Source organism: Pholcus phalangioides, unplaced genomic scaffold (assembly GCF_987345545.1).
Source record: "Pholcus phalangioides strain wild (caught in Gottingen) unplaced genomic scaffold, Ppha-v1.0 ptg000029l_1, whole genome shotgun sequence".
In the NCBI taxonomy this organism is placed as follows: domain Eukaryota; kingdom Metazoa; phylum Arthropoda; class Arachnida; order Araneae; family Pholcidae; genus Pholcus; species Pholcus phalangioides.
Window position 1 is genome coordinate 1,355,242 of NW_028301619.1, and position 72,089 is coordinate 1,427,330.

The 72,089-nt window shown below is 35.6% G+C and overlaps 1 protein-coding gene and 1 non-coding gene across 2 annotated transcripts; one reads left to right on the top strand and one right to left on the bottom strand.

Moving 5' to 3' along the window:
* The first annotated feature begins 3,981 nt into the window (after positions 1 to 3,981).
* On the top strand, positions 3,982 to 4,054 carry TRNAR-CCG (transfer RNA arginine (anticodon CCG)). Its single transcript has one exon. It is a non-coding gene; the product is annotated as a tRNA-Arg (tRNA).
* A 763-nt stretch (positions 4,055 to 4,817) lies between these two features.
* Positions 4,818 to 48,554, bottom strand: LOC149067561 (uncharacterized). The gene is made up of 11 exons (XM_089252506.1): positions 48,014 to 48,554; positions 34,222 to 34,485; positions 33,793 to 34,074; positions 11,740 to 12,006; positions 8,995 to 9,170; positions 8,645 to 8,787; positions 7,721 to 7,866; positions 7,242 to 7,323; positions 6,836 to 6,989; positions 6,519 to 6,741; positions 4,818 to 6,199 (listed from the first exon to the last, which is right to left on the bottom strand). The coding sequence occupies exons 1-11, from the start codon at positions 48,096 to 48,098 to the stop codon at positions 5,991 to 5,993; spliced, it is 2,031 nt and encodes a 676-aa protein (XP_089108632.1). The 5' UTR covers positions 48,099 to 48,554; the 3' UTR covers positions 4,818 to 5,990.
* Positions 48,555 to 72,089: the final 23,535 nt, after the last annotated feature.

Genomic DNA, 72,089 nt, shown 5'->3' on the forward strand with positions numbered 1-72,089 from the left:
ATAGCTGTTTGTTTGATCAAAAAATGGTATTCTTTAGAATGAATGTTGCAGGGTTTTGTTCTTCCAGAGCTGTTTTTGGGACTTTATTTTTTCATGTTAACATGGGGCAAGCTGGGCGATAGAGTAGCATCTGTCCAGCTTGAAGGCAACTTGAGTTCTTGTATTCTGGTAATTTCGAAGGTGATTGGTCAAAGCGCGTGTAAAAATATGTGAAGGAGAGAAATAAGAGATGTGTGTTTCTCTCGGACGGAAAAATAATTTTCCCACAGGAAAAAAAATGAAAATAATTTCCGGAAACCTGAAAAAGGAGCACGAAAGCATGGGCACATTTATGGTTTTGCCGCCTGTGGGCTACAGAATTTTGCCGCTCTTTTCCCATTCTAGTCTAATTGTCTTGACTACCTCTAATTTTCCATGGCTTCCCTCATCCCCCCCCCCTTCCAGCAAGTACACCTGTGTCTCTAAGTCACTCTTTTGGTCACACCCAATGAAAATGTCTCAGATATTTTCGGGAGACACGCTGGGACATTTCTATAACAGGACAGACAGACGTCCGGCAACATTTTAGACTTCATAGACAACTATTATTCTACAACACTTTCGCCTGGGCCGAATTAATCCATACGAAGGCCCTAAGCCCTCAAATGATTTTGTTGCCCCCATCCCCTCTAACGCATGGCCCTGGGCCTCATAACAATTAGAACTGTTTAAAATTTTCGAGGAGTAATTATCAGTTCGATTATCATTTTTCGTATGTAAAATGATAAGCAGGTATTTTTTAAGGGGGGGGGGGGGTTTCAGAAAAGTCATTTTTTTCCCCGAGGCCTATGATGCTACGGGTCGGTAAGTGCCGTAGAAGCCTTGTGACAACTCGATCTGGTTAAAATTTTGTAGATATAGGAAAAGTATGCAAATTTGTAGGCAGGTAGAGGGTGAGGCCGCAGAACGGGACCTATTGTTTTTTCCGGGACCTATAATGCTGCTGAGACGGGCTTAATTTATGGAAATCAATGAGGAGGTCGTTCTCAAGGGGGGAACCCCCCACACTGCTTCAAACTGCACAAATGTTTCTAATGATGGTAGGCCTAATAGGCAAAAATTTACCATCAGTTCCCCCGACATTTTTGCGATAAACAAGCTTTGGAAGTCAATAAGCAAATATGAGAAAATACAAAATTTACAAAAAAGATATGAAAAGTCGCATGAAAAGCAAAATTTTATATAGATATTAACACAAAATATTGTTTAAAAGTTGAATATATAGAAATAGAAAATAGAAAAAATTGAATATGATGTATCAAAAATTTTTGCCTATTAGGCCTACCATCATTAGAAACATTTGTGCAGTTTAGAGCAATGTGGGGGGTTCCCCCTTGAGAACGACCTCCTCATTGATGCATATTTTTTCAATCTCTTCTCATTTATTTTTATTTTACGTCTCCTCATTTTAGCTCTAATTTTATAATTTCGAGTTATGTGTATAAAGCTGCCTTTTTGGCGCTGTATTCTGACTTTTGAAATTTTTCAAATAAATCTGATTTCTGTCAATTGCTCTTTTATAATTCTTGCTATATATTTGTATATATATATATATATACCATTTTTAGTGTATTTTCAAAAGCCAGGAAGGCAACGGCCCCCCCGACCCCCCAAATGACGGGCCTGCCCTCAATGATGCAACTAGAAAAAGGGGAGGTCTGTATCTATTTTAGCTCCCCTTCCCCGTAATTTTTAACGGAAATAGAGTAAACTCAGCGCCCTTCCGGGTCCAGTGCTCGGAGCACCACACCCCCTACCCTCCCTTGACTTTGAGGCCCTGACCAACCGTTTGATAAAGATTTTCAACTGTACAATCAAGTGCTCTTAAAATTTTGGGTTTTTCGACCGGATGGTTGATGCTTGGGTGGAAAAATGTGCATTTTAAAAAAATATATACACCGATCATTTTTCGTGGTGCCCCTTTTCTCCTGATGCCCTAAGCACGTGCTTAATTTGCTTAATGGTTGATTCGGCCCTGGTTTTCGCATAATGAGACATTTTGGGAATACATTTTTCATTTTTCTCCCATTTTCGAAAATAATATTTTTCCAACATGTGATCGTTGTTGGGAAATAATGGAAGGAAAAAAAAAAACTAACCTGTAATACACTGCTCAAAACAATTAGGGGATACGTATTATTTATTTTATATTTATTAAATTTATTTAAATTTAGTTTGATGATCAACTTTCGTGACAGAACTCTTTGTGAATATCGAACTATGTCGTATATATTTTCCATACGTCATCTTTGTCAATATTTTATCAATTAATTTGAAAATCACAATTAAATAAAACGTACATTTCCTCAAATTGTTTGAATAATTATTATTCATCGCGATGATATGAAATTTATTTAAGGGGGTCGCATACGTTCAACATGCTCAAAAAAGCCTCAAAAATATATGCTTTAGTAGAAATATCATAGAAAATAATATTTAACCTTTTCATTTTTTATTGTATATGCTATGGAATACGATGTTTTACATAACTCCAAATATTTATTTTTTTGCAAATTTTTAAACATTAAGAAAAAAAAAGCATTATAATGCATTTTTAATTAATTAATTAGATTAATTAATCTCTCTTTCGCGCGTGATAAAATGGCATGACATACACAATGTATTTGAATAGAAATTCAAAATGAAAGAAACTTTTCAGTTCATTAAATTAGGCAAAATATTTGAAATCCATTATTAAATATTTGATTTTTAAAAAAATTATCAATTTTTATTTAATTTTTAAATATTTGAACTTCAATTTTAAATAAGACTTGAGTGAATAAAATCTCAATCTTTTACCTCACTATTTTGAAATCAAATGTTATTGAATTAAATTGATTTTTTTCATGCTATTCTATCATGTGCGTAAGGAGTTAATAGTAGATTTTTTTATAATGTTCCTAACATTTGCAATGTAATAATAACTTAAAGTTATTATCGAGTACAGAGCCGTGCTAGAAATTTATTTCGGAGGGGGGAAACGACGACTAGTATTTCCAAGAGGGCGGCCAAAGTGATACAGCAACAATAGATTTAACCATGTTGTTCCACAAAAATCAGTCATTTTCTAACATTTCGTGGTGGGGGGGGGGGGAGACCGCACTCCCTGCCAGGACCGTCTTCAAAGCATCGGGGGCCCCCGGGCCAACTGATTTTTCTGAGGTCCTACCTGGCAAACTCTCGAGAATTTCAACCAGTTATAATTTTTGTGAGGCCCTTCTTCTCTTGAGGGCCCCCGGGTAGGCCCATGCGTTAACGGCATAGCCCCTCGCTACGACCTCGATTAAGTAATATTCGTAGGGGGCAGTGGGTCGTGGGCAGAGATTCGGGGGCATCGAGGGAAATGCCCCCCCCCCACCGTGTCACTTTGTTCGTCCCTCCCCCGAAATAAATTTCTGGCTACGGCTTTGCAATTGATAATAACTTTAATATAAGTTCTTTTATACTTTGAAACTTTTAGAACATTAACAAAAAAAAATGTACATATCATTAACACCTTGCGCGCATGAGATAAAATATGACATGAAATCAATTTAATTGAATAAAATTTCATTTCAAAATAAAGAAAAATGTTCAATTCCAAAAAAAGAGTTAATTTTTATTTCAAATTTTTAAAAAATATTGATTTAAAAAAACTAATTTTTTTTATAAGAATTAAGACAAAAAAATTACATAATTTTTTTCATAAATTGATCTCAAATGTGTTGCCTCATTTCATGAACTGACTGAACAGTTTCTATTGTATTTTGAATTAATTTTTATGTAAATATTTATGTCAAAATATAAAATAAATCAATAAGAAAATAATATTTTCAATGCTATTTCAACGAGAGGATAGTTTTTGGTCATGTTAAAACATGAAACCCCTTAATTTCATAAAAATTTCCCCCAATGTATTTTGATTTCATAGTTTTAAACATTGGTAACGCACGATTTCATAAAGCTCCTGTGGCCTAATGGATAAGGCGTTGGCCTCCGGAGCCAAAGACTGTGGGTTCAAGTCCCACCAGGGGCGAGTTTATGGTTTTTAATTTTTTTTAAATTAAGTGTTTTACTAATTATTAATTGATTTTTATAAGTTATTTTATTGATCAACATTGATGCGCACTCATTCTCTGAGAAAGATTTAATTTTTTTGTCATTATGAATCTCTCAATTTGGTCGTTCATTTTCGATGAAATGTTGTCCCTCCGGGATTTTTTAAAAATGTCCTGTATTCGAAATTTTCAGTGACATTCTTGTCAGTTAATTATCATGAAATAATCGAGGGTAACCGGATTTATTGATAATAAATAATAGTTAAAAAACATCGAATAATTACAGGATAGAGCCTCAGTCAGTAAGAAAAAGAATCAATTTCTGGGTAAATTAATAATATTATTCTCACTAGATGGCAGCACGACGTACTTCAAGATCAAATTTTAAATCCTAACTAACAATAAAAATCGTACTTCACCGATGTGAATTTACGATAAATTGTAACTATTCTATTAAATCTCAATTCAGGATAATTCACAGTATCTTTTACGATAAAAATCGTAAATTTTTGTGTATCTGTGTGTGAGATTTTTAAGTATATTTTTTCAATTAAGTTAAAACTAAGAATTAAAAATGAAAAATAATCACAGAACATGAAATTTGTCACTTTAAGTAGATATTTAAATTTTATTCAAGAAAATATTCAAAAAATAAAAAAAATTATTAAAATTTCATTTCCAAAACAAAAAAAATTCATTCGAGTTTTTTCATGAAATGTGGAAAAACAATGAAATTCGACGCAGTTTTTTAAAATATTTTATTTATAATTATTTCATTTTAGAATATTATCTCAGGTAATTCCAATACAACAGAAACCAGACATTTAAAAATAATAGAAAATTTTGGTTTATGTTCAATTGTTATAAAAAAAAAGTTCAACAGAAGATACGAGACGAATATTACCCGGTACAACACCATTTATCCAAGAAGAACACCTCAACCAAAACAAAAGAACGCACGCGGAAAACAATTAAACTTTGTATAACACTTATTAAAAAATATACATCTTTGACCATTTTATTCCAAAAACAAAAGAAATCTTCCAACACAATAATTTATATTCAATACAGAGATCGCAATAAGTCAAATATAACGGAAAAATTCATTTATAAATTGCGAATAATGAATGAAATAATTATAAAAGTACGTACATTCATTTTTATGAATAAGTACAGTAATTTAGTTCAAAAGTAAAATATTTCAATCGTTCGAGCAGTACTTGGACCACATGATTTGTTTTCAAAAATCACATCGAAAAAGTATTGTTTAAATTTTCATGATGTGGATTCCCGCCATCTAATATTTATTTTCAGTTGAATTTCGACAAGGAATAGCGTGGTATATTACTAATGCTGTTATTTATCAATTCGTTTTGAAAGACATCAAAGAAAATACACAACTTTCTCCACATTATGCAAATTGGTCCTAATGTGGATTTTTACAAGGACATACTTAATACAGTCAATAGCTGCCGAATATGTATGACAAGACAAATGTTTCAGAAAAGGAACTACAATAGAACTAGTAAGTATGCGCAAAAGAACTAATTAGCGAAGTTTTCGAGAAAATATTGGGAAAAAAAGTACGACCTATCGAATCCATGTCGATGTTATTGCCGTCAGTTTTTGAAAATTTATCACACGCTTATTAGTTCATTTGCAAAATTTACAGAACAAAAATAATGAACAAAAAAAAAAAAACACTCGACGAGTAAAACAAAAAAAGATGAGTTCAATAAATAAGGCAAATGAGTAAATAAATAACACATATTTCACAGGCTGATTAAAAAAAACTCACAAAACATAGAATTGCGCACTGCGTCACTTACTTTGTTCGTCTGGCTCAACCTAAAAAAGTTTGAGCCATTCTTTTACGCTTCTCAATTATATAAGTTATCTTTACCCTTTCGCGTTTCAACGCCTTCGTCCGAATGAATTGCCAAAATATTGAGAGCTAAAAGACGGTCCACTTGTCGTCGAAGAATCGTCCAGTTTGCTCCTTTTTCTCCGCTGCCACATGATTGCCCAAGCGAGGATTAACAGTAGCTGGGCTACTAGGAACAGCGACGCGGCCACTATCAGGCCCACGAGGTTGACGCAACTGCTTTCTCTTTTGAGCTCTTCTGCAAAGAAAATTGCAATTTTTCAGAAATGGACCAAAAGAGCCATTGGATAAAACCACAAGTATAATCTTTTTTTTGCATAAAATTTTATAAAAACCATAATGTGGATGAAACATGCATGAGTTCAAACACGTTCTGTTGGAAAAAGATTATATAATTTTTTTTCAAATAACCCTGACACTATATTCTGAATCTCCTAATAATGTGCATGATAAGAAGTTGTTATCTACTCATGGTGTCTGAGGTAGATGCCTATAATTAATTGCATTGTGGGGATCTATCGAATAACATATTAATATCATGTTCTACTCTTACTCACCGATTTCATCCCCTGCCCTTCCATTCCTTTCTTGTGATAAACTTTCTTCTTTATCGAAGCCGAACTTATCTGTGATTTGGATTGTCTGTACTACGACCATCTCTTCCTTGTCGACAAGACGGTCGGCTCTGGGCATTCTACCATCGTATGACGCTGAACGACGACGACGGCCCATTGACTTAAAGCTCCGTTGCTGACCGTGGCTTTTAGCACTGCATTGAACCTTAAAAAGATGGAAAAATGATTAAAACTTCTTTACGTAAATAAAAAAATCAATGGTTGGAATATTAGGTGAATCGTTTTAGTACAGCACTCACTGGCTCGCAGCTTGGCAGGCAAGGCGTCACTAGTGCTTTAAACTGCACGATATCTGACGTTGGGAACTTGAAAGCGTCGAAGGGAGCTTGTAATGTTTTGTCGAAATCTGCAACTTTACTTAGACCTCCCATAATAGTGATATCCGTAGGGCATCTGCAAAGATTTAATCAAGTCACAGAATTTGAACTAGGTTCATTAGGATTTCAATTTTTCAAGGTTTTAGTAAGTATATATTTCAATTTTTCAAGGTTTTAGTAAGTATATATTTCAATTTTTCAAGGTTTTAGTAAGTATATATTTCAATTTTTCAAGGTTTTAGTAAGTATATATTTCAATTTTTCAAGGTTTTAGTAAGTATATATTTCAATTTTTCAAGGTTTTAGTAAGTATTTGATTTTCACCTACCCCATGCTGTCTATAAGAAGTATTTCACTGTTATCGATGCCATCCATAGCCACTAGCTCTCTAACAAATATTTCGTATGGACCTGAATTTAATAGCAATCAAAATGTTGAATTAGTAATAGCTGAAAATGAATTTATGTATGAAATTTCCGATAAATCTTAAATTATGTTTGAAATAATGAATAATTGTTTAAAAAAAAGAAGAAATGTTGAGAAGTAGTAATGAAATTTTATCGTATAATGCAAAAAGTGATTCTCAACTGGTACTCCGCGGAGCCCTTGGAGCTCCATGTGTACTTCTCAGGGGCTTCGCAGCCGCTCGAGAAAAATGAAATAAATGAGTAAATTTGATTAAAAAACTAAAGGAGGCTATGTGGCTCCGCCATAGAAATTTATATACTAAAAAGTACTCTGCGAGTCAATAAAGATTAAGAACCAACTGGTATATAATGTATAATCGATTAAAAAAATAAACTCAACTGTTTCTGTCGATTATCTCAAATCGTAATGCTAATGGATCGCCAACTTGAGCAGCAGTGATGTCATTTCCATTTCTGTCTGTTATCATCATTGTAACATTTGGCGAACTAACGGTCGCTGACTGAGTACCAGTTGCATCAACGTCCCTAGTAGAAAAAATCACACAAATGATTTCAGTTTTTTGGTCCAACTTGATGCAGCAAGTAAAAACCAAATGTCATCGCCATCTTGCTTTTGGCAACACAAGGAAAATTGAAGAAAAAAAAAAAATTGAAATAAAAGTGGCGTCGCGGTGATCGAGTAGCTTACCGCCCATCATTGGTTCGTGCTCGTGCACGCGTGCGTCCGTAAATTCAGTTGTTGTGCGTTAAAGCATGCAGTGAGTGCGTTGACAGCTTAAATCATTTACGCTTCTAAGAAAGAATTTAAATTGATAATGATGATGATGTGTGACGGTGCCTCGTGGGGCGGATATTTTGGAAGAAGGTGTGCAAAAGCAAAAGAAAAATACGTTGGCAAGTATTCAAAAGCAAAAATGAAATACTCAGAGAAGATCTTCAAAGAAGGAAAAGCGCGTAATTTGCTTCTCACCTATGATTACTTCTCTTTTCCTTTTTCGTGAACTGTATGCCTTCAGAAGACAATGTGTCCGTAAATTGTTCTTTAATTTTGTTTTCATTTCATTCCACTTCTTTTTTTTCACAAGTGTTTCAAATGAATATCGAGAGATAGCCGACTTCACCAATAAAAAAAAGTTCAACGTACTGAATCCATTTTTCACTTCGATGAAATAAGAGTGGAACACCCACAGGAATTGAAATATTAAAAACGTCCGCAGATGTACCTACTCTGGCATTATATACCCGTAACATACAAGTACAACGTGGAATACAATGTTACAGATAGTGGTGATGGATAACTCACCCATTAATTTCTAACTGAACTCCATGACTAACAGTCCTATTTGATAAGTCATATTGACAGTGCACCGAAAGACCAAGATCCTGATTCGTAACAATCATATCATGGTGTTGTATGACTATGTCGTTTGAGAACTCCCCGGAACTCTGGAAAGTTCAAATAAATTAAATATGCAAAACTGAATTATATAAGTATTTGATGCAACACATTTTTATTTTTAAAAAGTTGTTTTTATAAGTACCAATTTCCTTTAAAGAGTCTTTAAAGGCTCGTTTCAATAAATTTAAACAATTCTTTTGCGGTCTCACACTCTCACATAAAGAAAATTCCATAAAATGAATATGGTCTTTTACCTGCTGTTTAACATCGCAGTTAAGATCATGATAAGCCATTTTGATTTCGAAATCGACGCTGTTTGCCACGTCGGCGACGCAAGAGTTTGGTCTGGACTTGGCATAGATTCGGCCATTGAAGACTTTGCTGGTTTTAACTTTAGCAATCATTTCTCTCGCTTTGCATTGAATTGTTACTATAAAGTAACAAAAAAAAGTAAAACATTATAGATTACTTCAGAGCTAGCTCATCGACGTGCATAGTGAATCATATAAGACAACCTATTAGATTTCGTTTAAATTGCATCGATTGACCGATTAAAGCAGAAAATTCGTTCTTAATGCATTAAGAATGTTCTAAGTTGAACCAAGTTTCCCATAACTTCCAAGTTGATAATCGATCAATTCCCATGATTGTAGAATTTGAAAGTAATCTGATCTTTACACATAGGGTTACCGAACGTCCTTCTTTGGAAGAACATGTCCTTCTTTTCGATGTCATATGAAGCGTCCTCCTACGCAGATGTACGCAGATGATCTTAAGAACATCATGGACCCTCAGGGAAAGTGATTTTTCTCAGGCCCTACCTGGAAAATTTAACTACTTCTCATTTTTCTGAGGCCCCTCTTCTCTTTAGGCCCCCGGCCGCACCCGGATGGACCGATGCGTTAAGATGGCACTGCTCCTTACGTTTCGGAGGTTTCCGGAATTATTTGTCTTTTTTTTTTCTTTGAAAAGCATATATCTCTTCATTGACATGAGTTTTTTGTGGTTTTTTTCCATTAACCAACAGTAGTCGAAATTCTCCGAATTTTTGGTTTTTGCTTTTCTTTAGCAGTTCTGTTTTAGTTATGAAAAATTAACGTTGTGGCCGGTTTTATTGAGCAGAATAGTGGCGTCATCTATTGAGAAAATTGGGAGAAGTGGCGTAAATAACGATACTCGTGCAGGCGTCCTCCGTTCTCAGTTTTCGAATCATGTAACCCTATTTATACAGGAAGATGGTTTTAATGCCAGTTCGAATTCTAGTCATCGGATCGACGAAACAACGCGAACCATTTTGAGATGAAAGTGTTTGAAAGTTACCATGACAACTCATCGAAAGAATGAAAAAATCGGATGACAACTAGACCTCAAGGGTCTCAAAACCTTAAGATCTAAACCTGTAAGACTCAAGATACTTTGTCAATTTAAATTATTGTTCGGACGCACGTCATGTTTTCCTATTAACTGTGTCCAGGAAAAAATTCAATAAAGTATAGAATGGGAACAAAGGAAGGCAATAAGATATACTCATTCTCGAAGGATAATTAATTGTATCTCAATATATTGAATGGAAGAACAATAGTTGCGTGAAGGGAATTCTTTATGTAAATGAAGTTCAACATCAAAAGCTTTTCTTTTTTCATCGTGATTTACTTGCATCACTTATTTGATTCGTGATTGTGATGGTTCTCTTTGATTACGATTTTTTTTCTACTAATTAACTTTCTTTGATTACTCTTGTATCATTTTCAAATAATTTATAGGCATAAATTAATGTCTTCAGTAGATAAAAATCTTGTAATATAGATAGATCATTACTGAAGCCTCTCTGTGAAGGAGGTAGATATGATAAAAAGACACAATGATGGTATTTGAACTCTCCACAAGGCACTAAACAATAAATTCACCGGACTTAAAAGAATTATTGATAGGATTTATTATGTGGCAGCAAATCATTTTTCTTATATGCTAGTTCTGCTTTAATCATCTATAAAATGATATTTGTAATACACACAATGTGTACTTAAATGATAGATTTCATATCTTTTGTTATATATCAGAGATATTGAAAAAAGAACCATTCATGTGACGGGCGTATAAATTTAAGTTTCATGAAATGCAATTTATTTGTTAAACTTTGATATGCATCGCGTAGCATGTTGACCACTAACAAAAATGCATACTCCTGCAATTTCTTAAAGATCTCTATTAAGGCTTTTTTTAGAATGGAAGGCTGGGTAAATAAAGTTTCTCTCGATGATTTAAAACAAAAGCGCAAGGAAGCGTACTATACACGGATCACTTCTACGAGAAAAGTACGTAGCAATACGTATCTAAAAACTGTAAATACATGTTTTTATTTGTTTTATCGAGGATGACATCCGAAAAACGAAATACAAATTGCTTAAACACACACGTACACACCTCATCACAGTATGAGAAGAAAAGCGCCTTTATTCAGCCCTTAGATGGTTGAAAAGCTAAAAAAAAAACGCAGTGTTTGACTCCATCAAAGGTCAGACATTTGCAAAGTTACCAGAGCGGAAAATAATACGACGACTCAATTAGGGGAAAGATCTCTACAAGGAATCTTTTATTCAACCAAAGAATAACATTTTATTGAATAACCGTTCAAGACTTCTGTTTTTTTTCAAAATGTCTTTAGAGTATCTTTTGAGTTTTTCTTTTACATGGAAACACCAAACGATGGTAATGGTAGTTAAACATGGAAAAAATATATTATATAGGAGTTCTTCCCGCGAATAAAAGAAATAAAGGAATTTCTGGTTGGTTTGCTATGGCGATTCACTATGTACCTCTTCCGATGTGATAAAACAGCCAAGTCGTTAATAACGGCTCATTTTTTTGCAATTTATCGACGTATTTAAATCCTTTAGTTTTGCATAATTTAACAAAAAAATAAATTTTATAGCAGCAACAATTCATTAAAAAAAAAATTGTTAAATGAAATTGAGAACAATGAACGATGCAAATCTTACCATTGTAACAAGCTGCAACTTCGTATGTTGTAGATCCAGGAATGTCTAAATATGGGTCTTGTATCTGAGTCAGAGTAGACATTGAATGATGAGATAAGCGGCAGACATGCTGTGTAGGATCACCGTAGTCGAAAGACTGGCATCGATAGTTTACGCTAAGACATTTTTGTCGACAGTCCTCTAATGATTCTACATCTTGGTACACGGCATCGACGGTTTTAAGTAGTTTTCCATTCAGTCTGCGAAATTCACATAATCTGACTGGATCTGTAAAAAAATATTTTTTATTCAACTCAAGGCATACCAATATCATTCTCAATGTCTCAATGATGTTGTCACGTTTTGCATTTGACGTTCGATTTGAATAAAATGATGGATATATATATATATATATATATATATGTATATATATATATATATATATATATATATATATATATATATATATATATATATATATATATATATATATATGTATATATATATACAGGGTGATTATAAAAAAACTATCCCGACATATGGGCCCCTAACTATCATACTATTCACAGAAACTGAATGAAATTTTGGCATAAGGTATTTTGATGTATGCGCTCAAGAATGATATGGAAAACAACAGTGTCACTCTAACAGTTACGGTTACAGTGAGAAAATTTCGAAAATATCAAATGACAACACCAAGTTTTTTGTATTGGAATGTGATCTCCATTGTGAAAAACCCTAAATAGCGTTCGAACGGCAACTGTAGCATGAAAATCACCGGTGGTAGATAAGCTAAAAGTGAGGACAACCAATAAGGACAGAGAAGCAGCATAAAATAAAGCATTTTATTGTGTTTCACAAATTTTCCACATGACCTTGTAGAGGACTAATCAGGCTGGGATCTCAGCCGAAGAAACGGTGTGACGAATGAAACGAACATTAATGCTCTGGTGCACGGCAAAGTCCTTTTTCCTTGCCTAGCTCCGGGGATTTTCGTGCTACAGGTGCCATTCCAACGCTATTTAGTGTTTTTCAGTATGGAGATCGCATTCCAATACAAAAAACTTGGTGTTGCCATTTGATATTTTCGAAATTTTCTCACTGTAACCGTAACTGTTAGAGTGACACTGTTGTTTTCCATATCATTGTTGAGCGCATACCTCAAAATACCTTATGTCAAAATTTCATTCAGTTTCTGTGAATGGTATGATAGTTAGGGGCCCATATGTCGGGATAGTTTTTTTATAATCACCCCGTATATATATATATATATATATATATATATATATTAATTTCCCGCTTTCCTCTTTACTTTCTCGAAGTGCGTGCAGCAGCTCACGAGTACGTTGCCAACCTTTGTCAGAAGCGTCGTGGCTATCTGGGGTTATTAAAATAAGGTTCGCATAGTGATTTGATTTTTCTCTTTTCTTTAAATTCTGGGAGAACCGTGGATAATGATTACTGGGGTAAAAGAGCCGTGGGCGACAAAAGTTAATGTATCAATGGCTACGGTGAAACGGCAAAGTGTGTTTAATATTGGTGAGAATTTAGAACTGTATAAAGTTTATGCTTTTCCCTCAATTAAAAACTTAACTAACACTAAAACACCTGGATGAACTTGTCAGTTACATCGTGTTTCATCTTTATTTCCCGACGGGCTTGATATAACAAAGAGAAACTCTATTAATAAATAATTTGCACTCGTTCTTCTTCGCAAACAAGTAAAAAATATAAATAAAAATCTGTCATGGGGAGAAAAAAATTAGAAAATTAAACAAAATATGAAAAAAAAGTTTCCGGAAAGCACAAGAAACTTGGGTTTCTTGGGTTTCGTGTTTACCTTTTGTCATCACATAACAAGATCTTTCGCTAATCACAGCTTCGTGGCAGTAACGTCTCAAAGACAATAACAGTTGTCATTAGGAAGTTTATTTCTAACTACCAGTTATAAAATTCTGCCTCGCAAAGAAATATATTTGAAGAAAAGGAAAGAAAAAGCACAAAAAAAAAAAGAGTGGTTAAACGCTTAAAAGCCACTCTATGAAACGTTGAAACACCTTTTAACAACTTAAATCGTAATGCGGTGTAACGATTACCATGGTTGCATAGCACTCACTCTTGACTAACCCTTCTCGATCGTTTGTTGGATATTTATCTTTTCTCTCCCTCTTTTAAATAAAAGGAAAAAAAACCAAAGAGGCCTTCTGCATCCATTCTTGCTTTTCTTATCTTTTATTTAGTTTATAATCACTGTTTGTTGGGCCACACGCAATTTCAAGATATTATAAATCATTATACCGATCTCGTGTATATAAAGTGAAAGAGAAGGATCTTAAGTACAACTATTACGTTCAGATACCATAAATGACTAAGTGTGTGTTTGATGTGATATGCGAAACACGCCCTCTTATATTAGCTATCTGAATGATGATGGAAGCGTTAAATCACGAAGAATTGCAGGAAACGTTTATGAATAAAATTTTACTTTTTTCAATCAAATTGTTTAAACGTGTTTAAAAGTCCGATCATATCTCTGTCACATGAACATTGATTGGAAAAAAATTTTGAGTACGTATAAGGTAGAGAGAGATATTTAGTTGTGATTTCTTACATTTTCTAATCAGAATGATACGAATCATTTCAAGTCAGTACGTATTTATGATATATTGCACGAAGGATACAAAAATAATAATAAAACACTGTTCATGGTGAAAAATTTTTTTAGAAGGAACAGAAAGCAAAAAATCGAGATATTACTTGGATTGAGAAACAGGAAATGTAGGCTGTTATATTGAGAGTCAAGGCTTCTAAAATATACAGCCAAACCTCGTTAATGAGTCACTCTTGGGAGAGCAAAAATATGACTTAGTAAGCGGAGTGACTCGTTAAGCGGAGTAAGCCATAGCTGTGCCAATTCCTGCCTGAGGACAATTGGGACTTCCAAAAAGTGACCCGGTAAGCGGAGTGACGTGTTAACCGAGTGACGCACTAATGAGGTTTGACTGTGTATTGAGAGTATGGTCTCACCATTGCGGGACGTTGAGACTCCAGTCAAAGAAATACAAAAAATTGTGATAACATAGGTCAGGGGTGGCCAACAGCTGGCCCGCGTGGTAATTTTGTGTGGCTCTCGACAAGGTAAAAATACTGTGTATTAGGCTAAATTAAATGCGTGATCATTATTTGAGCTATTGGTTCTAACAACACACTTCCTGATCAACAACCTATTTACATTCATTATGTCTAGTGGCAAAAAACAAATTTACCATGTTCTCACTACACTAACTTTTGCACACACAAATTGCTCATAAAGTTTGCTATGGGCATTTTTCCTTTACGCCACTTCGTATAGAAATTTTCCTGCTGCGGGGCCTCTATATTTGTAGCCGAATACATATTTTGGGTTCCGGTTACTGAGACGAAACTTTTCCGAAGTGGATGCAAACTCACTATGACACCTCTAAACTTCCACACACTATAGGCTACACCGGCCCTAATAATTCCAGATGACAAAAATGAATCAAATTGGATAGTCAGGTTCATGTTATGCCTTTAACCGTGAGAGTTCCACACCCGGACAGGAAGATTGTTTGCATCGAAAAGGGAAAAGTATTCCTTCTTTAACTGAGAAACAGTCATCTCTGAATTTCGAGATGACAGGTTGGTGACCCGCGCTGCACCAGACTGACACTTCTTCAAACTGAACAACCGATATTCCGGGTTAAAAAAGGTAGCTACACACGCAATAATAACACGTATATCGTGAATCTGGTTCCATTTAATTTTATGGACGTACAGAAAACTTACAGAAGCATCAAATATTGAACGCACATTTTTTCACATCTACAGGTAGTCTGCCTGATCCATCCAAAGCTGGTCCATCTTATATTGGTACCATCCCGTGTTTCCCCACTCCAGGCGTCTTCAGACCGGATATCGTAGTACGATCCACGTGATTGGTTTTGTGAGCGCTTTCATCCCGATAATAAAAAACCCCTGCATACCTACTGGTACGTGAATCAATTCATCGTAATAACCTGTGTACCCCGGGGGGGGGGGGCAAAAAAATTGGGAGTAGGGAGAAAATAATTGAGATAAAAAATGTTTTGTCTGAAATTTAAACTATAAATGTGTGGATAGACTGATTTGTGTGCAGAAAAATATGTAATTTGTGATGCATTGCATCTAGCTGGAACGAAACCAGATAAATATTGAAAAAGTGTCGGTTTATGAAGTACAAAGTCCAGGGTATTAGTTTAATCACTAAATTTCCCGTGTTTCCCTACTCTACTTATAGCGTATACAAATCTGTGAATTTGCTGGGTCATTTTACTACTTCACCGCACGTCAGCTTCGGTCATATATCGCCATACAGTGATTTCCAACCAGTGGAGTTGGGTGGGAAATGAAGGCGCCATCTATCGGTAATCGTCCCAGGCTCGATAGATAAAGAACTTGTTTCTGATGTTCTATTGCCCGGATTCGAATTCATAGCGGAAGACGAGCGTCTTACCACTGCGCCACTCGGACACTAGGGGGGCATTTCACCGGTGTGTCTTATATGCCGGAAGGTTCGACCCTCAACACTGCATCTAACCGCTACGTTTTCCCTCGAACAGAAAAAACTTGGCCGCTACTGATACAGGTGGTCTTTCTGTGCTGGAATATCCACATAAATAATAATATTCAAGATTTACGAGTGTTCATCTCGGATTAATCATGATAATTATAGCTATAATCCACCATCTTATTCTCAGTTCCATATCATGTGCCATAAACATGCGAAAGTTTTCAACATCAAAACAGGTTATTCTTTTATCAGTTTGTATGTATGCTTGGTTGTTTGCGATATCTCTTTTCACATGTCTCCTAAGTAGTCAAGAGAACTAGCGGGTCATTGCAACTACACATCTCTACATCCATTGTGTCGAACAAGGATTACTTGGTTTTAATCCGCTTAAGCGATGAAACAGCTTTGAACACGAAGCTTTTACTACCCAAGAGAACTCTGCTGTGTATCGTAAAAAAGGCCACAGTGAACGCGTAATGCGGGGAAAAAATGATAAATAAACGTAATTAATAATGGGTGACCGCGAACTGAGACCAGACCGTAAGTCGACGCACATTCCGACCTTCACCGAAAAGACAGCGTGAAGCAAGCAATCCGGAAACCATTCTACGTTGGTGTTGCCAAAGGCTGAAAGATAAGCTTTCATCCGAGAGAACTCGTCTGAAAATAGTGAACGTCACTTATATCCTCCAGGCAATTAAGATCCCAGCTTTCTTCAAGTATTCGTTTTAAAAACAGAATATTATTTACTTGTTTGTAATTTAAAAATATCATTGGGGGGAATTTCTTAAAATTGACAGAATTTCAGCAAAAAGCACGTTTCGAAAAAGTCACGTTTTGTTCAGTACTGATATTTTACGATTGCACTAATTTTTTATAGATTTCCATAATAAATTGGAATAAATAAAAGAAACCTTATATACGAGTACATAGGCATACACGGGGGGGGGCTAGGAGTAAACCCCCCTTCCTTGAGCCGAGATATAATGGTATATTTTTGCAGTATAAAAAACGCCCCCCTCCTCTCAAGAAAATATTTCGCACGCTACGAGTATGATAAAAATTTGGATGTTGAAATAAAAAATGAATATATTGAATATACTGTGATACCTCGGCTTACGAATTTTTCAGCTAATGAAAATTTTTTTCGTGATTCTCCTGCCTCGGCTAATGAACATTTTCGTTGGTATGAATGCACGAGCTAACATAAAATAGCCACGTCGTAAGCTGAATTTTTGTGCCAATCATCATCAGAATTACTGTTACTAGAGCCCGATTAACTTATGTCCACCTCGGAATGTTTTTCCAGATGTACCTAAACTTCTCTTTCTGAAATTCTTTGAACCATTTCATGTAAAATAAAAGATTCAACTGATAGAAAATGTATTAAAAAAAAAAGGGAGCCTTTGTTTTCAGAGCAGTCGCTCTTTCAGTGTAAGACTTGTATCAAGCTGAACAGTCTGGACATTCTAGGAGATTATCTTTTCCATCTGCGTGTATAAGACACAGAAATGAGCTGACCAAATCACGAATGGATGAAGACACCTACGAACCCGATTGGGTTGTGTGAACACTAGCTTTAGTAGATTAAAGCTTGTGTTGGTTGTGTACATACTTTCACCTTTCTGTAGATTTTCATTTATGCAATTTTGAAGATGTTTATTTTAGCCTTCAATTAGTTTTTGTCTTTTTTATAGCATTTCTTGGTGCTTTAAAAAACTTATCTTTAAATTTTGGGTAGAAGCTGGAACGAATCAAACAATTTTCAATAGAAACAAACCTATAGGAAATCGTTTTAGCTGACGAAGGTGATACCAATCATTTTCGTTAGACGAGGTATCATTGTAGTTACGTAGACTATGAAATGCAAGTTTCAGCATCCACTTCAAATTACAATAAGAAAATATTCAAATGTTGAATATTTAATATAAGATCATTTTAATATTTAATATAAAGATTTCAGGAAATTTTATAGTTTTTTGCTTTAATTTCCTTTTTCGATATTAGTTGGATCATGTTTCAAAGACATACTGTATAAGTTGTTGGATAATAATATTTTGATTCTCTAATATTTATGATAGAATATTATAAAATCGGTAAACTTGATATTCAAGAAAATGAATTAGTTAAAATCATAATGCACTTATTCAGATTCTCATATATGATTTGTTTTTCTGTAATCCGTGGAAACATCAACGGAAAAGTATATGAAAATCCATACGTAGCGTTTTTTTTCTTCGATCAAATGTATTTCTCAGAAAGCGGTGTCTTTGGGAAAAACAGGAAGTTTTCTCTCTCGAACTTTTGTGGTTAAGCAAGAACAATGTGATATTTGAAGCGCATTCTCCGTTACCCTGTGAATGTTTAGCCGCAGGGCTAATGGTAACCCTTTGGAAGTTTCGCATGAGCATTAGACGCATCATTTACTGATGAAATTGTTGCAAACGCAAATAGCCTTACGTTCTTGGTGATAATAGCACATTTCTCTCGTTTTTCATATTCTTAAACTTCCTCTCTTACGTAAAGGGGCCAAAAGATATACTGAAAAATGTTTGGAATAGTACCCGTTAACAAAGAGCACGTTAAAATAATATAATTGTTTATTCAAGGGACCAGTTCGATAAGGAAAAATGTCTAGTTTGATGAAGCTTATTCTAAATCAGATATGCATGATGATATACTGTATTATATCTGATTAAAACTTGCAACTGACCATGAAAACCAACAAAACTATCGATTTCGAAGCTAATGTTCAGTAACATGTTACTGTGTCGGAAATAACACCAATATTACTTTAGAGTTTCTTTTCTTGGGTCCATTGATCGTGCATTTATCATAGACACCTATGCCCATTTCGCAATGTAAATTGAAATGAAAGATAATTATATAAATGCTGTTACGTACTACGGAATGAATATTTGAATGAAAAGGTAATTCAACTTTTCCCCGTAAGGTTACTGGAAAAGTGTTTAGGAGGCATACAAATTCTACTATTGAATTTGTTGGAACTTACCTCGTGGCATTTGAATAAGAATTCGTCGAGATATCGGTAATAGGAATTCCAGATCTTTCCACTTCTCTTGTCTTTAGGATTTCTTGAAAATTTTCGAGATAGTTATTTTGTTAAGTAAACAGCCGCAAAAGACCAAGAATACTAATAACTTATATTTCAGCGAATTTTCATCTAACGGGGTAATTAAGAAAGACAGACGTAAATTTTTGTAACTGATATTTTTTTTATTAGAGACCGTTCGATTTTATTTTCATGTCCCGTGATTAATACTTTACAGAAGTGATATTATCTTAGCGGAATTTCTATTTTTGCTTTTTTTTCATATTTTATTTTTATTTTAGAACTAACTGTAGAATTTTTATTCCTACCGGATATTCTTCTTGTGAAACTCCCTGTATGGGTATGAAGACGAGACGTCCCGGTTTTTTTTTTGGCAAATAGGTTCAGTTTCTTTGGAACAACTGTTTTTTCGTCTTTTCTTCGCGTAATCGAGATTTAAGGAAATCGACATTTTTTTTTTTCGAATTCAAGTATCCCACCCAAATTTCAAAATCAATACCATATGTCCTTTTAATTATTATCTCAAGGAGAACTGGAATATCCAAATAAAACGGGTCAAATGCTGCTCTCGGCTGTTAATGGCGATTATTATGCCATATTTTGGCTTATGAATCACTATTCAAATGAACAATTATGCATCAGTATTGCAATCATATATTTCTATCATATTTTCAGTTCACAATTAAACATTGAAATGACCACAAATAACACACACAGTCTAAACTTTATTACCTATTGGCAGTTTTAGCCATTGCCCTGTAATTCAACATTGAATAAGATTTTCCCAGATATCCCAGTTTCCTCTAATGGATTCTGCGATTTTTCCCGATTTCTCAGTAGGCTACTATGATCTGACAACTGTATGTAGAGGTCATTAGTGAACAAATTTTGTTCCAAGTCACCAGAACTTTTTTCGAAGATCTATAAAAATTGCTATATTTTGCTCTTTACAGATTAAAAGTTTTTTGTTTTGAAGATTGCAGTGCAATATGTAAATACAAGGTTAAGTAAAGGCTTAATTTTGAAGTTTTCAAAATAAATATCAAATAGAAAACGAGTATTTATGCTAATTGTAATTTTGATATTTAAATACTACTTTTCTATATTTCTGAATTTTATATTTACAATTTTTTCCCAACACGATTCTTTCTTTTCCAAAAAACCCAAACTTTTAAAAATCGTTCGAATTATATATATATACCGTGTATGCAGCATGCAAGTGTATATATGATATATAACTGTATAAAACACATACTGTATCTTTAAGGGAGATAAAATGCCCCCAGAAAAGTCTTGGCAACAGTGCAAAGAAGTATATGTTTACATATTCGTTCAGCTTTGTTTCGGGTAAATATTTTTCATGTTTCTGCCCACCACGTTTTGATTTCAACCTAAAGAGAGTTCACTTTCCGAAGTATCCGTGAGCCAGTTCACACTTATGGACATAAAAGGCGTTGGCGTGCCGAAAAAGATTTCTCATAGGATGTTGACTTGACGAGCTGCGAAGAGGAATCGTGTGCCTAACCTGGTCACAGTGACCCTGCTGCCCTTGACCCTCAAAAGGTTACTTACGAGATAACGCTGACCTTCTAACTTACCCTGACGATTCTAAGCCTGACCTATTAGGTTCTCTTTCCCCTGTTCCTAGATTAGCCACCAGGCAAGAGAAAATTTGCGCTGCGGAAATAACAGCCTGCGCTGACCTGGACTTGCCACCCTGAGAGACGATATGAAGAAAGAAAGAAAGAAAGGAAAAGAAAAATGTATATATTTTTCTGTACATAATATGAGAGTAGCGTGTGAAAAGAAGAAAGCGGGAAAGTCGAGAAGAAGGGGCACTAGAAGTAGGTAAAAGTGAAGGTTGGCGAAAAAAAAGAATGAGGCACCACCACATTCTTCATCATGACGGACGCCAGTCATCCAGTATGCGGAAGGATAAGACCGATTCCTGAGGAACCTGCGGGCATGTTTCGTAAACACACTCAAATTTTATAGCCTTTTCAAGTCATACCATAATTTATTTTGAGGGAAATCACTAAGAATATATTTATATAAAACACTAAGGAGCCGTTGTATTATAATTACATTGTTCAGATAGATTGTACCGAAAAAAAATTTTGATGCCATATTTGCTGATAGTGAGACAAAACAATGAGCAAGTCACTAGTTACATGCAACACACATAAAAAATTTTAAACCTCTCAGAAAGAGATTCAGCAGGTCATAATACCTTTACTGTGTGACAAAGCCCCGAGAACGTTACATTATTATCGCTAGAAAGTATAGTTTTTTTTAGTACTTCATCAGGTTTGATGCTACCACAATTATGAATAAACCGTTTTACGCTTTTATCACAGTTAACGTGTATATCTTTTCAGTATTCTGTTATGTTTCACTAATATATAGCAAAACTCGAAAAAAATATGGATACTTAATTGATGAGAACCAGTCAAAAATTATGATATATGACTGTATATATATATAGTCTGATCTGCTTATAACAAAGTTGGAAAAAACAGTGAAACTATTCGTTATACGTGAATTTCATAATATCTGTACCGATTGTACAAATGATGCGTTCAATCAAAATAAAATATTTTGCATGCATAAAACACACATTTTTCAATAATTTAAGTATTTTTAAAATGAATAGATTAAAATAATATATTTTATTAAAAATTTAATTAAAATATCACGTAATTGAAAGCGTCAAAAAATGTGTCAATCATTGCTTTTTTTTTCTTGATATTTTTATGGAATTTGAACGTTTTGCGTTTAAATAATTTTTGCCAACCAAGCAAGCGAAATGTGTGTGTTTGTAATGCCTTTTCTTTCAGTAAGAACACGGACACTGGAAAATTTTTTCGTCTTATTTTTTCGAACTACTTGAAGAAAGGAAAACGAACTTCCAGAAAAATCTCGATTTTTTTTTTTTTTGATACCTCACTCACTTTTTACATTTTTGGCTTTCAACTAACTGCATAGCAACAATTTTTAAAGCAATGAGTAGCGTTTTACATTTGAACATTCTCAAAATTAATTTGCACTCGATGAAACCATCACAACCAACGTTCGAATCTAGCTTGAGAATGGCAAAATGCACACTAAAGGTAGTTTGGAAAGTTGATTCTTTTGAATAAACAACCCCAAAATCCTTTCTTTCTTCCTAATGATGTTTTCTGCAAACAAAATAAGATTTAACAGAGAAAAGTAGAAAGAAAAGAAGCAAAATAGGATTTCACAGTACCCAAAACGGCATTACCAGAATGTCTTCCAAGGAAAGAAAGGGGACATTGTCAGTTGCAGAAATGTGAATTTTACAGATAAGGAGATTTATATAAGATTGCAAAGAAACTCAATACAAATCCATGTTTGCAAATGCGGTGAAAATACGTTATAGTCGTATTTTGCTGAAATCGGTGTTCGTTAAAAGAAATGAAAATAGCATAGATAAGCAACGTGAAATTCACGGGGCCACAGAAAAACTTCGTTATATGTAAAAATTCTTAATATCCGTATTCTTATAAGTGGATCCAACTGCATAAATTTCGCTGATTAATTAAGTAATGATAATCATCATCATCATAAATATTTTTCAAAAATGACATCTTGGCATAGAAAAGATAATTTAGGAAGAATGTCTGTTAACATACTTTAAGTCATGAGGGTTATTTACATAAATTATTTAATTCGGTCCGTGGGATACAATGCATAGAAATTTTGAGATTCTGCATTGTGGGACAGAAGTTTTGAATTTCAAATTTCAAAGTAGGAATAAGCATGTTTTACGGTATCTGTTAACATTGGTCCTATGATGGTGAGGCATATAATTCTTGAAATACAAATACAAGGCCACAACATGCAAAATACCCAACGAGGTGGCTGAGAAAAAGATGCCCATAACAAATATAGATATCACATATTTTTAAAATACAACAATCCAATTGAAAATTCAAATATAAAAACTAAAAACTATATGTATATGATAAAATATAATACAATGCCCATAAAGATATTTAGGGTTGTCTTACCTAAGTATGGATAGCTTCTCGATTTCCCCTAACATGTTTATCGTATTTTTTTTTAAACGTGTCGATTGTATTAGAATTTACAACCCTCGGGGGTTAGCCATTCCATTTATTAACAACCCCTATTACAGAAAAATTCCCTGGGATAGCACAACCTAGAATTGTCTCGTACCAATCGATACTGGTGTCCCCTTGTCAAAGCAGTCGATTGATAGCGTATTAGTAACTCATGGTCCATCCTATCCATCCCGTTGAAAATTCTGTGGTGTTTGGTCAGAACATGATATCTTCAAAAAAATCGCTTTTTGATCTAAAAGTAAGTTTTGCTATATAACTAATTAGAAGTGAGATAAATTCACAAATATGTGCGTACGGCTACACAACATACAAATACAAATACAAATACAACGCCACAACAGGCAAATTGCCCAACGAGGTGGCTGACTGAAGAACATCATGGATCCCCGAGCCATTTTTTGGAGGCCCTACCTACTACTGCTCCCACACATACACATGCACCCCCCCCCGCGGAACCCCCAACGAATCGGTACATGCGGGAATGTGCGTGTACGTGTAGTGCAACCTGACGTAAAGTTTGTTTCTGTGTAATGCTTGTTATGTGTAGTGCTGTCATCTGCCCCCAGTTTTTCAAACTATGAGTGAAGTGTTATGGTTGAATGATTTACCGTTGTAGGACTGTTGCTCTCTGTGGCGAGACTTTTTAACGGGGAGATCGGCTCGCATTAGCGCCTTGAAGTTGGGAACCACAGAAAACCAACTTCAGCCGACCACCACTGTGGGGTTCGAACCCGGATCCTCGCATCACGAGTCCGGCACTATAACCACTCGACCACCACAGCGCCAACATGCTGATGTATATTTTCATTTGTATTTGTGTGTATGCTTTATTTTTGATTTTTAAATGACAATGAAAAAATGCTTATGTCTCAAAAATGTGATTTTGGAGTCATCATGTTCTGATGGCCAAATACCACAGAATTTTGAACACTTCGATCATACCCCCCTCTCCCGACAACTGCGTTCTTCTAATGTAAACATACGTTTGAAGTTTAGATTCCTCGCTCACCAGCTGAATTTTTAGGATTTCGCGTTTATATTTGTTTATTCTGTTTCAGATTGAACATTACAACTTCCAGCTTACTGTGCAGATGTTTGTGATTAGTGATTGGCGTCATAACTCACCATTTCATAATAAAATAAAAGAGTGAGAAAAGCCATTTTTAGACTTTTAATTTCCAACAAAATATATGTGAGTAAACGAAGTGTGTTTTACGTCTCATATTCTTCTGTACCTCAGAGCCAAGTCCATGGTCCAAATCTTATGTTACAGGAGAGCAAAACTTTTTTTTTTTTTAAATGGATCTCAATGGAATTCGTTATAGTTTATTTGTTTCGTATTTTTTATTACAGAAAGGATTAAAAACCTGTAGTAAGAGAGAAATATCGATCTTCTTGACATAAATGAAACATATAAAGCTATATTATTTAATGTAACAATAATGAAAAACACGGAAATTGGAGTTACGTTCTCTAGGGTCTACATTGCAGATTTGTTATTTAGATTCTAGTATTTTTGTTTTTACTGAACATTTGATGGTGAACCCGCATGATTCAGAAATTGTTGTTAATATTCGAGATTATGGTACGACCACGCTTAACGAAGGACATTCTGTAGGTTAAGCGTTTAAAATGCCTTCCTCATCTCTCTTTTCACTGACCTCGGTGCTGTTTTTGTGAAGAAAAAAGAACAAGTTTTTTATTTTTACACGTGGGATTCCAGTCTATGCTCTTCCTCTCACATCCTTTATTTTAATATCTTCCTGCACATGGTTTTTCTCTGACCTAAGGTGAATGTTAGGAAAGGAAATAAAATTCAGTAGCAAAATAAAGGAGGAGCAGAATTGATTTTTTGTGTAACTTGTCCCTATATTTTTGAAGACTTCTATATAGGCGCACCAGGTATAAAACATTTTTCTCAGGAGAAACAAACTACAAAATAAAGTTTAAGGAAAGTATAAAATATGATTTCGAATGCACGTACCTGACAGTGCTGATTTAAAATTGTGAGAACTCATTTAGTCTGGTCAAACAGTTCCCTCGGTAATTAGCTTTTACGGTCACTTTTTACTCAATAAAAAGTAACGAAAGAATTTCTCGATCCTACGAATAAATTTATTCAAGAGTGTCTAAAAATACTTTGAAAAATTCATTTGTTAAAAACAACAGCAATCGGCAATAAATAGGGCGTGATTTTCTTAAAATTTTTGGTTCATTGAATTCGTATGGATCTGTGTGCACACATGTACACACATTAAAACTTTAGGGATGTCCATTTAGTATGAGTACTCAGAAAAATTGGCAAAAGAGTTTTAGCAGCGAGAACTCATGGGAATGGGAGCAGTGGACCAAGTTGACAAACACGGAGCTTCACAGCTTAATCTCGGAATTGCAATTTAAAATATATTATATATACGTGTATGGAAAAATTCTCTATGAAAGATTTATCGAAATAACCGAAAAAAAGAAAATACATGGATTTGTTTCATGTTCGTGCTGCACACACATTTTGATAATGCACGAAAGTGCAATAGCCCGAGAAGAATTTCCTAGAAACATCATATCTTTGGTATCCGAGAGCGTGTTAACCATTCATGACTCTTCGTACTTCGTTTTGGTCTAACTTCGGGTGGAATATAGAATAAACGAAATGAGTAGTAATTGATTATAGGAAAATCCTATTATTTAATCATTCTTAAACAATCAAGGACATTTATACTTCAAACGATCGCATAGAATTCACAAGTAAATTAATAAACACGCCCCCCCCCCATAAAGCGAAAGGAGATTGTGCACATAGGACTGGTAATTTATTTTAAACTTAATTTAAATTTTTTCATTGCACATTTATTTGAAAATATATTCACGGAGTAGAGGGTGTCTGTCATCGAAATCCCTCGGGCCTGGGAACGCATTATAGGATGCAAGTCTCGATAATTACGATCACCCTTGATGTGAATTGTAATTTAAATTATAATGTTACTAAAGTTTTAATTTTATATACTAATTACCACGGAAATATGTTGAATTCCCCTTGCTTTGTAGCACATTAATGAAATGCAAAACAAAAATCTAAGAGCACGTGAACTTTAGAATGCATAACATAGAAAAAAATCGTTGGGCATTTTGCCTGTTGTGGCGTTGTATTTGTATTTGTATATATATAAAACTGAAGTATAGATACACCCAAAAAGCAGCCATGATAAACTGATGAAAATTACGAATCAACATCATGACGAGAATCTCTTCATTCAGTTGAATACCCCGCTATTGTTCCTCTGGGTCATAACAAGTTATAATAGAGATGGATTAAAAAATTTAACATAGAGATTTCAAAAACAATTAACTAAAGTTAAATTCTAATGAATGATACATAATTTCTTCCTGATCCAGAGTACGAGCTCATGGAAATAGAATCATTAGGATTGAAAAAAACAGCTCCGATATTGAACTGGAAGAGTACCGTAACCCCAGTGTTATATGGTCCTTAAGAAGTTCTGAAAGATTATAACACACTTAGAAGAAATTATATTGCATTTCTGAGAAAGGTAGCCAATTGTGGCTTGTTGAATTCAGCTTGGATCTCTCGAATTGAGAGTTTTTCTTTGTCTTTTTTGTTCGGAAAGGTGCGTGCAAACCCACGCCTGAGTTCCCGCGGCCCACATCTCGTAGGCTTATCATTGTACTGAGGCTGACCTTGATATCACAGATTTTCCAGATAGATCTGAACCAAACAAGAAAGGTAACGATCACAACTAAGGGCCTCTATGGCACTACTTCCTGACTCTCCCAAGAAGATTCTTAAGGTTACTTAACTTTACCATCGGGTCAGTTTAGTTTCTCTTTATTACGCAACGATTCGTTATTAAATCTACACAGGAAGCACATTTTTCTTTTCAGTTTTTCTTGACGAGTACACTAGATATGTCATCGCGACTCAGATAACTATTTCGACCGAAATTCGATTATGGAATTTATTGAATTCTCTAAAACAGAAATCTTTCATTTCAATCTTCCTCAAAATCAGAAAGGTTACACATTTTTCTTCTAGGAATGTAAAATTCATGAACATCATAACAAATACACGAAATAAAAACGAATAAACTCTGTTTATTTTGCATATTTTTTGTTCTGAAATCTTCCACTGACTATCTCCAATTTGTTTGCAATTCATTTTTCAAAAGCTGGAGCTATTGAAATATCAAAAAAATTTCTGAAGGCACTTTAATTCAATACTACATGTGGTTTAGACATGTGAACTTAAGTTTTTTATTTGTTTGGTTTCTAAGTATTTTGTCTGAATAGATAAACTTGAGAAAATTTATTAAGATGTGTTGGCAACCTGTTTATCAAACTTGACCTAAACAGTACGAATAGAAATTTTGTTTACCTTATTTTATTTGTATTTTATTTGAATGGATAAAAAAACATGTCTCTTTTGAAGTTTATGAATGACTGAAAACACAAAGTAACGCGTCAATTATTCAGGAAGTCTACTTCCCCAATCTTCACCTTTTTGGTGAATTGATTGATAATTTAGATGTTTTCAAAGTCCCCACAATGATTTATTGCGTTATTATTTCAACTGCAATTTTCCATGAATGGAAATTTAATTTAAGAGCCAGGACCCGTTTTTAACTTGAAAAAGCCTTAGGTCAAGCAGGCATGAGGGGACTCTCATGTTCATAGGAAAGCAGAATTTTCTCAAGGGGAGCTGGAGTTTCGTCATTGCTCTTTTTCCGAGGGGGGGGATGTTCATTTTTTATTGCAAAAAACCCCCGCTAAAGTATCGGCTCAACAGTGGGGGAAGGGGCTCCTTCCGATTCACCAATGCTCATGTTAGAATCACAGCTGTTTTGGTTGGTCTCAGCGAATACATATGTTGCGTAAATTTTCGAGCGCTCACTATGTCCCATTCACCCACGTAGAAATCAGATTCACCTGAGAGCCTTTTTCAATGGACTGAAAGCCCTATTATTATGAAAATTAATTTTAAATTCAAGTTTTTAATAAATAATAAATTATTTATATTTAATTTAATAAAAATGGAAAGTTATTTTGTTCAGATGAGAATTGTGAAGAAAATCGAATTTATCAACAGTCAATCGGGGACCTATTCCCCCACGTTAGCCGGCATGGCGTAAAAATCGGGGAGGGGGGGACATCGATTTTTTGAATATTGGAGTCTGGTCAATTCCTGGTATACCGAAAAAAGTGAGGCGTGGTAAGGTTCACATTATGCATTCAGAAGACAGATATTAATCTATATCAAATTTTGAATAAATATGTATATTGTATTATATTTCGAATCGGAACAAAATAAGTTTTCACTGTAGTAAACGTGTTTCATCCAAGAATACTATAACGTGATATTAACGATAATAAATTAATCATTTACTTATTGCTTTAACCTAATTATCGCCAGCCTTATGCATATACTGTGTGTTTTGCACTTTCTTTTTTGCTTGTTCAGAGATTGAAGAAATATGCTTTTGTGTTTTACAGTGCAATTATTAAATTTTTTACTTTGCTTATTCAAATCTTAAACACATGATCAAAAAATACAAAAATATCTCGCAGTCTATTAATTTTTTCATTAAGCTCATCTAATCTACGAGAACGAATGCTCAGTATCCAACATTTGCGATAAACAAAGATTTATGGTTGCAAAAGCACACCTAAAATTCGAGCTATTTCCAACGTAAAAAGAAATGAAGAAATTTCCCAGATAGAGCCTGATACCACAGTCTAGGGTAGGGGGCTTTGGCCGATTTTACTGAATTTTGCTGACGGGGGGGGGGGAGTTCATAGCTTTGCTGACAAAGAGAGGTAGGGGATCAAAAATGGCCAAAATTCTGCTTACACAATACTTGAAGCCCGTTATTAGCCAGAAGCTCTTAAATTAGATTTACGATGCTATCTAGTACATGTTAAGTACCATAAATGAGTATAGACTTCTGGCATTTATTTTGCAATAATTATAATTTTTGGAAAATGGTGCAAAGTAGCCTCAGAAGCGGGCAACTTCACACCACCTGCTAAGCCAGGGATGCCAAACTTGCGGCCCGTGAAGGAATTAGTAGTTGCTCTCAATGTCCCAACAAGGTCCGAATTTTTTTTTTAATTAAAAAAAACTAATAAATAATTTTGTTATTAAAAAGTGTGAAGAATTTATCTCAAAAACGGCAATGAGAGCCTCTACATATACAAAATCAGCTACATATTTGCCAAACATTCCAAGCTTTTCAGCACCATCGATAAATGTTGCAGAAAATGTGTCTTGTATTGAGACATATTGGGGGTCAAAAGAATAACAGCAATAGCTGATAATTTGGGTGACCATATAATGTGACCATTTGGGGTGGCCATTTGGGTACATAATATCATCAAATGTTATGGGCATCTTTTTCTCAGCCACCTCGTTGGGTATTTTGTCTGTTGTGTATTTGTATTTGTTGCTTTTCAATAGTGATCGACGAAATTCTTCATCACTGAAGAATTTTTAGAAATGTTTTCTATTCATGCAATCACAACAAGGGAAGATATTTCTGACATCATGGCAAACTGTATCAAATTATGCACGCAAGAAAACTATCAACTTCCTATGAACAAACTCGTAGCAGTGAGAAGGAGTAGTACGGGAGCGATGGCTGACAAAAATATTAATTCTGCTTCAAGACATAGCGAAATTGAAGGAAATGTATTCAGACATTCTTGATCTGCAATCTTTCTATTGCGTCATTTATCAGCTGGTCCTTTGATGGAAAGAGTTAGAAATAAGGAAATAAGTTGCATTCTTAAACCCCGAGGAGCTTCATCCGGTCCAGAGAGCCCAAGTACCTAAGTAAAATCCCTCTTAACGGACACCCCTCAGATGCGATCACCCCTCTTTTATGGCCAAATAATAATTTCCGCTAGTATAATAAAAGTATGAATTTCAAACCCCTCATTAACGGTTGTCCCTGTTTTACGGACGAATTTTTTTGTCCCACCGGTGACTGCAAAAGAGAGGTTTTACTATAGTTTTTATTCGCAATATATTCAAGACTTGGAGAGCAATTACGAGGGTCTATACTATTACACAGAAATTCGTAGATTGTCTAGTCAAAGGGTTTTTTTTTAAAAAACTAGTTTTTACTGTTGAACGACGTAAAACTGTTCCTAGAACTTAAAAATCAATATGTTAAATTTCTTAATGGTAAGACCGGGTGCTATATGTAGCATTCTTAATTGATATTGCATGATATTACAATGCATTTGAATGGCTTAAATGTCCAACTTCAAGGGAAAGATCGGCTAATAACGTACATCTTTCCACGAACTGGCAAGTTTATGTATAAATTGAATTTGCTCAAAAGCCATTTAGAAGAAAATATTATAAATTATTTTTGATAGGTGGGATGAATTAATTTTTTATTGTTTATTCATAACACTTCATTCGCTCCCTTTCGATTCCAATTAAACAGTTTTTAAATGTTCATAATTAATTTTTAATTGCTAGTTAAAAAGTTTTAATTATCAAATATTAAATTTTGTTGTTAGTTAACAGATCTTTAATTATTAATTTTTAATAATTCGCAGCCCACTTGAGAGATAATTTTGAAGCAAATGGCCTAAGGTCCACTTGAGTCTGATACCCCTATGCTAAACCAATGCAATTTTTATGTAACAGTTCAACGGAGATGTTCTGTATCAAACTTTACTTAACTATATTCATGAAAGGTTTCATTGTCACTAACTCAGAAGAAAACGAATGATTAAATTTTTAGTTCGAAACATTTACAATTTTTTCAACGAAAACAAAACTAAGCAATCACATGTTTCTGTTATCTTAAGAGTTGATACTTAAATTTTTTCTTCAAAGTATGCTGAATGTTTGACCGAAGTAATAAAAACAAAGTGTATCCGCGAGAGGCAAAAAGTTGGATAGTCTATTCTTAAACCATTACGACTATGGTATTTCATGATTTAGATGTACACATTGCTGAAAAACTAAGCGTTGATATTTTATGAAACGTAATGACCCGTGAAGCGGTCAGTACGATAAGAACAAAATCATGATTTCATGACTTCCTAGACTTTGCTTGAGATTACGTGTGTTACTTCTTTCCAACGAGGATTAGAGATCAGTAGTAGAGATCGTCCGTTATTTTGTACGAATCGATATGAAAGTGATCGTTATAAGGCAATCAATTTTGCATCAACCAGATTATCCGCAGATGAATGTCGACTTATCGAGAGTAGAAGGGCTCTATATTCTTCGTTCACTTTTTTCGTAGCATTTCTTATTTGGCTTACTGTTGGTGCATCCGAAAGAAAGACGGGTATATCGAGTCGTGGAGTTCATAGCGTCTGAGTATACAGGCAAATTGTTTCCCACAATAGCATTTACATACAGCCGACATCTTACAGATAGTAAATCCATCACACGTCTCTGTTCCACCATCCGTTAAGCCGTGACCCAGTCATCATAACAAATGCTGCATCGCTGTAATCTTTCTTCTAAGCTAGCATAAAGGACTTGATTACATTTTTCCTGATGATCAAACTAGGAAAACCAAGCAGACTTGAGTCAATGACTGGTTTCCAAAAAAAAAAAAAAAAACATAACTTCGAGGTTCAAAAGTCACTATGCCGAAAGGTGAATGTGGGGGTAATATTAGGTTTCTTGCACTAGGCTTTAGGGGAAAAATGAAAATCCTTCAAAGTGAGTTGGGAAAAATAGGTTTCTCTTAATAAATTTATCCCAAACAACAACATATTACTTCACAAAAAAGACGTGGTTTCTATTCATTATAAACATATTAATGCTGAAATAAATGTGCATACCTTTACAGTGAATGCAATTATAGGCAGTATATAAAAAGAAAGCTGTAATGACACATATATAAGAAAATTCCATCAAATTTTTTAAATCAACTTACCTTTTGAATAACCCCAACGTTTGACATCAGGCTGATTAATAATGTTAAAATATACTAACCGTATATTTGCATTTACGCAATCAGAATCATCGATTTCTAAATACCTACCAAAATAAGCAAATCACATTGCTGATGGAATTACGCGATTTCTTATTGAAGACCATGCTCTGAAAATGAATATTATATTCGTGATACCAATATGAAAAATTCTCTAGCCACCCATTATTAAAATTCGGTATTTAATGGAAATGTTTGGAGAAAGGTTGCTAAATCAACAAATCAATTTTCATTTCCGATGCATTCAACTCCATCGAAACGTAAAATTTTTATGTATCGAAAAAAATATTGTAACAATTTGAGTTTATGAAATTTTTATTTCAGACGTTCTTTAATCAATTTAATTTGTTGAAGTTACATATGCGGTGAATTTATCGAATAACCTTCGACCCGACTAGTCTCGTCACGTCACTTTTTTTCCTTGACCTGTCGGGCTATAAAATAAATTTTATCAATTCTCTTAAAATGTCCTGTTGTGTCCACGTGATAAATAGCTCATAGGGCATATGTACTGTATCTAAAACTTCAAAATTCTGAAGAAAAGGTGTTTTTTCTAACACCCACTAAAAAAGTCCACTCTGCTATTAATGAAACAAGTAGAGAGAGAAGTAAAATATATACATTAGAGATGGATGGAAACACATACACTGTATAAGACAATTCTTTTTTCAATAATTGCATTTAAAATGACGCTTCATTGCCGATAAATTGAATTCTGTCACCATGGTACTTGCAAAGCATTTTTGCTTGTTGTTTTGCATAGAATGAAAAAACAGGGAACTGGTTTCGGTTTGGTTGAAAGCTCAGAATTTTTACCATTGAAAACAAAGTATACAGTGAATGTCTATTTTTTTTTGTTCCTTTTGTTCTTGTGAGAGATTCAATGAATCTTCACCACTTCCTGATAATCAGCGTTAGTACGATTGATCGTTATCGCGTCAAACTAAAAAAAAAAACTACATTGTTTTTCTTTCTTTCTTTCTTAAAAACAGGTAGTAGAATAACGTAATCAACTGATGAAACGTGACTTTTTCGATTTCTGAATTGTTTGTTTGTGCGCGTGCTTTTTTTTATAACTTAGTCTCAAGAAATCGGTTCAGTGGGTAGCAGTTATTTAATGTTCTTTGAAAGGAAACAAATTTGTGTGTGTTGCTCCTATCTACTGTCTTCAAGCTTCGAGATTTTATTTCATCTTTTTAATGGATATTTTATAATTTCTTCGTTTAAGGTACGGATTTCTTGCATGAAAAACTTTGGAGTTTGATTTGAATCACATTTAACGGAAGTGTTTTACAATAACTCAGCAATCGATAAAAATAAAGTTATTTTATAATCGAGGCATACCATCCACGCAGTTGCTTTCTAGGTAATCGACGCCACCATTAGCAAGTCCGAAATAACGATTGATGACCGTTACACCAAAGGACGATCTATCTTTGTCATTTAGAAAGCATTCACCAGTAGCTCTGTTGTAGTTCGCTGAGCGACATTTGAATTGCGCTTCGTTCAAGCATAGCTCCATGCAAGCTTCCCGGGACATCACTATAGCTGATCCTCGAGCTGCATCACGGAGCTCGAAACCTTGTACACGTTCAAACATCCAGTCGCGATCACATCGTTTGCGTCCTTTTGGCAAAAAAAAAAAATTAAATTTCACATTTCCCAGTCAAATCATATATATTGCATACAAAAGATTTTCTTCAGTTTTAGAAATTATAAAAAGAAAAATCGAAATTGTTAAATTTTATATTCAGATATATTTTCCAAACTTACCTAAAAGACAGACTTTGTGGGCATAAATCGTAAACACGGGAAATTGAGAAGGTGTAAGTGATGAAGGTCTTTGCGCTGCACTTGAACTGAATAACACACAAAGTCCAGTTTCAAAATTAACAGCTTGGCAAGATGCGTTAGAACTGCATTGAGATAAACATTGGCTTAATTCTAAAGTTCCTGGTATTAATTCCATGGTGTCACTGGGCGATGTATAAACATAACCAGTAATCAGTTCAAATGTTATAAAGCCACTACTGCAGCCTGAAATATAAGCAATAGCACGGATGAATAAATACTGTATAATTGCAAAATATACTGTACTATAAAATACTGTATTACCTAATTACAGTATAAAATTGAGTAAAATATACAACTACAGTAAAACCTCGATAAGTCGTCACCTCAAGTTATCGAAAAATTATGACGGCTTAAGCGAAGTGCCGTCAGTTTCAATGTGCAATGTTGTGAAAATCGTATAAATTTAAAGTAATATGAAATTTATTAAAGTATGAATGAAAATAACAATATTAATAAAATTTATAGATTGCGAAAGAATAAATAATAGCAATTTTTTACCTTTTTTATATTCAAGTAATATCTCTTATTACTTGAATTATTGTGGTAAAATGTACTGTACACTTTGATTTATGCTAGTAATTTTTAATTTAGACTAACAGCAACTGTTAGTCTAAAGCTATAAATAGATTTTCTTCATAATAGAATTCTCTATTTTTTTGCACATTAATTAACATCGACATCAAATTAAAAAAAAAATTGCAGTATTTTAATTCTTCATCAGTAGTTCATGATACAACTACAAAGTAATCTCGAACACTTTTGACTTGGTGGAGGGGCCCTAGGCAGGGAAAAGTAAACAGAAGACCTCAACTTGGGAAACAATGTCTAACTTTTTCAACAAAGATATTTTGTTTAAATTTCAAGCCCTAAATTAGTAGAGCCCATGCTTTCTATGATTATTTATTATCCGTGAACGCGCGTTGCTCTTTGACTTGATTAATTTGATTCTTCGATTTACATAATTTTTGATTTCCTTGCACTATTTGTAATATACAAATACAAATACAACGCCACAACAGGCAAATTGCCCAACGAGGTGGCTGACTTAAGAACATCATGGATCCCTGAGCCATATTTTGGAGGCTCTACCTACTACTGCCACACACATGCACCACCCCCCCCCCCGCGGAACCCCCAACGAACCGGTACATGCGGGAATGTGCGTGTACGTGTAGTGACACCTAACGTGAAGTTTTTTTTGTTTCTCTGTAATGCTTGTTATGTGTAGTGCTGCCATCTGCCACCAGTTTTTCTAACTATGAGTGAAGTGTTATGATTGAATGATTTATCGTTGTAGGACTGTTGGTCGCTGTGGCGAGACTTTTTAACGGGGAGATCGGCTCGCATTTGCGCCTTGAAGTCAGCCGACCACCACTGTGGGGTTCGAACCCGGATCCTCGCATCGCGAGTCCGTCACTATAACCACTCGACCACCACAGCGGCCACATTCTTTGATTGGCAGAGAGAAGAGATAGATCTCTTCTAGGGTCTTGATCTTGCCATCTTTAACCAAACGTCCCAGCTTTGTCACGGGCACCCATTCCTTCTCTTCCTTACCACGGCCGCGTCCTCTGCCACGGCCCCTGCCGCGTCTACGGCCACGACCCCCTCGTCGACCGCCGCCACAACCACCACGGAACCCTCCGCGACCACCGGCTGGAGCAGCGTCCGCCATTGTAGTCTAATAGCGTATTTGACGTATCAATAAATTATGGTTTTGCCGGAGATGCCCTGGGGGGCCGAAGTGCTTACGTTGCTTCTTGCGACAGAGCCTAGGTGTCTCGCGGTTTCTCCAGTTTCTCCAGTAGAGCCCATGCAGAAATGAGATCTAGCTTGAATAGTCCTCAACGTTCCAAAAACCTTAGTCGGCAAATGAACTTCCCCAGCGTAACTTTCGTTACTGAAACTGTTCCACTTGGGTATATAGGATTTTATTATGACTTTTAAGTATATGGCAATGCTGTTAACACGCTTTTTTTTTAATGGGAGCCATAAAAATAGTCTGTTCCACTTTCTCAAATTTTTTGATAGTGACGAGTTAACCGAAATTAGCGACGAGTAAACGAGGGTTTAATAACATTGCTGTCTATGAGAGGTGGAAGGGCCTGAAGAAAAATGACGACTTAACCGGAGTGACGACTTAACGAGGTTTTACTGTATTTCGCAAATATTTGTATGACTCCCATCTGTTCACATAAATTGACAAGAAAATTGCTAGGAAATTTTTTCATTTACATTCATTTTAAATTTGAGCTCTTTGAACCAGCTCACTAAGCAGCATCGATATTGTTCTGGGAATATTCAAAATTGTATAAAAACGATAATGGAAAAACTCATTGTTTTCTTTGTCTATAGAAGGCGATTGCAAAAGAGAAAGTTAAAACAACACCCTGAAAAAAGAAAGCCAATATTTTTTTTTTCTCTTTTTTTTCTACTCCTACACACAAAGGTTGACAACCCGAACAACGAATTGAACGACCCTTTTATGTCTTCACACACACATCTTTTGCAGCAGTTATGCATTTATATTTGAAAAGTTTCTTTAAATACAATAAAACCTCCATAACTCGGTCACTCACGTTATCGAGAAATTATGACGGCTTAAGCGGAGTGACGACTTAAGCAAAGTGCTGTCAGCTTCAATATGCAATGCTATGAAAATCGTATAAATTTAAAGTAACACAACTTTTATTAAAATATTAATTAAAATTACAATACGTATAAACAACATTTATAGATTACAAAAGAAATTTTTTTCAAATCTTTTTATGAGTTTTAATATTTCACTCATTATAATAAAATATGTACTTATAATTTATGGTACGCTTATGATTTGTACTAGTAATTTTTAATTCAGACTAATCAGAGAAACTGTTAGAATACATAGTTAGCTTTTCTCTACAACACAACTATTGCACATTAATTTAACACATACATGTCATTAAATTCAAGTAGTACTTTAATTCTTCATCAGTAGTTCATGATACAAATACAGAACACAGGGCCGAATTTTGAATTGCGCGGGTCCTGGCAACACCTCCTAGAGATAGGCCTCCGCACGGTTTGCCATAAACGTCATTCAGACTACCTAGCAAGTTTGCCACATTTTGAAACACATCCTATTTCGTTTCTTCTTATTTTGGCGTAGAATCTTCCTGATTGGCTTACAAATACCGCATGGTGATTGGATGTGGAGCATAGAAATCGAAAATTCTGAGCCCGAGATCATCTCTTTTCCGCACAACGATAATACTGACACGAGCAGGGAATTTTTCCCCCTGAATATTCTGAAAGAAAATGGACTACTTACTGACGCCACAAGCAGCGTGTGGAGGCCTTCTATCTCTAGGAGGCGCTGGTCCTGGGCAAGGCAAAGTAGGCATTAGAAGGCTTGAACCTGGAAGAAATGCCCGGTTTTTCAAAAAAAAAAATTGTTTAAATTTGAAGCCCTAATAAGGGGGGTGTGGCATTCAGAAGTCAGGTCCAGCTCGAACAGTCCCTAACGTTTCACGAACTGTTTTTTTTTTCCAGCAAATGAACTTCCTCAGTGTCACTTTCTTTATTTGAACTACTCCGTTTTGGTGCATACGGCTTTTATGGTCACTTGGGAACAGCAATGCTGCTATCTTTTAAGCTTCTTTTAAGGGGAGCCATAGAACTCATCTGTTCCTCTCTCGCAACTTTTCCATAGTGACGAGTTACCCGAAATTAGCGACGAGTATAACCGAGGGTTTAATAACATTGTTATCTACGAAAGCTGAACGGGACCGAAGAGAAATCGGGAATCAAAGCGATAGGGAGTTGCTCCAGACCCAATTAAACAGGACTTAAACATGGGGAAATGAATAAAGCATGAAGTTTAGCGTTGACAAGTGCATGGTCGCTTATTTTGGTTCGAACAACCCACATTTCTATTACGAGTTGAATGGTATCACTATCCCGGATGCAACTAGGCTGACCGATTTGGGAATTCTCATTGACGAGCGGCTTAGTTTTTCTGAACATTGTTCAGCGGTTGTAAAAAAAAAGCGAATAGAATGCTCGGTTTTATTTTCAAAAAGGTCTCTGCATTTAAATTCATTCTTCCGCTTTTCCGCGGCTTAGTTCGTCCTGGACTGGAGTATGCTGTAAGGTTTTGGCGACCATACCTACGGAGGGACATAGACTTGGTTGAAGGGGTGCAGAGAAGAGCTACGCGTGTCCTCGTTGACGCACGCGGCTTGAGTTATGCAAACACCAAACATGGCCCCCGCTCTGTCCCTTGTGGGGTATGAGCAGACTACCTTGCGGCTGGGGCATGCTGGAAAAGACTTGAGTTATGAAGAGAGACTTCATTTTTTCAATTTTTTTTTCATTGGATGAACGCAGGTGTCGGGGAGATATGATCGAAGTGTTCAAAATTTTCAACGGTATAGATAGGATGGACCATTATTTATTAATTCACCTTCAACGAACAAGGGGACACCAGTATCGTTTCGTAAGGGACAATGCTAGGTTATGGTGCCGCAGGGAATTTTTCTCTAATAGAGTTGTTAATAAATGGAATAGCTTACCTCCGGAAGTAGTAAATTCTAACACAATTGATACGTTTAAACAGAAATACGATAAACATGTTGGGGTAAATCGAGAAGCTAATCCATATTTAGAATAAGACAACCATAAATGCATTTTATGGGCATTGTATCTTATTTTATCATGTATATATGTTTATAGTTATTTTTAATTGCATTTTTAATTGGGTTGCTGTAGTTTAGGTAATATATGACATCCATATTTGTTACGGGCATCTTTTTCTCAGCCACCTCGTTGGGCATTTTGCCTGTTGTGGCCTTGTATTTGTATTTATAAATGACGAATTAACCGGAATAACGACCTTTTTGGGTGATGACCTACAGAGGTTTACTGCATATCTTCTGAACCCCACTTTTAAAACAAGCTCATAAATGAAGTATAATAACACAGACGTATAGGCAATTATAATTTTCCAGAAGGCATTCGATCGGGTCCAACATGGCAAACTCTTGAAGCGTTTACACGAGATTGGAATAGGGGGCAACTTGCTGAATTGGATAGAATCGTGGTTAAGAGATAGGTCGCAACGAGTTATGGTGAACGGGGAATTCTCTGGTTGGACCGACGTCACAAGTGGAGTTCCTCAGGGAAGTGTCCTTGGCCCTATACTTTTTTCACTTTTTATCGACAAACTCGATCAGGGTATCGATGGGATTACTAGCAAATTCGCAGATGATATGAAACTAATGGAGGTAATCGGGAAAGAAAGCGATAGGGAGTTGCTCCAGACCAACTTAAACAGGATTGCAGCATGGGCAAATGAATGGAGCATGACGTTTAGCGTAGATAAGTGCATGGTCGCTCATTTTGGTTCGAACAACCCACGGTTCTCTTACGAGTTGAATGGTGTCACTATCCCGGATGCAACTAGGGTCACCGATTTGGGAATTCTCATTGACGAGCGACTTAGGTTTTCTGAACATTGTTCAGCGGTGGTCAAAAAAGCGAATAGAATGCTTGGTCTCATTTTCAAAAAGGTCTCTTCGCGTTCTCCTAAAGTCATTCTTCCACTTTTTCGAAGCTTAGTTCGTCCTGGACTGGAGTATGCTGTAAGGTTTTGGAGACCATACCTACAGAGGGACATAGACTTGGTTGAAGGGGTGCAGAGAAGAGCTACGCGTGTCCTTATTGGCACACAGGGCTTGAGTTATGAAGAGAGACTTCATTTTTTGAATATGTTTACATTGGATGAACGCAGGTGTCGAGGAGATATGATCGAAGTGTTCAAAATTTTCAATGGGATGGATAGGATGGACCATGAACTTTTAGTACACCGCCAATCGACTGCTTTTACAAGGGGACACCAGTATCGATTGGTGAGGGACAATGCAAGGCTATGGTGTCGCAGGGAATTTTTCTCTAATAGGGTTGTTAATAAATGGAATAGCTTACCCCCGGAGGTAGTAAATTGTAACACAATTGACACGTTTAAAAAGAAATACGATAAACATGTTGGGGTAAATCGAGAAACTATCCATACTTAGAATAAGACAACCATAAGTATTCTTTATGGGCATTGTATAATTTTTATCACGTGTATATATTGTTTATAATTTGTGTTAATTGCATTTTTAATTGGGTTGCTGTATTTTTGAAATATATGACAACCATATTTTTATGGGCATCTTTTTATCAGCCACCTCGTTGGGAATTTTGTCTGTTCTGGCGTTGTATTTGTATTTGTATAATTATATTTCTAGCATAATTTCCCGAGATATAAAATATGAATAAAGAGACAGACAGAAAAAAATACCATTTCATATGGCCACACCATCATGAATCGATGCAACGGCATCGATTTAATTATGTCAGTGTTTATGTACTGTATACGTATATAAATATCATTAGTGTTAATGGACATTAGGACATTTGAAGATAGCTGTTAAGTATTTTATAGCTAATTAGGAAAGTATGACTATGTGTAATTTTCGAGTTTTGTAGATGATAAGATCATGGTTTTCATCAACGCATTTTTGACGTAATTCAATCTTATTATCGAAAAAAAATGAACAGCTATATGCTAGTTTATTCTCATTAAGAGATCATTTTCACAGGAATTTTGATAACTAACTGTGACTGCACAGGGAAACGGAAATTTAATTACCTGATAGAGGCCGTGATAGAAGAGAAACGATGATAGTTTCGGATTAGGAAATGATTGTGCTTGTTTTTCAATGATTTCTTTATTCGATGTCAGAGGATATCATCAACATCACGCACATTCAGTATCGTTGAATGGAGAAAAAAATGAGCAAAAAATGCACACGTGATGCCCCCTTATTGAAATATGAATGCTGATTAAAGGGGTATTTTGCTTTCCCTCTCTCTTTTGGGTACAATGACGGTGGACCACTGTTACTCCTAACCAATTGTTCATCAAAGCGAACAGTAGAACGAACTTACTTGTGCGCGCAGAAAGGTCAATGGTTTTACGTACTTCATCCTCGCGTCGTATCTCATTTCACACACAACTTATATTTTCTCCTCCTATTCCCTATTCATTCATTACTGTATTATGAAAAATAAAAGAAAAAGTCGACCTACTGGAGCAACAACAGAATACTGTATTGCCCATTCTAGTCCACTACTTTGTCTTGTTCTCGTATATTAGTCCCATCTACGGATGCAAATATTTTTCCAAAATGTTTTCTCGCAAAATACAGTTGAACCTCTCGATAACGGACACCCCGGGGGAACCGAAAATTTTGTCCGCTAATGGGGAGGTACTATGTGCAGCGGAACTTCCCAAATAAAAATGAAAAGTGATAAATGTGTGGATAAAATTTAAAACCTTTCCTCTTTTCATATTAAACCAATTAGTTATTTTTACCCGTACATGATACGTGCTGTACATATACTTTGCAGTAAAAATTGAATTAAATTAAAAAAAGTGTGAAGAAGATAAAAACATAAAAACCATTATCAGTCTTGTAATGTTGCCTTTCTTCACAAGTACCAACATGTGCAAACAAAACCAACATTGCCATTTGGAATCACCATCCTGGACCAGTTATGATAAGTTAAAATTTTCTTTCCAAAAATCTAAATCTCTGCAGAACATAGTTTTCTGTATATATTGTGGAGTTAGAAAGAGTTTTTTAATCCGTGCAATCGAGACTGCACATTATGTCTACTTTTTGTTACACATTTTTTTCATAAGATGCACTTCTTGCATCTTTCTTTCCAGAATCGGAATAATCGGACTTCATAAATTTTTACAATCATTTGCAGAGGCATTGAATTTTATTAAAAGTTCATGCGCAGACATGCTAACATTGGCTTAAAGCTCGTCAGTAGTGATGAATGTTCAGCTTTGCCTTGGACCACATAATCATAGTACAATAAAAAATAATCAATCAAAAATGTAATTTTTTTTTAAATTTTAATTCAAAGTTCATCAACACCACCTCGTTGGGCATTTTGCCTGTTGTGGCGTTGTATTTGTATAAAATACAGCACCCTAGTGGCACTGGAACCAGGAGGGCTCTGGTCACATGAGCTGCCCCCACCTCCCGAAGCAATGTTCCGAGGTCGCCAAGTCCCGTAATAATTCATGAATATTCAATGAAATACCAACCTGCATACGCCCTTGTGGGCCGAACGTCTAGCAACCCTAGACCCCCATACCCGTTTTCTACGACGAAACATTCTTTCCGATACAAGTTCCGCGAGCTCGACCATGCACTATGCAAATGAAGCATGGTCCCGACCCACCACACCGAACCATTCAAAAACCTGTTTTCAGCCCACAGCTTGGAGCGGTTTTGACGGAAAACAAGTTTTTGCGCGTTTGGGCATCGAGTAGAGCGGCGAGTTTAAACGCGGCTTTAGAGAGATTGCCTTCCGCACACAGACAAAACTGATCGGTTCCGACTTTGTCTTCTCTCGAACTCTCCCACATGCGTATATGAATTCATCGTCACGGTAAAAATCAATGCAATTTTATAAAAATAATAAAAATAACTAAAACATCACAAGAAACTCAAAGACCCGATTTTTTTAAATCGATTTCCATAGTATTCATACTAGTGTCTCCCGTAGGCACGTAGTTCATCTACGGACGATCCGTGGCAGTTGACAACTCTGTAGATGTAAATTCCACATGAAATGATTCTAAGCCTACTATTTTTTATGGTTTTCTACCTTCTGCCTTTCTTTTCAACCACATTGGAAATTTTTAATATTGTATCAAGCTTTTTCTGCTTAAGTTTTCCTTTCTCACCGATTCCAATGAGTTGGGAACTATGCTTGTCCTTTACCGATTCCAAATTCAACTCAATTTCCATGTTCACTAATGGTTTAAAAAAAAACCCTCTTTTCCTTATAGTCTTCAAAATAACAATTTAACGGTTCTTTTGTGAGTACTACTCTTGTTCTCTTACTTTGTTTTTTTCAGTTGCCAAGTTTCAAATAACTTGCAATATATTCCCCATCCAGTATAATTGCGTGTTTATTATTTTCTGTTGCTGCTATAGACATTCCAAATGCGATTCCACATACTACTTGAAAAAATTTGTACATAAATGTGCATAATTTGCATACACTGTACATACTATGATATAAATATTAATTTTATATCCCTTGAATACCCATGATTCTTCAATCAAGACCGTGACCAAAGAGGAGTCTGGAATTGGATCTGGTTGAAACATGTTTTTACCAAATATTGGCAAGGCCAAAAAGAGATTGGATTCATTAGGATATACCAAGAGCTCCAGATATTTCTGTTCATGATTTAAAAGTCCTTAAGTCAGGAGTGGCTACATTCTGGTTGTTCTGGGTATGAAAGGCTTTGGATTCGCGAGGTCAGAGTATGAGGGATTCCGCATATCTTCGTGGTCGCGTAGCTCAGTTTTGACACTTTGAATGATATTTATAGAATAAATGATATGGGCAGTTGTGTGAATTCCTTCAGAAATATTATCAAAAACAAATGAAATTCAAAGTTGCAATTACTTATTAAATTAAATTAATGTCAAACAGTTACACTCAAAAGATTATGTAGATGTAAAGCATTCGGTACTAAGATCTAGAGAAATTGCGAATTAAAATATCTTGCAGTAGATTCGGATACTACGACCTGGAAACGAACTAACCGTTGCTGTGATACACAAATTTGATATAAATAAAGATAAATTTGGGAAAGCAATTTTGGTTATTACAAGTGATAAAAAATATTTTCCTGATAGTCTAGCTCAGTAATTCCCAACGTGGGTGTTAACGACCCCTGGGGGCGATGGAATGTTCCGGGGGGGGGGGAGAGATAGAAGTTACGGGTATAGCATAGGATCCTATGGATTAGATTGCGTTGGTGGCGCTGGGAGAAAAAATTTCTGAAGAAGGACTCGATGAGACAAAAAAGGTTCGGAAACTATGGTCTAGCTTCTGTGATTTGCAATAGATGAACTTCGTTATGGGCCAAAAGAAGTGCATTCCAGGGAATTGGGAAATAGTAAGAAAGAAAATGGGAGTAGGTCTTCAAAGAACCTTCTTCACCGAAAAATTGGGCAAAAAATATAATGCTCCCAATCACGCATCTTCTATGTCACGGCACAATGCCCGAACTAGTAAAAATCACAATACAACTCAAGAGAGGTCGCGGTATTTTTTTTTTTTTTTGTTCTTTTCTAGTGTCTCTCTTTCACCTAGTTATTATTTTCTTTCTTGAGACGTAGTGAATTTCTTGAATAATGTTGGATAGCCCGCAGGCTGGCCGCCACCGCCATATTCAGCGTTATTGGTTGCAGTGCACGCGTGCGCCACTTGCCGGTAGTGCACCAACGTTCACCTTAATTTGTTGCTCGGTGGAGCATGAACAACTAAAAGACTTGAGGGAGTTCGCCTACGGCTGGTTCATGAACGGAAGCGAACGTTTCCCTCCAATTATGTTTACCACGCGGCGATCTTTTCATAACTGTGCATGAAATTGGGCAATATGAGAGGTCATACATGCATACATGAGGAAGAAAAGAAGGATCCAATCATCTTTCAGTCATCATGTTTGAGAATTCATTATTGTGAGAATAAAATCATTAAATAAATCAAATCAAATAAAAGAACCGATAGATACTTGAGATTTTTTTATGAACTCAGATAACTGGATGAATCTTAAACATATATCAATGCTAATCTTAAGAGATAGACAGTTTAAAATGAGAGAATATTCTCCGATGACAATGAGTGATTCGAGAAAAGAAAAATTTTTCGGAACGTAATGTAGGCTTCTCTTCTAACAGTCTCATGCTGCAGTAAAGCGGCAGTATGGTTGTCAAAGATATTTACCTCAACCAAAAAACCATAGTAATTATCATCATCGAAGTCCATTTTTATAAATTCGCTTCAAAACACTACACTTGATAAGCATCTTGGTATTTATTGTTGCAGATTTAACCCTTTATCTACTGACGGTACTTTAAAGTACCACTTTCTTTTTAATCCCATAACACTTCTCACATACGTTGATAGGCGTTGGTATTTTGAAGTATAAATGCTGCGTAACTACTTGACGGTTACCAGATGACAGCACAAGAGAGAAACAACTAGATTTTTTTAATGTGACGAAGATTTAGGAATAAAAATTCTTTATGGTCACCATTGTAAGTATTTATTGATGCGACTTTGCAGAGGCGTAATCCTAAGGAAATAGTTAAGGTGAATGCATAATGTTTTCCCCTCACTCATTGTTGATCTATATTTCGGTTTATGTCAGCATTTTTGTAAAATAATACTTATGTTTCAAATGAAAAACAAATTTATGTGACCGGTACTTTTAAGTACCGTCAGTATATGGTGAGGTGTAGATTGTATGTAAACAATTGTGAACTGCAATTCCATTATAATTTGTGCGGTTTTTATGATTTGTAAAAATTGTAAATGAGATCTTGATATAACTATACTTTGCGGACTAAGAGAAAATCCTAAAAAAAATCTGTATAGATGGAATGGATCCATGAATTATATCGTTGTATTGGAAGGCAGAGCATCATCATAATGCACCACCAAATTTATGCTATTCTTAACATTTTCCAAATGCAAGTTGTTACTACCACCGTTGGTATTTATTCGCCACCAAAAAAGTTGTAATGAGTAAGTTAATTAATAAAATTCAGTTAGATGTTTCACCCCTGTAAACGTGTTTACTACATTAAACATTTATATATATTACACTCCACAAACAAATTATGCTTTTCTTTGTGGTAAAATGAAGAAATATTCCTGCAACTTTATTATTACATTTAGACATATCTGAATTGGTATTTTTTTTTCTATTATAAGCTTATAGTGCTGACGGTACTTTAAAGTGCCAAGCTAAATAATTCGTCGTGTATTAAATTTGAATTTTTTTTTGTTTTTAGGTTTTAATTAGAACTAAAATCACATACCAAAAAATTTACATATGACAGTTATTTCATTCATTTTTTCATAATGTGGTAGATAAAGGGTTAATATCACTTTCATTTTCGTTGGCATTAAAATTGCTAAACATTAAACATGATGCATGTAAAGATTCTTATCGGGTTCACTAAAAAAAATACGTATATATAATAATACTTTACAGCTACAAAGTGAAACAGGTGAATCGTCCCAATCACAAATCGTGTATTTCACTGATATTCTATTCTGTTTTAGCACGATAGAAATTATTTGTATGTATAAACCATTTCCAATGGTGAGAGGTCAGGGATCGAAGATCGTGTACATATTTACTCTACCGCATGATAGCGAAACAACTGCCTTGTATAACGATAACCGTGTAATATTTCCTCGAATATAATCACTATTTATCTATAGGAACATCTTTTACTAGACGTTGTTGTTTAATCACGCCAGTTGACCATCCCATCTTTAGCGGGTAAAAAAAACTTTTTTTTTAACAAAAAATAACGGTAAATGGTTTTTCAATCTGTGAAGGAATTTCGTGATTCTGTAGTGAAAAAGAGAAAATATATACTGTGTATATTCATGCACAAACATTGGTTCTCCCACTCCCTCAATTACCGAGTGTAAACAATACCTTGGCTGATAACCTTCACGATTTCGAGGTCAAACAGTGTTTTGAATGCAGGCAGCATATCGTATAAACTATTGTGATATACTGTAGAGATTATAGATAAGTGAAGGATTTTGTATATCCTTCATTTCTCATCAAAATTAAAACGTTGTAAGAGGGGAAGGAAAATAGAAACTGCGTTCAAAAAATACGCGACCATTTTCACAAAAATTTGATGAAAAATAGTAAATATGTAAAAAATATGAAATTTTATTACGTATAAGTATATTGCAATGTATCCTCTTTTCGCTACAGAGGTACACATGTGTAAATAATAACTCATTTTCAACGGTTCTAAAGGGTTTTGATGATCTTTTTTTCAAGTTAAAACCTGAGATACACATTATGAGTACATAACTCAGATGGTCCTAATAAAGGTAAACCCAAAATAAATAATTAATTAATAAAAAAAAAAATATTTTTAAAGGGCATTTTGGCATACAATAAACACAAATAAGTTAAAAAAAATTTAATAGTCAAGTTTTGGCTTAGGTGTGAAGAGAATATATATTTTTAAAATATACTTCAATATATGAAAATTAATTTTCAAATCCTAAAAAATCTATAAGTGAAAATACATCTATATGGAATATTTCATTATTTCATGAGACTAGATTCATATTCCTAAATACTGGGGGGTTTATCAAAATATATTTTAATGAAATTTTGAAATCCTAAATAGTCGTGGAATTACATTTATATGAAATATTTTATTATTTTATAACTCTAAATTAAGAACTTAGTTTATATACTTTAACTTATGTAGAATATAATTGTATTTATATAGAATATAACTTATTATAGAATATAATTGTTTTTTTAAACATATTTTAATGAAATTTTTAAATACTATATAGCGTGGAGAAATACACTTTTTTAAAATATTTTATCATTTTATGAGACAAAATTCGTATTCCAATATGATTGGGATTTTTTTTAAAAATATATTTTAATCAAATTTTCAAATCCTGTATAGCCGTGGAACATCTATATGAAATATTTTATTATTTTATGTGACTAAATTCATGTCCCAATATAATTGTTTTCTTTAATTTAATATTTATAAAAATTGAAAGAAATTCCACTTACCTTTAGCATAAGTGAATGGCGAAATAATTGAAATCACTATAACGATCCATATCCTGAGATTCGTTGATTGTTTTAAGAAAGGCATCTTTTTTTTGTTCTTTTTAGTCTTTTATCACTCAAATAAATTATTCACAATTGGAAAAATATTTATTAATTGATATTCACTGTCACCTTTTCATTTATTTTGTTTTAAATAAATTTTTTCAAACTTTCCACTAAAGATAAATTCTTTTATATCACATCAACTCCGTCGGTGTCGAAAACAAAACTGAGTTTCTCGCCACACTTTCCGTTATGTATCTTAAAAAAATAATCAGACGACAATATCGTTGTTGCCATTCATCGAATAAGAAATTGAAACAATATCAAATCAAGGCGAAGAAAAGATATTTATAAAAACATAAAACTCCGAACACCTGCCGTTATTGCTTGCGAATCATAAATAACTTCCCTGTCGGCAAGCAAACTGTTTGATAATGATAAATAAAGAAGAGTTTTTCTCTTCGAACCTCGCGCCGTTTGGTGGATGTTTGGTGAATGAGCAGATTTCCGAGTTGGCCCTGAACTTGAATGTAGATACGGAGTCACGTGACTCTACGCGACTTTTTTTTTTTTACCTCCGCCATCTTAGTTTTTTTATTGGAGTCATTCCGGGGTCAATAGCCGTAACGCAGACGAGGAGAGGAAAAGAATAATAAATAATAATAAAATAAAAATAATAAAAACGTTTTTACCGTAGGATTGTTAAGAACTTTCGGTAGTCATTTATGACTTTATCAATTTATTTTTTTTATTTTGCGATAGGGTAGTTTTTAACTCGACTGTGTAAGATGGTATCACTGTAGCAGTCAATTTCGTTTATTATTATTCAGTAGAGCACGTTTGGGGCTCTGCACCGTGACACGGTTTTTTTTTCCCTTCTTATCCCATTGGAATTTATTCTCAGTGACATCACTTACTAGGGCACACTGATGGAACTAAATTCGGATTGAAATTTAATAACAGTTATTCTTATTCTTTCGAAACTAAGACAAGGAACGATTTTGCATGCAAATCGAGATTTGGTTGAAAATATAACTTTATTTTGTGTGTGTATGTGTGTGTGGGGCCTGTTTATACTTTTAATATCCATTGAAAATTTCTCGAGTATGAGTCATGCTTATAAAAACACGGAAAACCTTTTTTTCTTAAAACTTTTTCAATGAATTTATCATTTAAAAAAAATCAATATTTTCATACTAACGTTTTTTTTTTTTTTTTTTTTTTTTTGCTATATTCACTTGGCAAATATCTTGCAATTTCAAGTCCACATCCATCCCATATTTCACATGAGAAATTCCTGAGGGAATTAAGAAAATGTGCAGATACCAAGATTTAACGTCGAGCTGATGCCGTTTCATCTCCATTGACTCTCAATGTCATTCTTCAGTTGCGAAATTTTTTCTCATACTTCTTAGTCTTGCACCATACCACTGTTTATGTAACTTATGTATTGTGTCATCCCGTAAGCTCTTGGAGCTTTGAGCTCTTTGTACGATTTTTCTGATTTAGATACAAAAAAGCTATTTATGTGGCTTTCGCCGGCAATCAATTCCAGAGTGGTTTCCCACATAATGAATTCCGAAGAGAATGAAACAAATGAAAGTGAGATAGTGCGATGTTTTCAGGGATGTGATTATATAAACATCCCAGCTCATCTCACGGACTTAGTTTTGGTGGCAAAAAAGAGAAAACTAAAATCGGGTCCTTTTGTCGTGTTTCAGAAGGAGATTATTTAAGTATCACATTGAGCATCAAAGGGTATTGGTGATTGCTTACTTTTGATGACCGTGCAGGGGAATTCGAATGATGATTCTCCGTCAGCAACTAGCGTATAAAATTAAAAAATAATCTTACATGATTTAGAATTGGGTATAGGATATTGGATTTAATATCTGTCGAATTGAGTCATGTCTTCGTTTACTATCAAGAAAATCCACAATCTGAGACGGCTGAATTATTAATGGTTCCTGTTAAGCTCATTTAAAGACCAATCTTCACTAGAATTATATTGATAGAAATTTTGCCATAGTATCACACACACACACACACAATTAGTTTTTAAAAAAAATCTAGCATCGATACTTGGACCAGATAAAGGGCTTTTCCTATGCTTAGATAAACCTCAATTCATATTGAATCAAGTAAACAAGAACCCTCACAAATACATATGAAATACTGAGTCAAATTTTTTGACTTACACTGGGTGATTTCTGAGTGGGATAAATTGATTTCTTCAGTTTGAACTTGTATTAAATTAGATACAACTGCGCACACAAGTAAATCTGAAAACCGTTGGGTATTGATAGGCATTATTCGCTATTGGAAATAAAGCACAATCAATTCATCCTCTGCATATATTCATGCTCGAGACTTTGGAACAGTTCTTACTCTTGAAGTGTTTTAATCATTAGCTATAAAACTGACAATGGCTGTGATAAATAACCCGGTAGTAAGTATCCGCTAGTAATTTTCATGGTTGATGGAGGACAAGATGAAAAATTTCGCTATGCAATACTTCAAGCAACATGATCTGGATGTATTAATAAAGCTCCTTGAAAAAGTGCGTTAGAAAGAGTGGATTACAGAATGGCTGTTCTTAATTGGGAAATGGCTGATCTGATGTTACCTAATGCACCTAATATTTCCAATAACTTTTACGCCTATGGCCTCATGACCATTTTGGTTCCTGTTTGGAGCATTTCTGTCAATAAATAATTGAGAAAGCCTAATGTCGAGTTTTCTGGCTAGATCTTGAGGTTAGTGAGCCGGCCTCCCATTTTAAGTCTCTTTCCTTAACTTCGATGTAACGATACTCAGCGAACCAAGAAAAAATATCATTTTAGAGCAGGGGTCTTCAACCTATTTCCAGTCGCGGGCACTGCCTGTACCCATCATCAAAAGAAGAGCACCCTTACGACAAGTTTGACTTACGAATGCATGAAATGACGATGATTTCAATCCTTAAATGCAATTCCTCCAAGATGTTTAATTGGAACGTTGATCTAGTGCTCGCGAGCACAAAATCGGACACGGGCATTGAGCACTCTGGGTACTTTAGAGAGCACCGTGGTGCTCGCGAGCAACGTGTTGAGAATGCCTGTTTTAGAGGGATCATCGTTGCATCGAGAGGCAACATTGTCATCATGTGCCACCAAATGTATGCTGTTGTTGACATATTTTCTAAATCTGCGCGCGTTGTTAGTAAAATCAGAAAATGCGCTTTAAAGTATTTCCTTTTCCTTTAAAGTAATTCCCCGAGAAAAGCTGGTAATTGATTAGTTGATTAATAAGTCATTTAGACGCATTGCCTCTGTAAAGAAGTTCACCATATTGCACTGATGTGTCTTGCACAGAAAGTGGCAGTCCAACAACTTCATCAACGATCCTTCGATGATCATGTGCAAAACAGCGATGTTATAAGACGACTCCCTCGAAAAAATAAAACAATTTACGAGGTCAAAATTAAATTCAAAAAGAGTTTGAGCGAAATATTGGAAAAATATCGTTGTAGCACGCAATTTCAAAATCTCTTTAAAAGTATCGTAATAGAGGGATTTATCATAATCGAGGATATTGTTGTATCGAGATGAGTTCAACATTAGACTCAAGCAATTCCAAACAAGATTTGAGAAAATATCGTTATAGAGGGATTTATCGTTATACTGAGTATCGTTGCACAGCGAGGTTCCACTGTATATGAAACGCTTTACTGTAGAAGCCTATGAGAAATCATGTTTCGGCTAACGAAGATAATTCGAGGTATGTGTGATAATATTTCTAAAAGTTTAAGGGATGCATGACATTTATTTCCTTAAAAAAATAGGAACATCAAGTGCTTAAAATACAATTTTTGATCATCCATATTGATTACAGTTTAAAAATATTAAAAATATATCAATTAAAATAAAAGTTAAACTGAACATCTGTAGACTTTAAAGTTAAATGTGTTGCCATAAAAATTACACAACCAGCTGCTGAAATACGCACCTACAATAAATGATCAGAAATTTCAGGACGAATAGTTTTATTTAATCTAATGATATTATTATCATAACTTTCAATTGAATTTCGGTTCACAAAAGATATAATGAATGCATTTCGAGAATATGGGTAATAGGGGTTCTAGAAAGAGAGAGTATCATGAGCTACAAAAATAAAAATTAATTCATTTTTATTTTTACACTATAAATTCACTAATAAACCAAGATAGAAAGCAGCTGAAATATTGACCTGGAGACCCGGTAAAAATCCTTTCCTAACCCTTTCAAGGGTTAGACTCAGAGCTAACAAACGTGAGGGTTGTTTTTTAATCGTTTTTTCTCGCTCGCCGAAGATATTCTTTTTTACCTCAGGGCGTTCAGCCCCGACTTCAACAACAACACACACACAATCCGTGAAATCAGGGACTGAACACCCAGAGTTAAAAAAATAAATATATTTTTAAGCGAGAGAAAGCAACCCGCAAATTTTTGCGTGTAGGGTTTTAAAGGGCTAGACGCCCGGTTCAACATGTGAAGACCCAGGAAGCTGCCACTCAATGCCGATATGTTCTAGTCCTGCCGGGTGAAGCATGTATTTCAGCGAATATATGAATATCAATTGGATGATTGATATAAAAGGATACAGACTCCTCTAACGGGGGGGGGGGGAAGGGAGCAAATAAATGGAGGTGTGTATGGGTAGCGAGGGGAGTGAATGTCCACCTCCGTCCTCCACCTAGGGACTATGGTAATATGGTAATAATACAACTTTTTAACTGAACGGGGAGGGAGTTCGTCCTCTGTATCCACCTATAAATATGATAGGATACCACACACTAGACCAGAGTAGTCCAAACTCATTTGTCTCACCGTTCCCCTTTACAGAAATTTTTTTTCCCATCGAACCATTTACTAAGCCAACGCACAAGATTACGTGTTGAATCTGCAGCTTCTGATACTCACTGGTCTATTCCATCGCCCTGAAGGGGTGATATCACCCACTTTGGGAAAGACTACACTAAATAAATGCACGTTTGATGCCACAGTAATATGATTTATTTCAAATTAAAAAAAAAATAGAAACAGAATAATCACTCATGGTTTTTGGAATAGGAAAATGTTTGTGCTTCAGGTATGTATCAGCGAAGATATATCTATATATATTAGACATTTTTGATATTACAATTTACATGCACTGTTTACCAAATGAATTAAGCAGATAAATATGAATATGTGATATTTCCTGCATAGCGTCTTCTTTCAACGACTGTGCATATAAGCGTATACAGTATAGTTTCTATCTCTCTTCCTATTTTTGTTATATTTCCTCAAGCAGTAGGTAAGTTCACTTGCAGAATCCTCAGTGCAAAAGTTACCAGGAAAGGCGATGATCATATGGCATCGGGCATATCAAGCCAGGGGGTAAAAATCAAACAACGATTAGAGTCAGCGGGAAACGACTTCAGTTAAAAAACCGACCATGTTCAACGACCGTATATTACTGAATGATCAGAAGATGAAAAAAAAAGCAATATACATCCACTGAATACCAGATAACGGCCAATCTTAACGGTTGAGATGTTTAACGGACTGTTAAGCATTCAAATTCCTCAACAGTATGTACCAAAATTCAATGAAAAGACCAGTGAAAGCGCTTTTTTTTTTTTTTTGAGTCTTCAAAAAGACCAAAGGAAAAACATCTGCAAGACTAGAGCGTGATCGCTGACCTGTTATGTTAATTAAATTCAATTGGCATAGTGGAAATAATAAGAGAGTTCTATTATGTGTGTAACTACAAAGCAACCACTAACATGTAGGTAATATTGTTTGCTGTAGAATCAATGGTATTTCATTTTTTTTGTAAATTTTTCATCTTGGAAAGTTCAACTGGTAATTTCCGTGCGTGATTTGTAACCATTTCATTGAGTCCATGAATGTTAAGTTGATGTGTTCACGATGGCAGGTGATGCTGAGGGAACAACACGAACTTCTTGAAGCAAGGTCGTGTCTTCGGCTCACTCAACTGAGCAATCTATGTTTTGGATTCTACGGAAACCCTAATCGAAAATTACACGGAACGAGGTTGAAAAATTTCGAAATGCCTTGAGAATTTCACTCGGTAACAATTTTTACGTTATTTTTCCAAAAGATCTTGAAAAAATTTCCTCAAAAATTTATATAATCATTTAACTTTTTTTAGAATTTTTGCCAACACTCCATCAAGTTGATGAAAAATCACTTACTAAAAACAATGCTCAAAATGTTCTTGAAATTTTCAACAAAAAAAAAATTTATATTACACGCATATTCGTGTAAAGACGTTAGGAAGTGAAAGCTCTAGGCAATTTTCTCTCAATAACACATTTGAATATGAAATTTCGAAGGATTTAAAATAATTGATACCGTTAGTTTTTTTTTGAATGACAATCTCGTGGCCTGTAAGCATTATGAGTAAATCCACGAAGTTGAGAGTTCTCTTGTGATTCATAGTTTCTGACTCTTTACCAATTTATTTTTACGACTTAAACTTAAGCAGCACCTAATTTCTCTTGCCGTTTATTGTCATCGCTTCACATTCCACAACAGCCAAATAACATTTTTGACCTCATCAAGATTGAACTGGCAACGAACGTACTGTTTTTTGAACCGATGAACGAACGCTTCTCATAAGCTGTTCGTGAACTGATGACGAGAATTAAATTGAAAAGAAAAAGAATCACCGTTTATCTTTAGCTTTACTTTTTTCATTAGATAATGAAAACTAAAAGTCGTTCGCTAATGCCTCGAAGATACAGATCTTGGCCTGCATTTAGGAAATGGTCGCTCATTATGTACTGTATCCAACTACCTCAGTGCCCCGTCATCGAAACTTGAGCCGCTTAAAAACCGTAAGATAATCGTAAAAAAGAACAACCAAATAAACCGAATGGCACTTGTTTCTTCTCGCTTCACAGACTTTCATTTGCATTACAAATAACAGATTCGATCTGGAAAAAAAAAACGTTCCTCCGCCTTTGTTTCTTGTTCGTCTCTATTACAACCGATAATTACTCGGCAATGAATAGATTGTTACACGCGCCAATAAAGTTCGAAATCATCGCCAACCTAGCAATCTCAAAATGGAGGTTAAATTCTCGATATATATTCTACGTTTGGAGTCTGTTTTTTTTTCTGTTTTTTAGCCCGAGGTTCCTTGTTGAACTTTCCTCTTAGCTTCTTGATTCCTCGTCGAACTTCCGCGGTTCACTTATGCTTACGTCAAGCTGATTTCTTGGTCAACTGGATTATTCATAAGACATATTTATATATGCCCTCCCTATAGGCCTATATATATATACACACACACACATACGTACAAACTCTGTATTTACTGCCGAATATTCAGTAACGGTTACTCAACAGCCGGGTCAGCAGAACTCTAAAAAAAAGGGAGAATTATGGTATCACTCTTTTTACCACCTCGTTTGAATTCTAATTAACCTGCCTGATGCAGTTTTTTTAGAAAATGAATACTTGATAACACTAACAGGATAAATATAGATTGTATTGAATATCGTTAATTCAACGAAATACATCATACCTCTACCGATACGATATTACAAGAGTACAAGGATTCGTTTGCACGACAATTGTTAAACGAAAATCGATTGTCGAATCTGTGGGTATTTTAGTGTTTAATACCTTCTATTGCTGTAAAATCAATAGTTTTACTATCAATATTTTTCTTTTTTTGACAAATTTTTCTACTCGTGTTATCATTATCAACAATTTTCAATTTAGTGTACATAGCCTCCTCTTGATTTTTAATTTTTTTTTTTCATTTGTCTTTGTCTGAAGCTTTTGGCATTTTGTTATCTAGTCACCTCCAAGCAGCTTTCTGATTCGATTGCTTTATCTCGTTTGGCAATAAATTGTTGAACGTTGCCAGTGCCAGTTCAGAATATTTGTGATCTGTTGTCTTGTGTTGTAGCGAAGTGTTTAGCCCATTTACATTTCGAACGTTTTATAGGCTCCCCCTGACACCATAGTTGACTACTTTTATCATACCATATACTGGTTTCTTATCCAAGTTATCCGTATTCTGTTTTTTCTTATAATGCTAAGCATACGTCTCTCCAAGCTCTTTTGTGCTGTCTGCATTATATTGTCTCACTTGTAAATGCCCATGTTTTAGCTCCATAAGTCTATCCGTCACACACTGTTTGAATAATTTTCTTTTCAGGCAAACTAGTATGTGGCTTTTAGAGCCAAGCTGTTTTTACCAAATCCACTCCACTCAATGCTAGTGCATCATCCTAATATTCATTCATGTTGTTATTATTGAGGCCCGTAGCTATTTTTCGCCCAGTTTGAGAGGTTTTCTTTTTTTAGTTGGAAGAAGTTCTAGCGCGTCTGTTCATCACATGTTAGACATCATTATTCACACGAGCTTACATACGAAAACCTTGTATTCTACATGGTTACATACGACACGAGAAGGTGAGGATTTGATTTGACCTCAAATCCTCATTCCTGGTCTATATCTTTAAGCCCTCAAAATAATACAATAAGAGGGTTTTATATTAGTTAATAAATAGCAACTATTGAATAGCCCAATTATCATATTTCCCCGTACATATGCAGATGTCAGATTTAATCGAAAAGATCGTCCACCTTATTAAGCCCTCTTTCTACCTGGAAATCACCCTTCTTTGCACTATAAAAGATACAAAAGTTTTGAAATTTTTTTCTTTCTATAATAAGAGTTCTTATCCGCACAAAGCAAAATAAACTTCGCTTCCCTTAATGGAAATTTGCTCCGATGCGTTCTCCTTCTTAAACATTCGAATTTTATTTCTATTTTAGCTGAAACTATAGCCAATGGTTAACTTTGTTGATTTATTGTATCATTCCGTCTAATATCGAGCAGTGTTCCGATACTCAACTGCTTCCAAGACTCAAAAATTCGTATGTTACCATATTTTCCCGGTTAGAAATGAACAAAACATATATAAACTGCATTTCAAAAATTCACTTCAGCAGATATTTATTATATTTATTAAGTTAAATCGAATTGCGTTTCCAATATGATACTATTTTTAAGATTATGATGGGTTGTTTGTTCCTCTTAAAAAGAACATAAAAACGTCATGTTTGATAATTCATTTGCTGATTGAAAATTTACATAGTATAATTAAATATAACACGAAATCTTGAAATTTCACGGTGCTAAAAAATATCTCTCGAACACTCTCTCTTTGTAAGAATCAATCAATGATACGAATATTCTATCATGTTCGACGAACAGGTCATATAGATAGATACTGTACGTGCATGTTTATGATATGAAAGAAGATTCGAAAATAAAGTGGTTTTCAGTTTTATGAAATTGGTTAAATTTATAAAACATGAATTTTCGAATGACATTTTCAAACGGAAAGAGCACTCTGGATAGCATTAAATTTCAATTTATAAAAAATGACGGAACTATAGTTCTTAATGTCTGAATTTATCGAGGATTTGATAGTATGTATTCATAGGTCATCGATCGAATACGTCCGGAATACAACATTCCTGATATTTATCTTCTTATGTCTTTTTTGAATGTGACTTCCGTATGGAGTTTCATACCAGAAAAATTCACGTGTTAGAAAAATTGTAGAACATCAACGAAGCGTGTATGGATAAAAAAAAAAAACATGTGAGGAAATATCATTTTAGCCATAGGTGTGTCCAAATCAACGACCAAGCTGCAAAAAAACAAACGTAAATCTGTAAATTTTCAGCGGATTTGAACGGCTCATGTTTGCATGCGCTTCTGTGAGAAGCTTTTAAAATAGAAAAAAAAAAAACTCGCGTAATTTTCGGGGACGGGGTTCACGTAAGTAGAAGAAAAGGTTCATTCACGACGCGCTCTATAGAGCAAGCAAGGCATTTTTTTCTTGTTTCAATCTCTTAACCGTTCTTCTCAGGGGACCGCGACATTACAGCAGCAAAAGCGTAAGATTTCGCAACGCATTCCACCGATCAATCCGTTTTCCCCCCCACAGGTGTATCAAACCGTTTAAGTAAAAAGAAAAGGTTACGCAAGATTATATTCCTTTTTTTCCATCTTATCGTGACAAGATCGTGAGAAAAGATCGGCTTCTTAAAATAAAAAATTCCAAAAACTCCAATGGATTGATTGTCTAAAACACATCCACATCATCTTCATAAAGCCCTTTCCCCTAAAGGAAATTCTCTTTTAAACGTGTGAAAAGCGTACAAGTACAGAAAAGAATCCTATATACAGTGCTTTCACGGTGTTGGCGCAGTCTTTTTTTCCAACTGTGCCCGGATTTGAATCCTCCGGACATTTATTGTTAGTGTCGAGAGGATTAACAGTTTAATTCGCGAGATAAATCTTTTTTCGCCGTTCGGTAAACTAATAAAATGCATATGAGCACCTCCCATATTATTATGGGGTTTATAATCTATATACACTGTATACAGAAATGATTATATATATGAGTTAGAAGAATTTATTTTTTAATGGGATTTATATATTCCTACATTTTTAAAGTATGCTATGCGGTCAAGGATTATATGCCTAAGCTTTACTTGTTTTTGGAAAAGTTTGCCGGGCACACACACAGGAAGACAACGGGACGAAAGCTTAAGCGCGATACCACGTGGAGGATTATTGCTAGTTATTTTGGGACAGGGTCATGCCCGTGTTATTATTATCGACTAGAATTATTTCGAGTTATATTAATTTTATTTGAATAGAATTTGTTTAGCATACCCTGTGGAGCATGTTACAATGCTACAACCGCGAAATACGATGGTTTAAATCAACACGATGCCAAAGGATTTATAGTCATAAAAATGAAAGAATTCTTACCTTTAGTGTAATTTCTGTGTATATTTCGTTAAGACGAAAATGAGATATGGAATCGAAATTGGGTATTACTGAACATCGCAAATATTTTTGCCACAATCATTGCTAAAATTTCCGAAAATTGTGAACCGTCACCAAAAATAAATCAGCAATTAGTAGGGAATAAAAAGTTTAACTTTAGTCGAGAAATGAAAACAGGACATCAAAATGGCTAAAACGGGACATTACCGATCGTTGTCAAAATTATCACCAGAAGTTGCTAACCGTCACCGTTAGAATAATAATCTTCAAGAAATAAAGATTCAGATTCCTATCACATTTTAAATTAGAATAATTACAAAAATAACAATATTCTATGCCTCCTGTATTTACCATGGAACGAAACGATGAACCTCTACGATAATTATACGAAGTACAGATGACTGGATACCAAGCGATGTAATTGGGAAGAACAGTCATATTCCTCTGTTGGGGTGCGCAGTCCCGTTCAGCTCAAAGGAACACAGTATTCTTAGGAAAAAAAATGTCTGTCCTCTGTAGCTTAATGGTAGAGCACGCGGCCGCGATAGTGTTAGGTTGGTGGTTCGATTCCCCGCAGAGGAATGTGACTTGTCTTTTCAATTATCTTCGCTTGGCATCCAGTAATCTGTATTTCGAATGATTAGCGGAGCGATTCATCGTTTCGTTCCATGGTAAATATAGGAGGTATAGAATATTGTTGTATTTTAATTATTCTGATTTAAAATATGATAGTAACCTGAAACCTGTATTTTTATAAAATTTGGTTCTTGTCATGGCATTGACAAGTATATAATAATCAAAAATAAATATAGTGTCTGAGAAAAAGTATTTAAAAAATGTAATCTCAAGAGGATATTATGAAATAGTCTGGTAACATGGGAATACGGGGTTCAAATTGTGTGTGTGAATAAAATATTAACAAAAAATTGATCAAAAACAAGACGACAATAAAAATTTTTAAATTCTATAGTTTTTGTTAATAGTCGATGATAGTGGTGGTGTCACAGTCCATTAACAGTAGTCACAAACGCAATATTCCTTCGAGAACAGTCAAGGTGGACCCACATAGAACTGGGCGCACATTGTTTCAAGACCTCTCCTATTTTTCGAAAACTTCCAGTCTTGCATCAAAGCATTTTAAGCACTTGATTCTTCAAGCACTTTGCTCTGCATCGTCGTTATGTGGCACAATAATTAGTGTAAAGCCCAACACAGATGATATTTACAGTAGTCCATATATCCCGACACATCATCTTTGAAAAAATATCGTATTTAACTAGTAAGAATCGCTACCTAAAAAAATGAGCAGAGCATAATAAAACGCAACTCTTTGATGTACATCCTGCAAATTACTAGGCGCAAACTTGTCGGAGTGAATTTCTGGAAATCAAAAACCAAATCCTGTCCTATAACCTCTCCTAGACACAATGAGGGTGACAATCGAGTGTCACTCACTGTAGATCATACATGCTCAACCCATGGACCGTGGGCCAAATGTGGCTCTCCGAGTCATCTGATGTGCCCTCAAACACAATTTTGTAAAAATGAACTAAGCAGCACATAACCACATCCTTCAAGTGACCCGCGGCACATTCCTAGACCTCATAAGTGACTCGTGGCACATTCCCAGATTGCTTAAGTGACCCGTAGCACATTTACAGATCAATTAAGTGATCTGTGGCACTGTTTTGGATCAATTAAGTAACCTAGGGCACTGTTCTAAATCGCTTACGTGGCTCGCGGCACGTTCTTACCTCCCTTAAGTGAGCCGCGGCAGATTTATAGATCATTTAAGTGACCTGCGGCACATTTACAGATCATTTAAGTGACCCACGGCACATTTCCAGATCACTTATGTGGCCCGCGAAACGTTTTTCGTCCATTGAAGTGGCCCGCACTATTGAAAATCTTGAGCACCTTTGCTGTAGATGATCACGGGGCATTTTGAAATGATTTATCATCGTTCCACTAGACGGCCGTACCTGAAGGTAAAGTAAACTTGGTATTTCATATTACCTGACTTTTTCATAATACCCGCACTTGCTATTTATGCGATTCAAATATTCATAGTTATGTATAATCATCCAAGTTACCCATATATCCATGATTTCAGTAAAAATGAATGAAATAAATTCAATTGGTCGATATTGAGAGAGAAAATACGAGATAAATCGGAACATGTTTATCGAAACGACGTAATGGTCATATGGAAAATACAGAAGTGTAATACATACACTACTTTAGATAGGGTGAAATAAAAAAAGGTTTCCTTTCCAATTAATACGCACCGATATATCGAAACCTAAAATAATTTAGCATACTTAAAATACTGTATCGTATATCGTAGGTTTTTCAGAGTTACAATCTGGTTTTTAAAAAAAAATGAAAGCTACGGATTCGGCTGTAAAACGAGACACCGTTTTGCTTTTCAAATACTATCATTTAGGTTAAAATATACAGATACAGTCGGTGATAGCCAATTTATAACTTCGATCGATGTGTGAGGTCCTTTCATACCCGAAATAAGTGTGATGACCACAATTGGTATTTGATAATAGTGATCATTCCATTTTTTTTTATTTTTCGTAGACTCTACTCCATGCATTGACCATCGAATATAACACTTTCTTCGAAATATCAGTACAGTACAAGTAATAAAAAAAGGTGTATCTGATATTATCGTGTCATGGAGGAGAAAGTGGTCATGCTAATATGAATTTCGCGTATTATTCTCTCTCCCGGAAATAATATACTTTGTTGATTTATCTGTAAGTGTCATATGTAATAAAGAGGTAGGCGACCTCCGATACGGAATAAATGCGAGAATTTAGTTTTTTCCCTTCCTCTCATTTTTTTTGAGCATTTATCTTATTTGGTCCGATGAACTCGGTAGTCTTCGGTAGCAAAATATGAGTTTAAATATGTCTCACGGTGTTAACGTAATCGTAATGGAAGAAAAATGGAATTAAGCTGGTAGAGCAGTTGCTGTCTCTTCTTTCTTTCTCCTGTGGTGCCTCGACATTTAATTCCACGATCAAATCATCCGTTAAAAGCACGTCATCGTCATCTCCTTTAAGAAATTTCGACGAAGGAGGAGTCGTTGAAAGTGCGGAATCGAAGAACATTCTCATGCCCTCGACATTACGGTACACATTAACGAATGCTTGTATGAAAAATGTTTTGTATTTTTTATATATATATATATATACGTATATTACGGTATATCTCGGTCTGCTCCACGAGATAAGGTTGGATGCATTTCGTATGTTCGAATTCTGAAACGTGTCTCTTTTTTTGAACACGCATCGCCTTCATTGTGTTCACACTCGACAGATATTGTGTGTTTTATTTTGCTGATGTGAACTGCGTGTATTTTATTGATTTTCATGCTTTTTTGGTGTTTTGGTTATACAGAGGTGGAATTCTGGGAGGCGGGGGGGGGAGTGTCAAAATGTTTTTCATTTTATTAGGGTACCGGTAATCCTCTACTTTTGTAAGTCAAATTATTTTTATATTGCATCTACGAAACAAAATAATTTTCTATCAACCCAATATTGACGTGAATATAATAATTTGAGCGGTCAGACTAACGTTTAAAATCATCGATTAATGTTTTAACGTTTAACCCTTTATATCCGACATTATGAAAAGTAGAATAAGAAGAAATTAAAATAAAAGTATAAAAGTACAAATCACATAATAATAAATTGTTATCTCATAAATTATTTGGTAGGTCATTTTAGTTCTAATTAAAGACAAAAAAAAACAATGTTTTTGAAACACAATTAGTTAGCTCAAAAGAAATTATCTAACCTGGTACTTTAAAGTACCGTCAGGATATAAAGGGTTAAAATCATCGATAGATTCAGCAGTTGTATCGGCTATCGTTCATTGTAAATTTGCGAAAATTTATACCATTCTTTCAATGTTACATTCTAATGTGGAAGATAGATCATTAATAACGTTGGGGCGCTATTTTTCGAACACCCTTAAAATGTATAATAACTCCAACCATCCTTTTCTCCCTTTCCACCTTTCAACTACCAAGGCCATCGCTTTCTACGCTAACACCTCGCACACCAAAACATACTATAGTAAACTTTCGATTTACGAGCGTCTTGGTTTGAGAATAATTCGGATACGAATACCAAAAATGATTCGGTTTACGAACCAGTCTTAGAGTAAAGATTTCTGCACATCAAATACGGCTTCTCTTATCCAGCTCACGGATCAGCAGGTCATTTCAAACTATGAAGCTCTGAAGAAAATAACTTCTTCAAAGATGTTTTGGAATAATAGCTAACATAGAACTAAAACAGTCAGTAACTTCTGGAAACATTATTTTATCATCCTATATTGCATAATTCTTATCTACAACGTTTGGCAGCAAAGTGTCGTACAGAACCATCAATTTGGCTTGGAGTATATTTTGTGGAAAGATAGTATTGCAAGCAGAGATTCTGAGAGCTTTGACTTTCTGAGGTAATAGATGATATATATTTACAGAACCAGACTTTGATCTAGCATCTTTTCCATTCCGTTTGCATTTCATCTATTTTGAATTTTACGGTAATTTTTTCAGTGTTGGTTTAATGATTACCATTGGTTATGCACAGGAGGTGTTTTAACAGTTCACACTAGAAATCTTTGAAGTCCCAGGAACGGATCAATTCATTTTACATTGATTCCTGTGGAAAAGTTGTTTTGGTTTACGAGCAATGGGGTTTATGAACGGGCGTCAGGAGTGAATTAAGTTCGTAAACTGAGGGTTGACTGTATGCTGTATCTTCCTGCGTATAATCCGCGGATTTTTATACGCTAAAAACATCGGAATTTCTTAGTGCGGATTATCTACCGCTGCGTCTTGTCTGTAGCTTTTTTTTCTTCAGAGATTGGAATAGAAATAAATATTTTCAAAATTAATTTGTTAGAAATAATTTTTAGCAATGACACATGGATGAAAGTAGATTCATAATTTTTGAAGTGAAATTTCTATAGCGATATAACAGTGAAAGCAACATAAGAGTTAATTTCTATGAAGGAAAGGAAATTCATCATAAAAACTGAAACGCTCTCTTTTTTTCTCTAAACCCAACTTTCTGTTTCTCTGTAACTGATTGTGTGATAAAGGTCCGAGAAGCAGATGGGTTGTGGTGGTGCAGCGATGTAAGAAAATAAGGTTTAGTGGGGGGGGGGGTTTAGACGGTTTATGTGTCGGGTGAAAACAGTTTATTACCTTTCCCTACTCCTCATGACGCCACCCCCCCCCCTCTCGGCCGCACGAGAGTATATTTCGCACGCGAACGCGAGTTTTGTGCGTCTCAGTGCCAGATCCTAATTGGTTGCGCTGTCATAACCCAATTTCTTTTATTATGAATAAATTTTTATTCAATTACATTCGTAAAAATTAAATAAATTAAATAATATTCCTTTTATTTTGTCTCGGGTTGTTCCATACAAGTTGATAATTACTAATACAAATTAAAATAAATGGAAATGGCTCTTGATTTTGTAACTGCAGTTAGTGCCATATTAACTCATGGGCTCGCCAGAGAAGCCTCACAAAATGAGATCTGGTTGAAATTTTCAAAAGTAAGCAAGCATGTAAATTTGTAGACAAGCATTTTTAGCACGGTAGGGCTTCAGAAAAATCACTTCGCCCGGGGGCCCATGATGTTTTTAAGACGACCCTGACTGCAGTGGATGTCGAGCTATTTAGTCTAGATTAAATCTACTATTGCTTGATTTTTCGGGTCGGCCAGAATGAACGGTAGAGTTTATCTTAATTTTATTAGAGTGGTGTGTGTTTGTGCATGGTTCTTAATGTTTAATTTAAGTATTATGTAATGTTCGGTGGCGTTTTCGTAAGATTCCACCTGACTTACGTGAAATTTCATGAGTGATGGATAAAAGATCCATCAAAGCTGCTTGAAGTGTAAGCACATTTTATGTTTGTGATTGATACGATAGGGCTGACTGTAATTTGGGTAAAAACTCGTATTTACAAGGTAGAGGCTATTTTCATAAAGCAAAAAAGTTTTACAAAACCAAAGTTCTTGCCGAGTCCCTTCAAAAGTCTTGAATTTTTTTAAATTCCTTGTTTAAAAATAAATAGTAATTGATTATCATTTAATTATCTGAGCCAAAAAAGAAAAGAAAATATACATTTTTTATTCAAAAGAAACTTTTTCACGTCCAAGATGTGATTAAATAGACAAAACACGTCGGTTTTTTCCCATGTACTCTATAAATAACGTAACATGAAGCTGGGAGCACCCCAGTTAGACACTACAAGACGAGACAGCTGCTTTAGACAAGCTTAGTCAGTTTTGTTTGTATTGATTTGTATGACCTAACGTTTCAATTTGTCTGACTAACTGCTGTGCGTTGCGCCGTACAAATCAACGTGAACAACAATGGCTAAGCTTGTCTAAAGCTGCCTTGTCTAGTTCTGTCTAATCGGCGTGCACCCAGCCTGACGAGAAAGTCCAAGGGTAGTTAAGATGTAACATGCCCGGCCTTAAATACAGTGTGTATTTAAATTCTATTTATTTATTTATTTTTGTTACACCAAGTACACCGTTCTTTATGTACTTGTCATCACCGCTTTCACTTGTGAGTTGTGGTGAGCATTCCACGTGTCACCTGCGACGAGATACTTCTCTAAAAAACTCCCTCTTACATTAACTTTTTTTATCATTCTTAATGGCAGTCACACATCGTTAAAGACAGTTTCAGTTACAAGAAAGGCTCTTTCTCTCTCTTCGTTTCCGTGAGTAGTTATAGTGGAATTATATGCGGAACAGGCTATTTTTCCTCGACATGTGTCCAGGGATAAGAGTAAAAATTTAAAACCTGTCTTTCGGGACAGGAGTCACAGACCACGACGCATCAACTTTAATTCGTGTACCACTTACAAGCGTAGTTGTAAATTCCAAAGAAAATTAGTATGAACCTTAAAAACTGAAGATGCCAGTTGGAAATGTTGAGATATGTATAAAAGCATCTCTGAATATTTCATTAGAATCAACTGCACACGCGTCATATTATTTGATCATTTCTGGGGGCGCGGTAGCCCAGGTCGATAAGATGCCCTCCTAAAGTACCAAAGGATGTTTAGAGGTGTCGCAAGTTCGATACCCGGTTCGTCCTTGTCAGAAACATTTCCTGACACAGGGGTACAACAGAAACGGCGACAGGACCGTGGTGCGACAAAAATGATCATTTCTGTCACACCATGGGCGGAGATACGGGCGTGGGGGGCATTGCCCCCCAGCATCAAAGGTGAAGTCGACTGATCTAATGAATAGATGAATTGACATCATCATCGTGCCCCCTAGCAATAATGACCGTGCCTCCAGACTTCCAAGTCTATCTCCGCCTACGTGTCGGACCATGGCCATTTTCTACACAAGACGACTAATGAGACCGGGACCTACAATTCGTTGCCGACTCCGAACGGCAGCCTTTTGTTTATAGTCGCCGAGTGGTTGGTGCGTTAGCCCCTAAATGTGGTACTCCCTGCTGTAGCAATCTTTTTCTGTTGTACCCGTGTCAGGCAAGTTTCTGACAAGGATGAACCGGGTATCGATCTTATCGACCAGGGCCACCGCGCGCCCACACGCTAGTCGTAAAATTCATTGGATCGAATTGATATTCAAAAAGACTTCATTGAAGATAAATTAGAGAGCAGTTCACAATCAATAACCATGACATGATTCAACTGAAGGATGTGTGAAATAGTTCAATGAAAAATGTGTGCAAACCTCCAATCCCAGACGTGTAGCATCGATTATTAAAAATTTTATCATTAGTAATAAAAATATTTTCTATTGATTTAAAAAGGATATGAACAATCTAATAAATTGAAATTAGAGGTGGATTCAAATAATAATTTCAAATTAGGTGGTTTTAAATAAACTGACACTACTCAAGCGTATGTAGCGCTCATTCCGATACAGGTATCGTGAGGAAATTTGGTATATAGGATAAATGGATTACTTGGGGAAAGAAAGATTCATTTCAATTCATAGTTCAATTTTTGACCACCAGGGGAAACGCGCTTTTTTTTTTTTCCATTGAAGCTTATTATATATGTTATATAGACCATGGGAAAAGGAAAATTTAATTAAAAAAGTGCCACTTTCCCACCTGGTGGTCGAAATTGAACTATTTTTTTTTATTTCATAAATCTTTTTCTCGTGGTCTCATTAAGATACCCTAAAAATTTAACTGTATTCGGATAAGCATTTTTTTTAGAACAACTACGCACAGAGTACGGGAACATTAATTATAATCACCCTGTACATAATAAAAATTATTTATGCCTGAATACAGTAGAACTTAGTTAATTCAAATTTTGGATAATTTAAACTATTACGAACTCCCCTTGAGTTTTCTATCTATTTTCATGTTAAAATTTCTTGTTTCATTCAAACTTTTAAAAATTTTTTTTTGAATAATTCGAAGTTTGTGGAAAAAGTCATGATTTTTGTGTGAGCAAATTTAGTTTGGAAAAATTCTACAATCAAAAAAAAGTTGTTAAACAACATTTTCAACCTATAGATCAGGCATCTTCAACCCGTTGCTCACGAGCACCACAGTGCTCCCTGAAGCCTCCAGAGTGCTCGATGTTCGTGTGTAATTTCGTACTCGCGAGAACTTGATCAACGATACAATTAAACAAGGATTGAAATTATCGTGATTTCATGCATTCGTATGCCAAACTTGCCGTGAGGGTGCTCTTCTTTTGATGATGGGTACAGGCAGTGCTCGCAACTAGAAAAATATTGAAGACCCCTGCTATAGAGCAAGGTGTAATATTCAAAATCTGATTTTTTTTTTGTCGTCATTAAGAGTATAGAAAAAGTATCGGAAAGTTCAGATTGCGTAATACATAAATGAAAATATATTTCCTTGATAGTAAGAAGCAAAATTAGAGAAACAGTTTCACAACGGATGATCATGAACTGTTTCCGTGAATCAGGCTTTGAACGTGCTGAAGAAATTCTGCAGTGATGCTGATTCCAGAACAGTGGAATAATTTAGCAGCTGAGATCAATCTATATTTACTGCCTAAACTCGACTTTGGCCACTTCGCAAAGTGACCAGCCCAGTTGACCCGACAAATTTCCGAAATTCTGGCTTTTCGCCGGCCCTTATATGTCGATCCCTATATATGCATCACTTAGATATCGATATTCAGATTCCTTTGATCGTTAGGGTTGCCATAGCTAATCATAATAATTATGGTTAGCTATAGCTAATTATAAATGGCCATAATTATCACACAAAAAATACGCCAACGCGACGATTACCCCGAATCATAGGGATCGATATAGGGATGTGTAGAGATCGATATATGGGGGCCGGCTAAAGCCCGGTGAAACCCCGAAGAATTTCGGACATTGACCGGGTCAACTGGGCTGTCCAACTTCGGGCTTTGGCAGTGACATATATAAAATTTATTTTCTGTGTGCGTGCGTGTGTGTGTTCTCTATACAAATCTACAATTTTAGACCGATCGTCGCCAATTTTTACATATATACGAAACAGGACCCAGAGTGAACCATGGTCTACTTTGTAAGTTCATCAGAGCTGGACAAATGACCGAAATCGGCAAAACATCTATCGGGCAACGATGGTTTCTGAGCCCCAATAATGACTTTTAGCATGTTCACTTTGGTTACCGTGGTTCCCTAACAATGTGTTTCAGACATGCATATGCCTTTACAATGGGGTTTGTCACTTCTCTCTCTCTTTATTGCTGCCAGTATCATATATAATAGTTTATTCCTTTATATAATGGTTTGTCACTTTTTCAATCCTCCCAGTAATTGAAGAAAGCCCGGAAACACCGCACCGGGTATTATAGCTCTAATTAATTATAATTATAAATTACTAAAATTTAGGAAACAGTTCCGTAACTGATGATGATAAAATTTTAATAATTAATAATTATTATCTTATATGAATGTTGATGGTTAAGTTGCAGTTTGTAGTCAGTTTACGGATCCAGGGTAGATTAATTGGATAATTCGAACTTTTCCCAGTGACTCTAGACTTCGAATTAACCAAGTTCAACTGTACATAATGAGTTATTACGGCCCGGCGAATATAATTCGCTATATGGGGGTTTCTCCCGAAGAGAGCATTTATTTTCTCCAAGTAAAAAAAAGATTTACATCCTACCCCAGGGAGCACCATAAACATCTGACGAGCATCAATATGGTGACCCTGGGACTTACAATAAGTATTTCACATTCTTGTATTAAAGAAAAACATGTTTAAGGCGTTTATGTGCATAGGTTACAACATTGTGCCACACACGATTTCCAAACGTCAATGCGTTCTAGTCTAATCGGTAAAAATAACCTTCCCAGTTATCCCTCGTGTTTATCAGAAAATTATTGAGGATTTGCAAGTTTTTGGTGTTCAATGAAAAATTGAAAAGTCTCCTTTGGTTAGACCAGAGATCTTCAACCGTTTTCCAGCCGCGAGCACTGCCTGTACCCATCGTCAAAAGAAGAGCACCCTTACGACAAGTCTGACATCCGAATGCGTGAAATCAGAATGATTTCAATCCTTGAATGCAATTAGTACAAGGTGTTCAATTGGAACGTTGATCAAGTGCTCGCGAGTAGGAAATCGGACACGAGCATCAGGCACTCTGTGTGATTCAGGGAGCACCATGGTGCGCTCACGAGCAACGGGTTGAAGATACCTGGGTTAGACCATTTAAGGTTTCTTGAGAGATCTGGTAAGTGTGTGTGTGTGTGTTTATCTCTATGTTATCTACTACAAATTGGTGCATTGGGTGTTTCTAAATGTTTTTTTTTTGTTTACCCGTTATATATCGCTTGTTATCCAATAATCAGAACTTTGTGACACCAATTTTTTCCCAATTTTTCTTATTTTTATCCCTTTTTTTCGCTAATCGGATTGAAAGCTGAAATGAAGTTGAGAGTGTCCACTTATTCGATGATGTAGAGGAGAGTGTACAAGGCGATGCACAACAAAAGGATGAAAATACACTGCTCAAAACAATTAGGGGAGCACATGGTTTTAACAAAATTACGCAAAGATGTATACCGATAAGTAACATAAAAGGAATCATCCATAATTTAAATCCTAGCAGGAAACGGAAGAAGAAAACTTCATATGCAAATCAAAGTTCATGACGTCAAAAACCAGAAAAAGGAGATAAGGGCAGAAATCGGGATGTTGCAGAAACGTCTGTTTTACTGCCGTAACTGTGAAATTCGATTGCGTAGTATTTTTTTTGAGACAAGGTGACTTGAGGATGTCTCAACAACGTGATTTACCGGAATCCATGGCATAGCGTGTTATAGGCAGACTGGAATCCGGGCAAACACAACGTAGTGTCGCGGACGCTGTTGGAGTCGCCAGAAGTGTTGTTGCAAGGCTGTAGAATCGATTCCAAGAAACAGGAAATGTTAGACGTCGACCAGGGCAAGGTCGGCCACGCGCCACTACAGCAACTGATGATCGGTATATACGGTTAACAGCCCGTCGAAACAGAACAGAGAATGCTACGCAGCTGCAAAGACGGTTGCTCTTGGCAACAGGACGAAGGGTGTCCAGCCAAACAGTACGTAATCGGCTTCATGAGGGAGGGCTCTATGCACGTAGGCCAATGGTCTGCATTCCGTTGACCCCACGCCACCGTGCGGCCCGAAGAAGATGGGCTGCTGAACATCGAGATTGGGAGCAACATGATTGGAGCCAAGTGCTGTTTACAGACGAGTCCCGATTCAGTGTGGAGTGTGACACCCGACGTGTTCTGTATGGAGGGACAGGGGCACTCGAAATAACCCCGCATTCGTTCGTGAAAGGTCACAATACAGACGAGCTGGTTGGATGGTATGGGGTGGAATCAGCATAGGCGGACGTACGGACCTGCATATCATTCGGAATGGCACTTTGACGGCCCGAAGGTATGCAGACGAGATACTGCGACCTCATGTCATCCCTTACGCTGGAGCCATTGGAGATTCTTTTGTTTTCCAGGATGATAATGCCCGACCGCATAGAGCTCGTCTGGTGGAGAACATGCTTGAAGCTGAAACAATACAGCGTATGGAATGGCCAGCGTGCTCTCCTGACCTGAATCCAATCGAGCATGTTTGGGACATGCTCGGACGACGCATTGCTGCGCGACCAAGGCCGCCTGTTACTGTCCGAGACTTGCAGATTGCACTTCTTGAGGAGTGGAACAGTATTCCCCAAAGTCTGATCGATAACCTCATCGCATCCATGGCAAACAGGTGTGCAGCAGTCTTAGCTATTCGAGGAGACCACACGCCCTATAAAAACTCATGCATCATGTCTAAACAGTACTTTTTTTTTATCGTTTACATGTAACCAAATTGTTGCCCTAAATCATCTTTTCATGTTTTTTCCATATTTTCAAAGAATTAAAGCTTAATTAAAAATTTTTTTACGTATTTTTTCTGTATTGCGCATTGATACGCGTGTACTATCCATTGTATGCCAATACGTGGCTGTCTCGCACGGTTTTCTTCACTTTTTTGCTTGCTCCCCTATTTGTTTTGAGCAGTGTATTTACCTTATTGTGAAACATTGGGCAAAGTTTTATCCAGGACTGAAGGTTTCCAAGCCAGACGACGAAGAAGGTGTACTAGTTTCCGCTATGAAGAAAGGAAAGTATTGGGCATGGCCAGACCCTGCTGACATCGTCTGGTATCACGAAAATCAAATTGTAAGCGAAATAAGTCCACCAAAACATACGAGCAATAGCATGTACCTAGTTGACGACATGAAGCCGTGAGTGTTCTTCATAAGGGGGGGTTTAAAATTGTTAAAGGTAGGTAGATATATACAGTGATACCTCGGTTTTCGTTGACTTCAGTTTCGGTTTTTCGTCGATTTTTTTCGTAAAAAATTTGTTTCGGATTTCGTCGGCGTGCTCACGTGACCTCGTTGCTAATTTTCATTCTCCTGTTCAGTGTTTCTCGTTGTCTGAGAGCATCACCCCGCACGTCTCGCCAAGCAATTCCATGGGACTAAAGAAAGTTTCCAGAGCCAGCAGCCCTTCGGCGAAGAAGGCTGCAACTTGTTTAATGATAATGTGTTGCATCATTTTATAGTCAAGTCTTAAAGAAGCGGCAAAAACAGACCCCCTTTGGATAGC

Bases quoted from the DNA above. Each gene is read 5' to 3' on its own strand.
- LOC149067561 (XM_089252506.1), bottom strand. From the start codon at position 48,098: ATGCCTTTCTTAAAACAATCAACGAATCTCAGGATATGGATCGTTATA. The intron at 9,171-11,739 runs GTAAGATTTGCA...GTTACTTTATAG, and splicing joins AGTTGCAGCTTGTTACAATG to TAACAATTCAATGCAAAGCG. The intron at 7,867-8,644 runs GTGAGTTATCCA...TTTTTCTACTAG, and splicing joins GTTCAGTTAGAAATTAATGG to GGACGTTGATGCAACTGGTA.